The sequence below is a fragment of the Petromyzon marinus genome, chromosome 68, assembly GCF_048934315.1.
Source record: "Petromyzon marinus isolate PM22_M1 ecotype Great Lakes invasive population chromosome 68, UKy_Petmar_22M1.pri1.0, whole genome shotgun sequence".
Lineage (NCBI taxonomy): Eukaryota > Metazoa > Chordata > Hyperoartia > Petromyzontiformes > Petromyzontidae > Petromyzon > Petromyzon marinus.
In genome coordinates this window covers 8512980-8585068 of record NC_133734.1, presented here as the reverse complement: position 1 = coordinate 8585068, position 72089 = coordinate 8512980, and the positions used below count along the sequence as shown (strand labels likewise).

Below are 72089 nucleotides of genomic sequence, written 5' to 3'. Positions count from 1 at the left end.
GCTGCGGACACTCGTTCTGCCTCCGGTGTCTGGACGGCGCCTGGGAGAGAGCGAGCAGCTTCAGCTGCCAGCAGTGCCGAGCGACCTTCCCTGAGCGGCCCCAGCTGAAGAGGAACGTGGCGCTCGCCAATCTGGTGGAGCAGCTCAGAGTTGGAGAGAGGATGGCTGCAGTTGTCTTCTGTGACGTCTGTGATGGGGAGACTCCTGCAGTGAAGACCTGCCTCAGGTGTGAGACTTCCTTTTGTGAGTCCCACCTGAAGCCTCACCTGAAAAACCCCAAGTTGATGGACCACGTCCTGGTGGCTCCCATTGTCAGCCTGGAGGAGCGAAGATGCCAGCAGCATGGAGACCCCTACAGGTTCTTCTGCAAGCAGGACGAAAGCCTGATCTGCACGGTCTGCACAATCGCAGGGCACCATAGAGGGCATGATGTCAACACACTGGAGGATGTGCATGAGATACGGAAGGTGAGGCCCCCAGGGAGTGAGAACCACTCAGGAGTGAATGATACCACACACGAGCTGGTAAAAGCCATCACTGGGCATAACAACGTGCCATGTAAATAATCAGTGTTACTGGGATTAATAGAAACATCTCATAAAACAAACATCACCATGAGTTGATTCCCTCTCTGTGGTATCTTGCATTGTATACTAGTCAGTCAGTCTAGTCTGACTTCCTGACCACTCTTCTGGTGGGCATTTCAGGGCCACCACTGTGGAGTGGCTCCGTGTGGAGTGGGCATGAGAGGGGGTCACTCAGGGAGTGGAGTCTCCTCTGGTGACTTTGTCTCTTACAGAGTGGAGTCGGAGAGGAGACGCGAGCGGTGGAGAAGAAGAAGAGGGAGGCGGAGGCGTCTGTGGAACGGATGGAGGCCACTCGCAGGGACGTGCAGGTACCGCGTGTGGGCTCTGTGACCCTGTGACCTCCACCCTGTGGAGTCTGTGACTCTCCCTGTGAGGCCAACTCCGTAGAATTGTCATCCTTCACTAAATCCCTAATAAATCTACAGGAAATTGAATCATTATGGTGACGAGTGCTTGAAATGTGAACAGAAAAAATTCAGTTCAACTTTATAAGAAAAATGTTCATATCTCGTGCCTCCAGCTAAGATGCTCACTTAATTTTACTGAATGATTTAAAAACATTCGCTAATGGTGAGATGGTAGGACCAGTATAGGTATAATATATACAAGACGACCTTGTGCTGCAGGGAGTTTATCACTTTGCATTTATTTCTGTTCGTGCAGTGTGTTTCATTTATCGTGTGACATGGCTGTCTTCGTGCTGATTTCTATTTTCTTCGTTGCTGTGCTTTATTCTTTTTTTTATTTCGTAATTCTTTTGACCCAGGTCGCTCATACAAAATAAGACTCTCCCGCAATCTTGAGTTCTCACCCGATAAAAAAAAAATCAACTTAAACTTTATTTAACTAGGAGATAAAATATACTAATAGAAGCACATGATGAAAGCGTCATAGTTTATAGTGTTAGGGTTGACCAAAGGCATTGATCAAAGGCGTTATTCCACCACGGGACACGAGCACGCTGGTGTATCAGGTATGGCACTGGGGTGGATGGAGTCATGCCTACATAAGTCGATCACGGTTCGTGAAGCTGGGTGATGAGCAGTCATCGCTTATCCTGTGCCTAGTTGGTGTACCACAGGGGTCCGTTATCGGGCCCTTCCTATTTTCAACATATGTCTCTCCAATCGCCAATGTCATCTCATCGTATGACATCAAGTTCCATCTATATGCTGAGACAATTTTATACCGCAGTTAATTAAAAGTTAGATATGAAGAGCCTCGGTGACTTTGAAAATTGCATGTCAGCAATGCACATGTGGTTTGCACGAAGTGAAACGCTGCTTAATCCAGAAAAATCAGAGGTTCTGCAGGCGAAAACATTTGTGGGAGGATCAGGTGTGGTGGTCGCAGACTCCAGGATGCAGTTTTCTACTCATCTAAAGAGCCTCAGCACCATACTCAATCAGAATATGTCGATTGATCTCCACGTGCAAAATACAGACTTTGACACTGCCAAAAGCCTAAAGTACAATTAAAGATCAGCTGACACGACTCAACGAATTAGCCCAGGAAACCAAGACACCGCATACTGTACAATAACAGCCACATACCGTCATACACCCACCTACGTGTAGGCCGTGACCTGCTATATTTGCACAGTGCAACCTAGCGTTGTGACATCATCATTACAGCCATGGGCGCCATTTTCACCACCCTGAATGGGTCTCAAACCGTGTGGATAAAATTCTAGAAACTAATCGCAATGAATGAAGGGATAGCTCTCACTCGGATGCCTTCACAGCCGTCCCGAGATATCCCTGAGGCACAAATCAGACTGTGGCGTTGCAGCGGTTTCTAATATGAACAACTTAAAATCCTATCTTCATTAGGCAATTCACGTTGAACGAATCATTTAATGTATATTTTTAAACACAACAAAACAATTTAGAGAAAAGTATTTGTAGTAGAAAAAATATTTCTCATCTCCAGCTGATTGGTGGGGCAGCGCCCCAACGCCCCTTGTGTACGAAACGTGCCTGGTTTCAGAATATTTTTTGAAGTAATATTTATGATGCGAAGGAAACAAGGTTTTTTTTTTCCAAAACGTTGGTGCTGCAATGGCAAGGGCTTTGTCACCTATTCCAATGTTTGTTCTTTGGATAGTTAAAGGCAATTAGATGGACGCCTTAGATTTCTTGGATTTGGCAATGGGATGAATTAATTAGCTCAGTACAGCGTAGATTTGCCAATCAGGATTTTGTGGGTGAATAGGGCCCACTGTAGATTTCTTCTTGGATCCAGTAAAATGAGATTGGATTTTTAATCAGATGTCACAATGGTGGGTCCTGTGTGGTCCACCCAGTGCAAATCGATAAGCATAATGACGAATTGGGTTTAGTCGGTTTAATGATTCATTAGGATCGGATCTATAAGCAGCATCACAGTAGTCAATGAGTGATTAAATGAGAGCTTCACCTATTTGCAGACATCATCAAATGGGAAAATAATGTTTGATTCTATATAATCCAGAGATTAATTTGATATTTTACTGTTTGGCGGTGTACAGCAACACATCAGAGTAAAATGTTGGTTACCTGGAGAATAAATTGTGACCACAATATATTCAAAAGAACCCGGGTTTCTTACAGTAGAAAGTTGTATGCAACGTAGGTTAATTTTAACATATACTACCACACCTCCTCTTGATTGTCTAATCACAAATTATTATATCCTTAAATTTAATTAGGCTAGGATTTATATGTGAGGTAAACCATGTTTCAGACAAACAGAATGTGTCTGGATAAATATTGAATAAAATTTTGAATTGTAAAAATGTACCTTTGTCAAAATTAAAGGCCGTAATAGTATTTTGAAATAAAGTGCTGTCCTAATTGGCGTTTGCTTACATGTAGAGAGGCATGTCTATGCATCAAATTGTAAATGTTGAGGACCAGTTTTAGGGCATTAAGTTGAAGTCCATCGAAGCCCTGTTGTAGATGCTGGGTCTGTGTCATCAGCAAAAACGTAAATGTCAAAGTGCAGATTGGAGATGCCTTCTTGTTGACATAGAGAGAAAACAGAACAGGGCCAAGCACAGAGCTCTGAGGAACTCCTTTAGTATTCGGGGTCCTGTCAGTCCCCCATTATGGACACAATTTGAAATAGGTGAGATAAGTCGTTGCGAATCCACTTGATTGCACAATCCGAAACATGTAGCAATTTTAGCCTTTGCAACATTACAGCGTGATCCACAGTGCCACGCATGCCCAATCAGCTTTTGTTTGACCAGATAGAGGGGGATAAACGGGCATAGCATGGGCTAGAAAAGAGACGGAGCTGATGTGGTACATGAGGATGTGGGACTGAGTGGACTTGTCGATGACCGGTACCAGCAATGTCAAGATTGGCCTCTGTGAAGGAGGATGCTCATGAAGGACGCTCCTGGGCAGTTGGAGGCAGTCGCCATCCAGCAAGATTGGAGGGCAGAGGAGTGAAGCTCACAAAAACGAGCGAAGCACCGGGCAGCTAAAAAAACATTAAATCTCCCTGGTATTGGCCAAACTTCACAATGCTGAGAAGTTAGTCAATTAATACCACAAAGCAACAGCGTTGCCCTCTACTCTCAAAACTTGGCAGGACCTTGCAAAAAATAGTCTTGCAACCAAGTTGGCTATGTACGGTGTAAAAGAACTTCAACATACATACAAAAGAGCTATTTCTGGGCAAACAAGTAGAATAATAAAAATAATAATCATGGCTCATGGAAAATGTTATCTTATATTTATAGAGTGCATTCTCTCATGGCGCTTTATAAACAAAAACGGCAACAATAGAGTAGGTTAGATGGCTGGGCCAATAAATCCGTGACAGTAACAGAGGGCACATAGGGATCACGAAAGAGCAGGGGAGGAGTGGGAAGGAGGGGAGGGGCGAGGGGAGAGGAAGGGAATGGGTGAACTTTGAGAGACGAACGAAAGGAAGTTAAGGAGGGGGACTGCTTCATCTAGAGGGGACACATCGTTAGAATTTTATTATTTTATGTTTAGTAATTTATTATTTCCCTTCTACGTGACTTTACCGAAAGAACCAAGAATATGAATCCCTGCAATCACGAAAGTTTTAAATCGAAATTTAGAGGGGAATGGTCCATCATTAGAATCTGCGTGTCTCGACAGGGATCTATGACTGGGGTGAAGGAGCGAATCAAAGCCGAGTTCACCCGCCTGAGAACGGCACTGAATGAGGACGAGAGGGTGGCTTTACATTCCGTGGAACTGAAGGAGAAGGAGCTGCTGTCCCAGATCGACAAGAACATCGCTCATTACAAGCACGAGATCAGCGAGCTGCAGGAAGCAGCCGCGCGCCTCCGCACTCTGCAGGAGGAGAGGGACTCGCTCACTTTCCTGAAGGTAGACCACTCGCGAAGCCAGGGTGAGTGCCCCAGTTTGACAGAGCCCTCAGCAGTAGAGAGGCTTCCGTCCCTAGGGTTTAAATGCTCGGAACATGATAACACAGCTTCAATAACAATAATAATTTCCCTTAACCACGATAGTGGCTTCATTTGAAATCCCACTATCTATCTAAATTAATTATGTATCTTATCACATTTTCTGCAGAGAATTCCACATATTACCCTGAAGATAACATTCAGATAAAGTTCAATTCTAAATACCTGATGTTATTCAATTTAATCGACTATTTTATAAACAGTTGCTTTGTTGCTATCAGGTGTTTGAAATCCACGCTCAAGCACTTTTAATATACAGACATGAATTGCCTCTTCAGAATAGACATTGCTTATCATTTTGAGAGGTTGTTTCAAGCCATGGAAAATGAGCACTGCCCAAGGCTGAAGGGGACTCAAACCCTGGCTAAAGGGTTGATATGCTCAGGTCTTGAGAAGATCGCTTCACTTATTAACCAAGGATACAGATTTGGCCTTCACGGGGTAATTAGCCAAGATGCGGGATTCACATTCCGGTTATGGGACTCGAAGAGAGAACTCGAGCGATGCCATGGGAGCGAATGGAGGCAGCATCACAGTGACGTATCTCTCTGTATCCCACAGGGGCACCTGGAGGAGACACGCAGGTACAGAACCTCAACCATCACAGACCAGCACCACCAGGCGGTGCAGTGTGGGAGCCTTTAGCTGTGTGTTTACTTGTACAGTGATTTTAATCACCGTTGTGATTGTAGTATACTTGGATAGTGATTTGAATCCCTGTTGCATACATTAAAGTTAACGTCAGGTGGTTCTGATGAATTGCTTTAAACGATACTATCCTAGCTCGTTTCTTTAGAACTGCTTTGTGTTTAGTTTATTGTAATTCCCCTCACCTTCGATTAGCATGGTTGGCTAAGTTCGGTGCGAAAGAAGCTAAATAGACACACATACATATGTGTGTAATGATGCTCTTTGTGATATGGACAATTTGCTGTGTGTGCTTGGTGCTGTTTGTGATTATCTGTATGTGGAACATCGGCTGTTTATATTGAGTGGGTGTTACAAACTGGATGCGTGTGACCATGCAGTCTATTATAGAGTTTTTTGGCTTACATCACGTAAATATGTGTCATTAAAACCCACCACCACCCGACACAGCCAACTACATGCTAATTTCTCAAATTAACATCACGCTGATCCCTCACATTAACATAGCCACTTCCGTGCCCTGGTCGTAGGAGGCCGCTCTCATATCTTACAATCACATGCTAATTTCTCACATTAACATAACTAGCCCCGGTCACTGCTTTATAACCCTTGAGCTACACCTATTTCAAACCTTTTAAAACAGTCTGCATCAGCAGCAGACCATGCTTTCCCACCTGATGATGGACGCTTATTTTGCGCCCAAAACGTCGTGATTTATTTTATTTTATACCTACGTGACTTTACCGAAAGAACCAAAGATTATAGTAAGGGTTGTCACGTAAACAGAACATGCCAATTCGTGACTAGTACAGCACACCGGTGTGTTGGAGAGCCGAGCCAAGCCACAACATTTACAATCTGAGGACGACGTTTCACCAGTAATTACAAATAGCTTCATCAAGCGACAGCCGGATTTGTGGAGAAATCTTACTGTTTTATTCCATATATAAAGGCGTATATGTGTTGACCACGCAGCTGCGCTCTCGCACAATGTGTGGGCGGGGGGCGTGGTTACTAAGGCAACATACATTATGCATGTGCATTATGCGAGCCCTTTGACTGGACCTTCCTGTCTATTGTGTTTATTAAAATAGCCCTATCAACGGTAATCCCTATTGAAGTACGCTGCCGTTTGTAGACATGCATTTAAATAATGTATTATTTGAAGATTTGCTTGCACGCAGCACTAAGGCGGAAGCTATCCGAACAGTTAAAGAATTTTGATTTCTTTCAATTTCGATAGATTATCTAATTAGTCTTGGCCAGTAGTAGCTAGTCTTGCACAAAACTTCAAGATTATTAAATTGATTGAGTATCCTTGTTTGCACACGTGTTCTGCTACTGCTGACAGTTGTATTATGGATAATTTAATGTTTCTCTGATGTTCTTTTAGTCTCGTCCTATTTGCCCAACATGACATTTACCACACGTGCAGTTAATCCTGTACACACCTTCTGTTGATAGCTTCGGTAATACATCTTTTGTACCAGATATTATTTTCTGTATTTTATGTACCATGCCAAATCTGACTCGGATGTTTTGTTTTTCCAAACATCTATCTAGTTTATCAGTTACTCCCGCAATGTACAGTATTTAAATCGTTTTAATTACTTGGGCAGTTTCAGTGCTCTTACTTGATTTGGTTTTAGTGTTCAATGCCCTATTGATTTGTGCATCATTGTAACCGTTAATTTGCAGCGCTTCTTTAACATGTTCAATTTCACTTCTCAGACTATCACCATCTGACACTTTCTTAGCTCAATGAATGAGCATCTTAATAAGAGCAGATTTCTGTGAGGGGTGATGGTGTGACTCTGCATTCAGATAGGCATCAGTATGCGTTTTCTTTCGGTAAACACTGTTATTTTACCATGCTAATGTTGCATAAATAGAGGACTGCATATTGCACAAGGACTATTTATGGAGCATGAGCTGTGTGTGGGACACAGGTTCCATTTAATGATGCTGCATTTTAAACGTCTGCATGTGGTGATGCTGTGTGTGTGTGTGTGGTGATGCTGTGTGTGTGTCTAGTGATGCTGTGTGTGTGATGATGCTCTGTGTATGTATGATGATGCTGTGTGTCTGTGGTGAATCTGTGTGTGTGTCTAGTGATGCTGTGTGTGTGATGATGCTCTGTGTGTGTATGATGATGCTGTGTGTCTGTGGTGATGCTGTGTGTTTGTGTGGTAATGATGTGTGTGTGGTGATGCTGTACGTGAGTGGTGATGCTGCGTGTGAGTGGTGATGCTGCGTGTGAGTGGTGATGCTGATTGTTTTTTGCTAATCGTTGTCACAGGGGAAAGGTTCCTAAGAAGTCTCCGCCCCCAGCTCCTACTCCACTGGACACCCCCACGATCCGCTCCCTTGAGAGAGTCATGGGCAGACTGCTCCCTCTCGTCTGTGAGTTCATCACTCCTGCCCCAGTGTGGAGGGGAGACCTTGGCTATTGAAACAACTGATTCCAGATACTAGGGTCCTGGGTTCAATGCCCAGTTCTAACTGATGCCCAGTATAGTCAATGTACTCATGTGCTGTGAGTCTAGGCTGAGCTTAGTCTCCAATTGTTGCACAACAAACACAACCCTCCATTGCTAATAGCACTTCGTTCACTCTCATCCAAAAGCGAGGGCATCAATGTCAGTGTCATATCATGATGCATATGACTCAGTGTTAATTCCTGAGACTCACAGAAGCAGAATAAGTCTCGTTTTGGAATGTCAGGATTCATCATTCCTATTCCAGGCTGTTACATTTAGGCTCGAGCAACTTTTATAAGTCGTAGGGTTCAGTGTCCATATTCCAGGCTCAGGTGATAAATTTATCACTCTTCATATCATAAGATACGTTACAGTTACACAGGTAGTGAATTATCTAAATTTTAATGTATAGTGCACACACATGAGTGTAAATCGCTCTTACGGTGCTCTATTAATACTAGACGGGTATGTTAAACTTGTTTCCCACCGCACTTAGCCAACCATGCTAATCGGAGGTGCGAGTGTATAATTATTGAGCGAGGATGTCATTGGCCAATGTAGCAGATGAATCTATTAGTAGAGGAGGTTTCTCGGTCAAGGATGTCATCATCAGATGAGAGCCAGACTACATCACCGTTGTAATGCAAAAGGTTAATTGTTAATGCATGAGGTGCATAGCCAGGCTAACTCAGCATTAGGATTCATCAATATTGCTTGAGGCTGCTATATCCCTTCTAAGGCACCTCAAGGATTATTGGGATTTGGTGTTAATTCCAGAGGCTCACAGAGCCACACTGGGCTATCACTGTGGCTGACCATGTGTATCACTGTACATGTGTTATAGTGCAAAGACATCTCAGAGGCAGATCTTCTTAGGGGCTTACGCCAAGGGTTTATTTGGGGCTTACGCTAAGAGACTATTAGGGGCTTATGCCAGTTACGGGCTAAGGGCTAATATAATTCTCCCCAGGGATAGGGTACTGGGACTCCTAACACACTGACTTACCAGGCTCTTCCCACTGTGCTGGCCGAGGGCTCTACCAAAATCGGCCGAATAGCTAAAGCAGCCACTCCTAACCCTCATGCTAGATTTCCCCTATTCCCCGTCAACCCTACCCCTGGGTCCCAACTTCCACCCTTCACGTTCCCGGGCTACTGCTACAATCCCGCTCACGTCACCGGCTCCAGCTTAAGTACCCCACGGAGACATGACGTCATCGCCCCGCCCCCCATGCATGACGTCACTGCTCGTGACGTCATCCTACCGGACGTCACCGCACCAGAAGGTGAGCGTGATGTAATGTCCTCGACTACTCTTCTACATTACCCCCTCCCCCCGCCCCCCCCCCCATGAAAAAGAATTAGCCTACACCGGCTGTAACCATTACTAGGTAGCATGGTACAAGTTAAAGTTTGGAAACAGTCCCCACATGGGACACCGTAAAAGTGTCCAAGGAAGGCAGGGGACGAATAAATGGCCCCACTGGCCGTCACAGTATCCGCACGCCCCGTGAGCGTGTGCGTGATGCCGGCCCGCTTCCCCGCGCAACGTCGGGCATCGGAACCGGCAGTGTACTGGCAGCTGTCAAGTCCGTCGCCAGTACATCCGCCTGGTGAGGTTTCGCTGTTTGTTACTGGCGGGGGCTCTGCAGGCACATACACAGGCAAGGCATTGCTCGCGCCATAACAACCCGTGCGGCCCGGATTGTCGGACGCATCAATCGCCGGCCGCTCCTGAAGTGGGGATGAATCAGTGAGGCCAGGCAGTACAACCCGCTTGAGCCGAGATGGGTGCACAAACCAGTGGCGGCGGCCCAACTGAATACGGATGCACTGCGGTCGGCGGACTTCTATGACTTCGACAGGGCCCTGCCAAGGGCGATGCAATTAAGGTGATGTGCCAACAGGTACTTGGGGGCCGACAGCCTGGTGTTTGGGCAAGCGCTCGTTAGCCGCCTGCCGGCTGGCCGAATTATCCAAGGTCGCCTGCCGTGCCTCGCGCAACCAGTCGAGTGCGAATTTCATTGGGGCAGGCACTGGTGAGCATTTTTTGAAGGCCCCAAGTCCAGCTGGACGTGCATCGGGGGCTCCGGGTCTCTGCCATACATTAAATAAAAAAGGGAGAACCCTGTCGAGGCATGCGGTACCAACCTATATGTGGCCAGAACCCCCGGAATGAACAGGTCCCAGTCCGATTGGGACGTACTCACGTGGTGGCACAGCATGGATGTGAGGGTGCGGTTCAAGCGCTCTACCATCCCGTTGGACTGGGGGTGGTAAGGCGAGGTGCAGATTTTCTTTGTGCCAAGAAGGTCGCAGACTCCTTGAGCACCCGAGAAGAAAAGTTCCGCCCCTGATCAGTCAAGAGCTGTTCCGGTGCACCCTTGTCAACAACGTACTCCTGTACGAATGCCTCAATGATGGACGAGGCCGACTGGTCCATCAGAGGCCACGCCATAGGCCAACGTGTGAGGTACACAACTCACACCAAGAGGTACCTGTGGCCCCGTTGGGATACGGGGAATGGCCCCAGAATGTTGAGTGCCATTAAATCATTGACACGAGAAACCCGGATGGACTGCAGCGGGGCCCGATCCTGGCCAACTGGGGCCTTCCTCCATGCACAGTCATGGCAACCCTTCAAAATTAGTGCCACATCATCCTCCACACGTGACCAATAGTAGACCCATTTAAGGGTCAACAAGGTCTCATTGTAGCCCAGGTGCATAAGTTTCTTGTGAATGGCTCGGGTCAATTTACCTCGCAGGCCAATGGGCACAACCACGCAATAACGTTCCAACTGTGCATCCCAATGCATGAGGAAGCCGTCATGCACGGCGATCACTGGGGCAGCCGACGGAGTTGAGCTCCGGGCATTTGGCCCAACACGGCGTCATAGCCTCAGCAGAGGAATCCTCCATCTGCAACTTAGACCATACCTCTCAGGGGAGTCCCAGGCCGAAATCAACAGGCAACACCACACCCGGAGGGGGGGGGTCGCTTCAGCCGATGCAACCAACTGGGCCGCGGTGTCCACTGGGGCCTTGCCGCGACTAGAACCCAGGGCACAAGCGCACCCGCCGTCTGTAGGCAGCCTGGAAAGGCCATCCGCATTCCCATGCTGAGTCCCCTTCCGGTGGATGACATCGAAGGGGTACTCCTGGAGCACCTCGAGCCAGCGGGACAGCTGACCCGAAGGCTGGTCAATCCTCAGGGAATATTGCAGGGCCACATGGTCGGTCCGGATGGTAAACCGCCTACCATACAAATAGGGCCTGTACAGCTGGACGAAAAACACTGTGGCCAGCAGCTCCCTCCGGGTCACACAGTATCTCTGTTCAGTGGGAGACAAAACACGGCTGCCATAGGCAATAACCCTCTCAACCCCATCGACCACCTGAGCCAGGACAGCCCCAATGCCCGTGTCACTGGCATCGGTGTCGAGGAGGAAGGGTTTGGAGAAGTCCGGATACCCCAGGGGCGGCGCATCCGCCAAGGCCGTGCCAAGTGCCACAAAAGCGGCTTCCTCCTCTATCCCCCAGCAAAACTTTTGACCTTTGGCAGAGAGTGCGTGCAGTGGCTTTGCAATTGTCACAAAATCGCGGACGAACCGACGATAGTACGATGCGAAGCCAACAAAGCTACGCACCTCAACGACAGATGTAAGAGTCGGCCACGTCCGGACACAAGCTGTCTTTTCCGGATCCATGGCAACACCTGACGCACTCACAATGTGTCCCAAATACTTCACCGATGGTTGCAATAAATGACATTTCTGTGGTTTGAACTTCAAGCCCGCGGCCCACACTTTGAGGAACACTGCCTCAAAGCATTGCAAGTACTCGTCAAACGTACGGCCGAAAACAATAACATCATCCAAGTAGATTAAACAAGATTTCCACTGCAGCCCCGCCAAGACCATCTCCATGAGATGCTGGAAGGTGGCCAGGGCCGAATGGAGACCCATAGCAAGCCGATTGAATTGGAACAGCCCCTGGGGTGTGCGGAACGCTGTCTTGGGTCTAGAGGCCTCGTCCAGTGGCAACTGCAGAAGCCCGAGAGCAAGTCTGGGGTCGAAAAGAACCGCGCACCCGAGAGAGCGTCCAGGGAATCATCATGCGAAGCAATGGATATGCATCAGCCACCGAGATCTTGTTTAATTTACAGAAGTCGACACAGAAACGGAGACTCCCATCCCGTTTCTTGACTAGCGCAAAGGGGGCACCCCAAGGGCTAGTGGATGGGGAGAAAATGTCCGCTGCCAACATCTCGTCACCTGCGGAGCGGACATGATCCTTTTCTGCCGGGCTAAAGTGGTATGAATTTAGCCGAATAGGGGTCGAGTTTCCCGTATCTATGTGATTGTTCCAGGAGAGTGGTGCGACCGAGATCGAATTTACTCTGGCTAAACACATTTGTGAACCTCACGATGAGTTCGTGGAGCCACTCGTGACACAACACATCGATCCATGATGCGTCGGTCCTCCCCTTGTGCAACATACCAGCCACAAACTCTCCAGCCGGCCTAGCATCATCGGGAGGGGGGGCCCGGGGTAGCGTCCGCTAAAACGGCACCAGCTGGAACGACGATCGGCGAGGGCCCCGAATTTAGGACCTGTAAAAAGGGGTCCTGGCCCGCCGACATGGCCGTCAAGGCGCCTACCTACTCGTCCGACCTCGAAAAGTAATTGGAGGGAGACAAGAGGATACTTGCCTCCGGGGAATGCAATTTTAATGGTCTGCACAGCCTGAGGGGTTGTAGGATTTGTGACCCAGGTGGAACCGTCACAGACACCTTAGTCAAGGCCCACACACTGGTGGCAAGGGGGGACAGTACAGTGGGAGAATGCAGAAAGTGCAACCACCCCCCCCCCCCCGACGGCATCTCTACACAACCTTGGTCAACAAAAATTCGCACGGGCATTTTGGCCAAAAAGTCAGTCCCCAAGAGACATGGCAGTGCCAAGGTCCTGGAGACAAGAATGGGCCCCACCAATTCAATTTCGCCAATTGTGATCGAAGCGACAATGTGACCCAAAATGCCAAGGCTGCCGCCATTCGCAGCCACACAAGCTCCTTGAACCGGCCGCAACGGCCCAACGCTGCATGGCAGAAACCGAAAAATGGACTCAGAAACCATCCATGTCCACCAAGATTTGCACCTCGATCCCTTGCACGTACCCCACCACCGCCGAGGACACGGCAGCGGCCGCCACCACGCGATGCGCAAGTGCATTCCACTGGCGGGTCCGCCTGGGCCACCCGGCAGATGGACACTAATGTGCAGGGCCCGAGCCCGGCCCCCCAGAGATGACCCCGCGAGGATGGACCCTAACCCCGTTAGATGCGTGAGGGGAGCCCCCGTACGATTGATGCGTCGCGACTTGCCTGGGGCCCCAAGGCTGCTGCTGCTGCTGAAGAGCCGGTGGAAGGAGGGGAGGCCTTAGCGAAGGCCCCGGGAGCGTCGCGGCAACATACATTAATATAACTACACTTTAAAATATAGCACATACACACAGATGAGTGCAAATCACTATTACATGAGCTCTTTTAACACTATACGTGTGTATAATTGAGTGAGCATGCTATTGCTATTCTGCGTGTGAGTCTGACACGCACACACACTAGGGCTAAGATGTTTAGGATTCATTATTATTGCTTGAGGCAGGGAGATCCAGACACCTTGAGGATTGCCCGTGTAAATTACTATACTATCACACACACGAATGTACATCACTACACTATCACACACACACACACACACGAGTGTACATCACTACACTATCACACACACACACGAGTGTACATCACTACACTATCACACACACACGAGTGTACATCACTACACTATCACACACACACACGAGTGTACATCACTACACTATCACACACACACGAGTGTACATCACTACACTATCACACACGAGTGTACATCACTACACTATCACACACACGAGTGTATATCACTACACTATCACACACACAAACGAGTGTACATCACTACACTATCACACACACGAGTGTACATCACTACACTATCACACACACACACGAGTGTACATCACTACACTATCACACACACAGTGTACATCACTACACTATCACACACACACACGAGTGTACATCACTACACTATCACACACACACGAGTGTACTTCACTACACTATCACACACACACACGAGTGTACATCACTACACAATCACACACACAGTGTACATCACTACACTATCACACACACGAGTGTACATCACTACACTATCACACACACACGAGTGTACATCACTACACTATCACACACGAGTGTACATCACTACACTATCACACACACGAGTGTATATCACTACACTATCACACACACACACAAACGAGTGTACATCACTACACTATCACACACACGAGTGTACATCACTACATTATCACACACACACACGAGTGTACATCACTACACTATCACACACACGCAGTGCACATCACTACACTATCACACACACGAGTGGACATAATCACTACACTATCACACACACACGAGTGTACATCACTACACTATCACACACACGAGTGTATATCACTACACTATCACACACACACAGAGTGTACATCACTACACTATCACACACACAGTGTACATCACTACACACACACACGAGTGTACATCACTACACTATCACACACACACTAATGTACATCACTACACAATCACACAGACACACGAGTGTACTTCACTACACTATCACACACACAGAGTGTACATCACTACACTATCATACACACAGTGTATATCACTACACTATCACACACACACAGAGTGTACATCACTACACTATCACACACACACACGAGTGTACATCACTACACTATCACACACACAGAGTGTACATCACTACACTATCATACACACAGTGTATATCACTACACTATCACACACACACAGAGTGTACATCACTACACTATCACACACACAGTGTACATCACTACACACACACACGAGTGTACATCACTACACTATCACACACACACACTAATGTACATCACTACACAATCACACAGACACACGAGTGTACTTCACTACACTATCACACACACGAGTGTACATCACTACACTATCACACACACAGAGTGTACATCACTACACTATCATACACACAGTGTACATCACTACACTATCACACACACACACGAGTGTAGATCACTACACTATCATACACACACACAGAGTGTACATCACTACACTATCACACACACAGTGTACATCACTACACTATCACACACACAGTGTACATCACTACACTATCACACACACAGTGTATATCACTACACTATCACACACACAGTGTACATCACTACACTATCACACACACTGTACATCACTACACTATCACACACACACAGTGTACATCACTAAACTAACACACACAGAGAGTGTACATCACTACACTATCACTCACACACAGAGTGTACATCACTACACTATCACACACAGTGTACATCACTACACTATCACACACACTGTACATCACTACTATCACACACACACAGTGTACATCACTAAACTAACACACACAGAGTGTACATCACTACACTATCACACAGTGTACATCACTACACTATCACACACACACGAGTGTACCGGCCTTCACAGGTGCTCACCAACAGCACTTGCTCCTACAGTCTGTGAAAGGTGACACACGGGAGATGTTTGTGTTTGTTGTACACACACAGAGACGCTATGGCGGTGTTTATATCCACGCTGTTGCTGCTGTGATCCACTGCCTCCCACGGGCACTACCGCACAGTAGGGCTGAACGATTAATCGATTCCAAATCGAAATCGCAATTGGAAACAATGCGATTAGCAAATCGCAATGGCTACGATTTTTAGCGATTAAAAAAGTCCTGTCAGTTTCTATTTGGAATTGTTTCGTGTTTCATTAATATGACTTTATTTATTAAACTTAACAGTTGTTACATGTTTGATTGTTCTTTTTAAATTAAAATATTTTAATAAATACACGTTGGAAACAATTAATATCTTTAAAGTTCTCATCCTTGCATTAGAATAGAAAGAGCAGTTCATATTGTGATGGTATCACGTGGCAATGCTCCATCACGTGTTTTAAATCTATCACAATGAATATCGAACTGAAGCTTGATTTACAATTTTTTTAATCGCAAATCAAATCGCAACATCTGTCAGAAAAATCGCAATTAGAGATTCTCCCCAAATCGTGCAGCCCTAGCGGACAGAGCGCCCCACCTCCTGGCACCTCGCAAAGCCCCACCCGGGCAGCCACCACCATCCTGCCTAGCAGGTGCTACAGGCTACGGGACCATGTGGTGGGGCAGTCACCACCCTGCCTAGCAGGTGCTACAGGCTGCGGGGTCACGTGGTGGGGCAGTCACCACCACCCTGCCTAGCAGGTGCTACAGGCTGCGGGGTCACGTGGTGGGACAGTCACCACCCTGCCTAGCAGGTGCTACAGGCTGCAGGGTCACGTGGTGGGACAGCCACCACCCTGCCTAGCAGGTGCTACAGGCTGCGGGGTCACGTGGTGGGGCAGTCACCACCCTGCCTAGCAGGTGCTACAGGCTGCGGGGCTACGTGGCGGGGCAGCAGGTAGCAGGGCAGACAAACGCACCGCTGTACTGTACTTCTGTGCTCTCGCCAGCTGCGCTGCCTGACTTCGCCAACGCGCGGTGACCGGCGTGGTGAAGTATGGTCAAATATCCCCCGCGACCCGCACGGTGTAGGGAGGCAGTGGATTGACAAAGTGCCCGTTAGATGTCATCACACCGCTAGCTACGCACTACAACGTTGTGTAACAATGCTCATGAATTGCTCTATTGTAGTGTACGTGCGTGTTAGTGCACGAGTGATATTGTTAAAGTGGTGCTGTTGTTACCACGGCTACTGTGATTATCGTTACTGCAGACGGACGCTCACCGACTGTGGACCCAAACTCGGCCTACAACAAACTCCAGATTTCCTCGGACCTCAGGACGGTGACGCTGACCGCTGTCTCCCAGGGTCGCCCCGATCACCCACACCGCTTTGATGCCTGGCCACATGCCCTGTGCTCAGAGAGCTTCTCGTCGGGTCAGCACTACTGGGAGGTGGACGTGGGGGTTGCGACGCGGCGCTGTGAGGTTGGAGTCACGTACGGGACGATCGCACGGAAAGGGCGTGGTAAAGAGTGCAGGCTGGGACACAACGACTCATCCTGGGTTTTATATAAATATAACAACAGCTGCTACGTGATTCATGGTGGTGTCTGGACCTCAGTGCCGGTGAGGGATCCTCCCCGGAGAGTCGGGTGTCACCTGCACTGGGAGGCGGGGCTGCTGTCGTTTTACAGCGCCGACTCTATGGAGCTGCTGCACTGCATTCACCACGCGTTTAGTCAGCCTCTCTACCCCGCACTGTGTGTGTGGGGTGGTGTTGGTGACTCAGTGACGATTCTGGATCTGAGTCGTGCGTCCTGAGAGCACGGAGTGTGAGCAGCGCAGAGAAACGGGCACAACGCACAGACTCACGCACACAAAGACAGATCTCCCGTGCAGCCTTAACAGACTGTTGGGGCAAGTGCTGTTAGCGAGCACCTATGGCCGTACATAAATGACGTCACCCACCTAGGGGAGGGTTAGACATTTGTGACGATGTGTGACGAGGGGTGAGAAATGTGACGTCACATCAAAATGCGCAACTCTAAATAAATAAAGACAACACGTTCTACTTTTTGTGACGTGGGGGGGGGGTCAAAAATTGTCCAAAATCGAGGGGGTGGGTGGCCAACAACCCGCCCGGCCGCCTTTGTCTCCCCAGTGTTGATGTTTACACACCGTACCAGAAACTCTTCAGGCTGAGTCGACCTTGGGGAGGCCCATGACCGGTTCACCAACACCAGTGACGATTATCGGAATCGGTCCTGGATCTCCCCCAGGTCGACTGAGCCTCAAATGAGTGCCTGTTTGATGTGCAAACATCGCCACTGGGGAGACAAAGGCGGGTCGGGCGTAGTGCTGGTTACCGACACCCTCGTGTGCCACAGTGCCGGCCTTCATAGGTGCTACTAGGAAACAGAACTTGCCCCTACAGTCTGTTAAGGCCACACGGGGGATCATTTTCTTTGGGTTAGTGGGTTGGTGTGTATGCCTTTGTCTGTGTGTGTGTCTTTGTTACTTTGTGTTTGTGTGTCTTTGTCTGTGTGTGTCTTTGTCACTGTGTCTGTGTCTTTGTTACTGTGTCTGTGTCTTTGTTACTGTGTCTGTCTGTGTATTTTTGTTTTGGTGCTGGCCACCCATCCCCTCGTGTGCGAGAGTGCCAGCCTTCACAGGCGCTGCTACTTGCTACGAACAGCCTTTTCCCCAACAGTCTGTTAAGGCTACATAGACACACAATATATAAAGACAAAGATCCTTCGTATAGCCTGAACAGACTGTTGGGGCAAGTGCTGTTAGCGAGCACCTATGAAGGCCGGAATGGTACATGAGGGGGTGGGTGGCCAGCACCACGCCCGACCGCCTTTGTCTCCCCATTGGCGATATTTTCTCATTGCACCAGGTACTCATTTGAGGCTGAGTCGACCTAGGGAATGCCCAGTACCTGTTTACTAAAACCATTGATATCGAATTTCTGAATCGGTCTTGGTTCTCCCGTAGGTCGACTCAGCCTCAAATGAGTACCTGCTGCAATGAGAAAATATCGCCCCTGGGGATACAAAGGCGGGTCTCTGCCAGGCTAGCCTACTCACTAACATCACTTGACCCAACAGTCTGTTAAAGCTACACAGGGGATTTTTGTCTTTAGTGTATAGAGGGGCATGTGCTTAGCGTGGGGTGGAGCGGTGGTGCAGTGGTTAGCGCACTGGTAGGGGAGGGCGGGGAATACTCTCCACGCTCTCGGCGTTGAGCGGAGTTCCACCGCGGGCGTGCTGGGAACACGCGTCACGTGACGCTACGGGGTGACGCGCGCCATCCCCCTCGCGGTCACTCGCTCGTTGGGCGATAAACCAGGGGTGGGAATGGGGTGGGAATGGGATGGCATCACTAGGGGGGGACTACTCGTGGCGTGTGCCGAGAGTCGCTGGGATGAAGCATTTTTGTTATAACCGGGGGTCGAGGGACTCCTCTACCCACACAAAGTAGTTTTATTTTGCAGGGCTTGGAGAGAGAGAATCCATTTTAAAACCTAGTAGGAGGGCTTTTGCCACCAATATTTTTCGTAATAAAGGTTTGTTTTGTTTAACATTTTTATATCTTTGGACCTCCAGCCACAACCTTCGATTCATGGGATAACACCTTTCTCTGTTGACAAAAATTGGAACTATCTTTTGACTTTGATGTATGTTAATTAAGCCTGATATATATCTAGAGTGAAGATCTACCTTACACTACAACGCGAATAATATTGTCTCAACACGCATTAATAACACAGAGACACTGTGTGTTATTACAGGGATAATGACAAAGCAAACTCCAAATATACAGCAGCTTTCAGGGTCGTAATTCAACCACAGACCTCCTGCATATCAGGCGAGGGAGTTAACATCTCCTAGCCACCACGGCACCCCTCATTAACATGAGACACCAATCTGGTGTGAACCTACCTCAAGTCTCAGGCTGTTTAGCAACGCGTAGATGATTTGAGACGCATTGATTATATCGTACCAGTTGTGTAGTTGTGTGAACGCGAATCGCATTGTGCTCTGGGCTGGGGGTGAGATTTCTACTTGCGTCATTGCTGGCATGGGTTTGACTTGTTTTTTTTCATTTATGTGACCCAGGTCACCCTTGTCAACGAGACTCATCCTGATCTCCTGAGTTCTCACCTCGTTAAATTCAAATGCAACTCGACTCGATCATCATCAGAATCAGCAGAAGTTTCAGCAGCAGCAGAATTAGTAACAGGAGCAACACACCTGAAGACGACCTTTGTGTTATGGTCGAAACGTCGTGAGAATTTGTATTGTTTTATATATATTATTATTTTGTTGTTTCCCTTCAACGTGACTTTACTGAAAGAACTAAGAATAGGAGCAACAGCACCAACAGCAGTAGCTCCATCATTATCATCATCAGCATCGGGAGTAGAACCAGCAGCATCCATAATGATAGAATCATTATCAGCAGTACCAGAATCATCATCAGCAGAAGCAGCATCATTATCATCACTCTTGCAACCGAGACTCATCCTGGTCTCTTGAGTTCCCACCTGGTTAAACAAATCCACTTTAACACGTAGGCTTTCGCGACCAATATTATCAATGATAAAGGTTTATTGGGTTAGATCGCGTAAATATACATAGACTTGATTGTGTTCTGGGTTACCTGTGAATTGTAATCACATTGTATTGTGGGTCAAGGGTCAATGTGTTCTCGGTGAATAATAAATAAAATCTGAAAATCTATTGTCAAGATTGTCATCCAGGATGTGAATGTGACTCTCTCATAGCTCAGACTGACTTGTGTAAAGATGTATTTTTTTGGGATGGTTACTGTTGTTTTGTTTGTATAGATGTTATATTATCGGAGATTAAACCCGGCACGGTTTGTAAATCTACAGCTTACGCCTTCACAGGTAAGTGCTGTCTTGTAAGTGCTGTCTTGGGCCACATTCCATGGCGCGTCTCGTGGTATTTATAGCAGCACTCTCAGTTTGCTTGTTCCTCGTCATCATGAGCTATGATGATGAATGGATCCTGACTGATATATGATCATCAAGAGCACGAAGATGATGACTACGCTTGGTAATGATGACCACCACCCATTCACCTGCACCCAACACTCTCCTACCCGACACCTGCAACTCCCTAACCTACTACCCCCCCCAGCCGTCGACAGAGACCCTCCCTCCCACCTGCGCACACCTGCTTGGCCATACACCTGCCCATCCTGCCACCCTCCCACCTGCCCACCTCATAAATATTTAAGCGCCCATTCTCGGATGATCTCCCTCCCACCTGATCACCTGCAAACCCGCTCACTCACCCACCCGTACAAAGGCAAAGATCCCCCATATAGCCTGAACAGACTGTTGGGCAAGTGCTGTTAGCGAGCATCTATGAAGGCCGGCACGGCACACGAGTGGGTGGGTGTCTAGCACCAAGCCCTGCAGCCTTTGTCTCCCGAGTGGTGACATTTATACTCCACACCAAGGCACTCATTTAAGGCTGAAACGACCTAAGGGAGGTCCATGACCGGTTCAGACAATGGTCATTGGTGTTGGTGGCCATGAGTGGGAATTGAACTTGGATCGTCAGGTTCATAGCACAGTGCACTAACCACTACAACACCAATCTCCACCTACACACACACACCTACTCAACCACCCACACGATCACTCTCCTACCCTCCCATATGATCCCCCACTCATTTACACGTGAAGTTGGGAGATAATGTGTTAAAAATGTAACAACATTAAGTTGATCATTTTTTAAGGATCTTAAACTGTCATGCTTAAATAATGGCAATGATAAAGACGACTTACTTAAAAAAAACTTTAATAAGAATGTTTTACAAGGTACGGCTTGGTGCAGAAACCCACAGAACCTCACCATAGCCGACGAAATCAGTCCAAGAGACAAACCATCACCGTTTGCCTGGCCACTGTGGATTTTGTAAAAATAGCGACCCGTAAACCCCAACAACGCTCCTGTCTACCCAGGTGACAGTCGATTCGTGTCTTGGTTCGTTGCTGCCGTGTGCGCTCCAGGGACAGCGTCGCTCAGCCACAGCGAGCGGCTATCGGTGAGAAGAAGCCACTGAGAGTCGTGGCGAGCGCAGCTCCCACTGAGAGTCGTAGCGAGTGGACCTGACCCCGTCTGGAAGTGGTCAAAGCCGACCGTGTAACGTGTCTCACGTTGCGTCTAGACAGCTGCGTGCGATACGAAGCTCGTGTCTATGACCTTGACCACCTGAGCACATTTCCACGGAGTGCCTCGTGACGTTTGTAACCTCGTGCTAAGTAATGTCGGCTGCATTGTTCGTAATAAAGTAAGGCACTGATAAGGGGTTGACTGCTGTTTCATACCCAAACCTGTCAACCCATACGGTTTTACCCGTATTCTTGTACAGGGAAATTGAGTAAAAACATTGTGTTTGTCTATTTGTTTGTGTTTCTCCCTTGTTATGGGGGACTTTTCAGGATGAACGCTGAGATTTATAAGGGACTACGGAGTGACCGATCACGTCTGTATTGATACATAATAAAGTAGGGCACTGATAAGGGGGTTGGCGGCTGTGCATACCCACACCACGTGCTAGATCTGAGCTGTAAACAGTCAGCGGGCGAGGTTATTGTGAGAAAATGATGAGAAGTAAACTCCTCGGTTCTTGTCGGTAAAGTCACGGAGATATTTTTGTTTTTTAACCGAAACAACATCAAAGAGATTGGGATTCCTGCAGTTGCGAAAGCTTCGAATCAAGAACGACGAGAAGACGTCTGTCGTCAAAGTAAAAATAAAAGTCACATCGGTGATACAATCGCGCGTAATAAATTTAAAGAGACATTGATGAGGCGTCAACCATTAATGTTGTAAAACAACAACAGCTGCTGTGCGTCAACTATTAATGTTGTACAACATCAACAGCAACAGCAGCTGTGCGTCAACCATTAATTTTGTACAACAACAGCAGCAGCTGTGCGTCAACTATTAATGGTGTACAACAACAACAACAGCAGCAGCAGCTGTGCGACACCTATTAATGTTTTACAACAACAACAGTAGCTGTAGCTGTGCGTCAACCATTCATGTTGTACAACAACAACAGTAGCTGTAGCTGTGCGTCGACTATTAATGTTGTACAAGAACAAGAGCAGCTGTAGCTGTACAACAACAGCAGCTGTAGCTGTGCATCAACCATTAATGTTGTACAACAACAACAGCTGTAGCTGTACAACAACAGCAGCTGTAGCTGTGCATCAACCATTAATGTTGTACAACAACAGCAGCTGTAGCTGTACAACAACAGCAGCTGTAGCTGTGCATCAACCATTAATGTTGTACAACAACAGCAGCTGTAGCTGTACAACAACAGCAGCAGCTGTAGCTGTGCGTCAACTATTAATGTTTTACAACAACAACAGCTGTAGCTGTACAACAACAGCAGCTGTAGCTGTTGTTGTAGTTGTACAACAACAACAGCAGCTGTAGCTGTACAACAGCAGCAGCTGTAGCTGTGCGTCAACTTGGTTCACCACTCGCACCGCCGCTCGCTCACAACGCGTAGCTACAGACGCAGTCCACGGCGACGCGCAGCCAAAGGCGAATTCGTCGCTGCACTCCGACAACAAAGAAATCGGTGGAATAAAGCGAAGCACTTTGTGGCAATCAGCCCGAATGTCAACAAGACGCACGGGGGAACTACTAACTTGTATATTTATATATACTGTAGAGTGTACATGTTCATAATGCAGGTTGTTTGGGTTAGATGGTTAACCCCCCAATAAAACTGTGTAATGGATATTGGTCGCGAAAGCTTTACGTGTTAAACTACTGTAGATGTAAAATTTAGATTTAAAGCTTTCGTGACTGCAGGGATTCATATTCTTGGTTCTTTCAGTAAAGTCACGTAGAAGGAAAACAATAAAATAATAAAAAAATATTAAAACAATACAATTCTCACGATGTTTTGACTGCAACGCAAGCAATCATCATCACCTTAAAGAACCAAGAATACTGTAAATGTTTACATTATGAGACCTCCTTTGCCAGAAACAAGATATAGGAATAGGTTTTACCCTTTTAACTGGCACAAAAACTGACACCTTTATGCAAGGCATCATGTTTGCTATAACCACAACACAAGCAGTCAAAATGCAAACAAAAAAGGACAGTGCATATTATTATCAGAGTTGGTGCTTATCATCGGCTTCCTTCAAGTGCCGCTGTTCCTGTTCAATCTCTTGGCGTGCAACCAATTAAAGTTCAGCTGGTGGTCGCCAAGGCTCGACCTCGTCCACGTCTGTCAGCATCCACAGGACTCCATCGTCGATACGCGGTGTGTACCGTATTTTCCCGCATATAGCCCGCATACGCATATACCCCGCAAAAATAGCGTTTTGTGTAAAACAAATTTCAGATAGTCCGCATCATCATATACCCCACATGCATTCATATCTTTAACGTCTTCTTTGGTTCTTTCGGTAAAGTCACGTAGAATGAGAATAAAATAATAAATTGATAAAATAAAATAACACAATAATATTCTCACGACGTTTCGGCCACAACACAGCGGCCTTCATCAGGTGAAGGGACGAGACTGTCTGGTAGGACAGCTTGTAACTGTGACCAGTTACAAGCTAATCACTCAGCTATTTCAATGCTAAATTCGATGCTAATTCCTTTGTCAAGGGGTACCTCTGCGGATGTGTATACTTCAACTTAGCTATTTAAATGAGCCATTTCAATGCTAAATTATATGATAATTCCTTTGTCAAGGCATTTTGCCTTTTTCCTCTCACACAGCTTAAAGGTCGTGATCTAAGCGTGGCTTCTTCCACTCCAGCTCTAATTCCTTTGTCAAGGGGTACCTCTGCGGATGTGTATACTTTAACTTAGCTATTTCAATGAGCCATTTCAATGCTAAATTATATGCTAATTCCTTTGTCAAGGCGCGTGGTCTTTTTCTTCTCACACAGCTTAAAGGTCGTGATCTAAGCGTGGCTTCTTCCACTCCAGCGCTGTCCTCCAGACAGTCTCGTCCCTTCACCTGATGAAGGCCGCTTGAGTTGTGGCCGAAACGTCGTGATTTTTTGTTATTTTATTTTCACCTACGTGACTTTACCCAGTAGAACCAAAGAGTATGGATCCTAGCAGTCACGAAAGCTTTAAATCTAGAATTACTTTATAATAGTTGGTAATTGGAGGCCTTTAGCGTCCATATACTAAATGCCTCTGTGGATATGTAAACTTTGACTTTAACATAGCTATTTCTGTCACAAGCCAATCCCTCAGTTTTTTCAATGCTAAATTCTCCTGCTTTGATATGTGAACTCCTTTTTCAAGGCTCGCCACGCCTCTCACCGAGCTTAAAATACGCTGCGAATCTGAGCAGCATTAATTGAAGCTCTGTCGTCCCGACAGTTCTGTTCTTTCACCTGAAGAAGGCTACTTGTATTGTGGCCGAAACGTCGTGAGAATTTTATTGTCTTATTTTCTTTTATTATTTTATTCTCATTCTACGTGACTTTACCGAAAGAACCAAAGAAAACCATACGGTTTTAATCGTATTCTTGTACAGGGAAATTGAGTAAAAACATTGTTTTTCTATTTGTTTGTGTTTCTCCCTTGTGATGGGGGACTTTGTAGGATGAACGCTGAGATTTATAAGGGACTACGGAGTGACCGATCATGTCTGGATCGATCCGTAATAAAGTAGGGCACTGATAAGGGGGTTCACGGCTCTGCATACCCACACCACGTGCTAGATCTGAGCTGCAAACAGTCAACGGGCGAGGTTTTTGAGAGAAAATGATGAGAAGTAAACTCCTCGGTTCTTGTCGGTAAAGTCACGTAGATATTTTTGTTTTTAACCGTAACAACATCAAAGAGTTTGGGATTCCTGCAGTCGCGAAAGCTTTCGAATCAAGAACGACGAGAAGACGTCTGTCGTCAAAATAAAAATAAAAGTCACATCGGTGATACAATCGCGCGTAGTGAATTTAAAGAGACATTGATGAGGCGTCAACCATTAATGTTGTACAACAACAACAGCAGCAGCTGCGCGTAAACTATTAATGTTGTACAACAACAACAGCTGTGCGTCAACCATTAATGTTGTACAACAACAACAGCAGCAGCTGTAGCTGTGCGTCAACTTGGTTCACCACTCGCACCGCCGTTCGCCCACAACGCGTAGCTACAGACGCAGTCCACGGCGACGCGGAGCCAAAGGCGAATTCGTCGCTGCACTCCGACAACAAAGAAAGCGGTGGAATAAAGCGAAGCACTTTGTGGCAATCGCCCCGAATGTCAACAAGACGCACGGGGAACTACTAACTTTTATATTTATGTAGTGGAGTAAACAATACGCATAGGAATTGGCCACATACAGTACATACAGACAGACAAGGAGAACGGGTCACATGAGGTCGAACAAGTGGTCGAGTCACGAGTGGCGTAAACAACCCGAAGTAATTAAGGGAGTCGTGGCACGAGGGCTGTGATTGGTCGAGAGGCTGTTAGTGTTAAGTGGTGGCGTCTGGATATCTGACGGAGGGGACAGGTGCGAGCTGGCGGAAAACGGCCAGCGAGCCATGTGCCAATTAATTAAGGCTAATGCGAAAGGGGATAAACGCGAGGTGATTTGAACGGAGAGAGAGTTGTTGCTGGAGAGTCGTTGCTGGAGAGTTGTTGCTGGGCAGTTGTTGGCGAGAGGTGAAGAGATACGAAGAAGACAGCTGGCAATGTTAGGGAAGAATAGATAGAGAGCCGAACCCCAAAGACAGTAAATCGCGATAGGGAGAGTTAGCGTTAGCAGAGATAGAGTCACTGTGTGTGAATAGATAGATGGAGTCACTGTGTGTGAATAGATAGATGGAGTCACTGTGTGTGAATAGACAGACAGGATACTGTGTGTCAATAGATAGAAGAAGAACCACTGTGTGTGGAAGGGAAGTCACTGCGTGTGAAGAGATGGCAGCGATACTGTGTGTGAGGAGATAGAAGACGAACCACTGTGTGTGGAAGGGAAGACACTGTGTGTGAAGAGATAGAGGAAGAAACACTGTGTGTGGAAGGGGATGCACGGACGATGCTGAAGTAAATCGGAGTGTCCGAGTTGGCGGAGCACGGAGAGAATTACTGTGTGTACGGAACGATGGAATAAAAGTGACGGTGGAAAAAGAGACGGTTGTCGTCCGAGTGAATTCACGGCACTACATTTATATATACTGTAGATGTTCATAATGCAGGTTGTTTGGGTTAGATGGTCAACCCCCCAATAAAACTGTGTAATGGATATTGGTCACGAAAGCTTTACGTGTTAAACTACTTTAGATGTTAAATTTTGATTTAAAGCTTTCGTGACTGCAGCGATTCATATTCTTGGTTATATCGGTAAAGTCACCACGTAGAAGGGAAACAAGAAAATAATAAAAATATAAAACAATAAAATTCTCACGACGTTTCGACTGCAACACAAGCAATCATCATCACCTGAAAGAACCAAGAACACTGTGGTGCCACCGCGGCGGAGTAGCTCCGTCGGGGACCGTGCCCACTGCCGCGACACTACCACCGGGGGGTGACAATGCCGACGCGGCACGCCTCGCTTCCCCCCCCCCCCCCCCACACGAACGCACACACACCCCACGTAGAGCTGGAAGGAGAGATCACCTGGCCGATAGGTTTTCTTCCAGATACCCCTAATGGGATTAAGTTTCATGGTTTCCTGCGGCCGGGAAATTGGGCGATCTCCCCCCGCAGCTGATGCGAACCGCAGCGCCATGACCAGATATTAAAGTTACATGGTCACGGTGGAGGCCGTATGGCCGCCACGGATGCAATTACGCACACATAGCACGGAGCGTGAGAACAGCGGTACGCCTTTGTCATAGGTAGCATTCGGGCCCCCCAATAACAATGCGACAGGGACATTCCGACATCTGAATGGACAGAGCCGCCTGGGGTGTGTGAACCGCGGCACGCCTTTATTATAGATGCAATTAGGGACTCCAACGAACAATGAGGCATGAACATTCCGACACCTGAATGGACAGGGCAGGCACGGGGGCGGAAGCATCTGAATACCTATTGTTCCAGGAAAGGTCACAGATCTGCATACGAAAGAGCACGGGTGAGCACGCTCCTGAACAACGGAATGCCGCTAGGGTGGATAAAAACGCAGAGGTTGGGGGTAGCAAGAGAGTCTTCTTCAAAATCTTCGCGGTCCACGGAGCAGCAGGGTCAGCCGTTCGGGACGTCCATGTGACGAACTCCAACGCAGCCAGGTTCCACTCTCGACGGAGCCGACCTACAATCTCCTCCTTCTACAGCGTTCAGCGCAGCAGAGGGGAAGTAAGCGTGTGTGAGAGAAGTGAGTCCGGAGTGAGTTAATCGAGAGTAGAGAGCGGGGCGATAGGTAGAGTAGGTTCAACCTAGAATCCCCGGGAGAGTAGGCTGGCAGCCTCTGACGCACACACTTATGCGTAGTTTCAACGGCTTGCTCACAGTAAATAAAATCGCTAGTGGGGGGATAAAACTGTGTTGTGTGGTCTTTTGGGAGCGTGAAGCGGAGGGTAGAGTGTGCTGGGTGTCTATATGTATGCGCGGTTGTACACCACAAGACGAAGTGTTTGGTGTTTATGTACCCGCACGATTGTTTACAATAGCGCGTAGCGCTCGCGTACCTGTGTGACTGCGTTGCGATCGCGCGCCTACGCGATTGTCTATTGCGAGGTCGCTGTTTACACGGCCCTTTAAATCGGAGCGAAGCAGTAGCGGCGTGTTTGTCATTACCGGAGCGCACGGAGCGTGGGCGGGAGAAAATCGCGCTTCAGCACGCCGCACTTGTTTATTGGCGTGCAGGACGGGGTTCTACTTTGCGACCGCGCTCACCGTGGCACGCAAGCGTAAAGCGCCGCGCCATCACCCATCGCTTGAAACATGCTGACGCGGTCAGCAGCACAGGAGGGCGAGGCAGTGGAGGCCGGTAGCCCGGACCCCACAGAACAGCCGGGGGGTAGTGGGACGAATGTAGCGGGGGAGTCGGGAGGCAACAGCCCCGACAATTCGGTGATGGCGGGGGACGTTCGCCCCCACAATACTGTAGATGTGTGTATGGTGATGTGTTAACTTTCCTTGTACTTGCGCTACTATCATGTTTGTGTACTGTTTGCTGTTGTAACGTTCTTACCCCGTGCTCCTACTGGACATCTGTTACAAAAGAGCTTTACAGGTCATCGGATTCCTGCTGCAGTATAAATATTTCGATTCTGATGTGCGTCAGTCCACAGATGTCAAATTATCATGTGGTGATAATAACAAATCGCGTTTACGGTATTTGCTTTGATCCACATTGCTCACCGTAGCTGTTGGACTGTTCGGAATGTACCACTCACTCAGCGGGGGGGGGGGGGGTATGAACAGTTTCGCAATAACTTTTACTTTAAAACATAACAACACAAAGCAAGACACAGAATTATAAAATCACTGCGACTGTTATTGTACAGCCATTAACAAATTACAATTTTAATCGACGGAATACTGGAAAGTTGTATTCGTAAAATTATACATTTCCAATTACATAATAATTAAATTCATATAATACCATTCTTCATAATAAAGGTTTTTGGGTTAGATCGCGTTTATTTATAAATGTGTCGTAACCCTCCACCACCCAACACGGCCAATCAGCAAAAAAAAGTGTCACGTTGACAAAAGACAAATAATTCACTACTTTAGCCCACCGGTGTGTTGAAGAGTGAATCCACATTTACAGTTTGAGTACGACGTTTCGCTGGTAAATACATCCAGCATCATCGGGCAATTCACCATTCTGGCGAATTCACCATTCTGGCGAATTGCCCAATGATGCTGGATGTATTTACCAGCGAAACGTCGTACTCAAACTGTAAATGTGGATTCATTCTTCAACACACCGGTGGGCTAAAGTAGTGAATTATTTGTCTTTTGTTAACGTGACACTTTTTTTGCTGATTGGCCTTGTTGGGTGGTGGAGGGTTACGACACATTTATAAATAAACGCGATCTAACCCAAAAACCTTTATTATGAATAATATTGATCGCGAAAGCCTACGTGTTAATACCATTATAATAAAATAATACTAATTAAATTATTATTACTTGACGGTCACGCCAGTTGGTGCAGGTCACGGGGTCGGCGACCTGCGGCTCCGGAGCGGCGTGCGGCTGATTCGTGAGACGTTTTTATTTATCACCACCACCACCAGCACCGTCTCTCATACTCACACCACGTTTTTATTTATCACCACCAGCACCGTCTCTCATACTCACACCACGTTATTATTTATCACCACCAGCACCGTCTCTCATACTCACACCACGTTTTTATTTATCACCACCACCACCGTCTCTCGTACTCACACCACGTTTTTATTTATCACCACCACCACCAGCACCGTCTCTCATACTCACACCACGTTTTTATTTATCACCACCAGCACCGTCTCTCATACTCACACCACGTTTTTATTTATCACCACCACCACCGTCTCTCGTACTCACACCACGTTTTTATTTATCACCACCACCAGCACCGTCTCTCATACTCACACCACGTTTTTATTTATCACCACCACCACCAGCACCGTCTCTCATACTCACACCACGTTTTTATTTATCACCACCACCACCAGCACCGTCTCTCATACTCACGCCACGTTTTTATTTATCACCACCACCACCACCGTCTCTCGTGCTCACGCCACGTTATTATTTATCACCAGCACCGTCTCTCGTACTCACGCCACGTTATTATTTATCACCACCACCGTCTCTCATACTCACGCCACGTTATTATTTATCAAGGCCCAGCACCATCTCTAGTACTCACACCACGTTGCATTGCGGCTCTTGAAATAATGAGTTGGTTGGTTTTTATTTTACTTACGGGTTTGTAAAACAAATAAGTAAAAATGTCTCTCCTTGTTGTTTTGGTTGGCGACCCCCCTGGTCGAGGGGAATCTTTTTTTGTTAACCTTGAATAGGAACTTACAGTGGTGTGGTTTGCTGGACAAAACGCACAGCCTCCCCCTAGCCGGAATGTTTTGTTTACGTGACAAACTTTACTCATTGGTGGTGGCGGGTTTAGCGACACTTTTATATTTACGCGATTAACCCAAAAACACGTTTTATGGATAATATTGGTCGCTAAATCCTACTTAGAATTTGAAATCTTGAATAAGAATTTACACAGTGTGGTTGACAGTGGAAAAACACAGCCTCACCCAATCTGGTGTACGGCCTGTAGGACAAACCATCACCTTTTTCCTGGTTACCGTGGGGTTTTTGTAAAGATAAATAAATTGCGACTCTATACCCTTAAACCATCAACTCCTTTCACCGGAGAACCACGCTTAATCACAGGCGACTGCTTGGAATCGAAAGCCCGCATCTCAGGATGTGTTATTTTCACGATTGTGATCATGTTCTTACAAAGTCCATTGTTGGCACTGGTTAAAGCCAACGGCGCGAATCTACAGGTACATCTAGACAGGTTTGTGTGATGCGGGGCTTGTTTTACATTCCTCAAACATCTGAGCACATTCCATGGGGTGCCTCGTGAGGTTTGTAACCCCGTGTAAAGTAATTAAAAATAATTGTTTCTTCATGGTCGCGAAAGATTACGTGTTAAATAATTGTTTCAAGTCTGTGAGCCTTGATAAAAAATATATTCACCACTCATCATCCACACACTACTCACCATCCACACACTACTCATCACTCTATATCCACACACTACTCACCACTCACCATCCACACATTACTCACCACCTGATATTCACACACTACTCACCAACCATACACCATTCACCATCCACACACCACTCACCATCGACATACACTGCTCACCATCGGCCTTGCACCAGGGATAACATCTCCCCCAGGAATAAACCCGTTTCTCAGATTTTCAGAAGGAGAGAATGAGACCAAGAAAGAACTGCAAAGCGTAAACACAGATCCTCGCAGAAGGAAGCGGCAATGACACAAACGTGAAAAAGGCAGCGCCAACCGACTCGCCTTCGCCTTAAATGGACTTGCTCCTCACTACATTCATGACCTCCTTCAGCCACGAATATTCCATCAAGATCGTCAAGATCCTCAGCTTGTGCATTGCTCACTGTCCCACGGTCTCCAGGCTACACACGTGGGGGGTGACGGTGCTTTGGCAATCGCGGCACCTAAACTCTGGAACTCGTTGCCCTTCGAGGTCAAGTGGACTTCCGAGACGCTGCTCATCTTCACATCTCCACTAAAGCCGTCTGTTAAAATGTCTTTCTCCCTTTAGTGATGTTCAAATGTCCTTCTCACTTCTTTCCTTGGGTGATGTTTACTATTTTCTGCTTTACCATGCATAGCACCCCGAGAGCAATTGTTAAAGGGCGTTTAGTAAATGTAAATATAAATTATATTATTAAATTACCATTACCGAAAAATTATTAAATCATCATAAATTTATTATCATTTTGCATTATTATCATCAAAGTATTACAATATTATTGTTCTATTATTTAAGTGACAGTAGGAAACTTATTTAATAATTAAAATGTTCATAGATAAAAATGTAAAAAAAATCGCTAAATCTTTGTCATTTTTATGAATGTCCAATTAAATTATATTTATTAAATTATTATTTCTGCCGGCCACGCCAGTTGGTTCAGGGCACGGGGTCTGCCACCTGCGGCTCCGAAGCGGCGTGTGGCTCTTTGAGAGACGGCTGCTTCGTGAGACGTTTTTATCACCACCACCACCGTCTCTCGGACTCACACCGAGTTGCATTGCGGCTCTTGAAATAATTAGATGGTCTTTTTTTATTTAACTTTCCGAACTGTAAAAAACAAGAAAAATTTGTTTTCTTTGTTATTTTGGTTTCTGAACCCCCTGGTTATAGGGGAATCTGTTTTTTTACATTAAATACGAACTTACAGCTCACCCGAGCCGAAATGTATTTTTGTTTACGTGACAAACTTTACTCATTGGATGTGTCGCGTGGTGGCAGATAAACGATACGTTTATATTTACGCGATCTAACCCAAAAACACGTTTTATGAATAATATTGGTCGCGAAAGCCGACAATTGAAAAGCTTAAATAAGAATTTTCACGGTGCGGTTTACCGTGAAAACCCCAGCCTCACCCAAGCCGGTGCAACCAGTCTGTAAGACAAACCATCACCTTTTTCATGGTTACCGTGGGGGTTTTGTAAAATATATATCAATTGCGACTCTTTAACCCTGACACTGTGTGTGAATGTGACGCCACGTCTACACAAGTGAGTACGGGCTGCCGCGTGCAACATTCCAGGGCACGTCTCGAGGTGTTAATAATTTATCTGCAGGTGAAATCAGTTCGTTTCCTTGTTCGTTGTCGTTGCTCTGTGATTATTTTTATATCTCGCTGCGATTATTTACATCTCGTTGCGGTGGCTGGAAGATGTTAACTACCTCGCCTGGTATACAGGAGGGCGTGGGTTTGGTCCCGACCCTGACGCCTATACGTGTACTTGGAGTTTGCGTGTCTCTCTCTCCATGGTGGCTTGGATTTCTCTCCGTATTATCAGTGTGGGGCAGCTATCACACGAAGTGGTTATTACACGGAAACATGACAATCGTAATTGATCGAGGATATTAAATATCAACTTCAACAAAATCGAAAAATAACATCGACTACAACATTGAAGCGACTTAAAGCCGTATCGACACTTTAAGTGGATGCAGAAAGAAAAAGGGGGGAGGGTGACAATAAGGGTGCCACAGTAGCTAGGCGATGTTAACTACCTCGCCTCGTATGAAGGAGGTCGTGGGTTCGATCCCGTCCCGATCCTGACACCTGCTGTATATTTGCAGTTTGCGGTGTCTCTCTCTCTCTCTCTTTGGTGTTCTCGTGGAATTTTTCTCCGGGTTCTCCGGTTTTTCCCTCCACATTTAAAAACACGCGTTCAGAGTATTTGTCTGCTATACATTTCCATGTGAAAGGGCATTTCCGTGAGCTACCATTTTTGGCGAGGTCGCTTCTGAAAGGAGCTACATAGCTCGAGTTGGCCCTTACCTGGTCAAATAAAATATTTAGAGACACGAAACGTGACGTATGGAAGCGTTACCAGAACGCGTTCACCAGGCAAGATTGTCCGTGGTTACGCACGCAGCCTCACTCCGGCCAGCCGGTCACACCGCTCAGACTATTGAAGTGACCTTAATGGTAAGAACACAAATATCTACCCCCCCACCCCCATTCTGTCCCCAATTGTTGTATCGGTCCACTATCACCAAACAACTTCGTCATAGATGCTTGGAAAGAGTGATGGATGCCATTTTAAGAACGGCACAGAAAAAAATATCTGTGTCAGGAGAAGGAATAAATAGCGCGAGATTCGCGGACGACGTAGATGGGTTGGAAGAATGTGTAGTTGTACTGCAGGGAAGTGTTCATACCCATAATGAGTCAGGAAAGGATACAGGACAAGGGATTGACGTGGAAAAGACAGAGACGATGATGTTCGGAAGGGAGGGCATTGAGCAAGAAGCAGATAAAAAAGCAGCAAGATTGTGAATGTAAATGAATTTGTATGCGTGGGCAGTCTACTGACATGGGACAACGACTGCACGAAAGGCACAATAAGGGCGAGGATCGCAAAGGCAAGAGGAGGAACGGCAGAATGCAATGATATTTGAAAAAGCAGGCAAATCAGCTACGAGACCGAACTGAACATCTTAAGACCAGGCGTGTTCAGTACAGCTTTGTATTCATGCGAGACTTGGACATTAAAAATAAGACTGACAGAGAGGAGATATTGGCACTCGAAATGTAGTGTGACAGAAAGGATACTGCCTCTAAGCTGGACCCAAAAAGTGACAATCGTAGAAGTAAACTCTTAATATACTATATTTACATTACCAAGTAAGGCCCACTGAGCTATATAGCTCTTTATCAGACGCGACCTGGCCACAAATTATAGCTCAACGAAGTTGCTTATCACGTGGAAATGTATAGCAGCCAGATACTCTAAACGCGTGTTTCTACATGTGGAGGAAAAAACCAGAGGACCCGAAGAAAAATCCAGGCGACTACGGGGAGAACATGCAAACTCCAAATATACAGGTGTCAGGGCTGGGATCGAACCCTTGACCTCATGCATACGAAGCTTAGCAGATAACATCTCTGCACCTGATGCAGGCCGAATATATTGGAGTTTTTTTTACGGCACGTGTGGATGTTGTCAACGTAGTATAGTGGTGTCCTGTATCATAGTTTAGTGTAGCGTATAATCGTGTATCGTGTGTGGTCTGCAGTGTGTATCGTGTGTGGTGTGTAGTGTCGTGTATACTGTGTCGTCGTGTAGTGTATATTAGTGCTGTATAGTTGCATTTATGTTGGACCTCTTTCGCACCATACGTAGCCAACCGTGCCTAACGGAGGTTCGGAACACGGTTATTGTAAATGTGTTGTGTTAGTTGTACCTGCGCACCACCGCCAACGATGCATCGCCAAATGCTGTTCTCATCTCAACCAGAAGGCAGCAATTACCAACCCACCCCAGCTGCATTGTCGATGTTCGACGCACGGCGGTCAAACCACGACTCTACAATGCTCACAGCTGGACTTTGGACAAATGAATCGCAGAACAAAACTCTGTATGCGTTTGTGTTCATGCCTGGCATTGAAAATGGGGCTTAAACCATCAACTCGTTTCACTGGAGAACCGCGTTTAATCACAGGCGACTGCTTGGAATCGAAAGCCCGCATCTCAGGATGTGTTATTTTCACGATTGTGATCATGTTCTTACAAAGTCCATTGTTGGTACTGGTTAAAACGAAGGGCGCGAATCTACAGGTACATCTAGACAGGTTTGTGTGATGCTGGGCTTGTTTTTACATTCCTTAAAGATCTGAGCACATTCCATGGGGTGCCTCGTGAGGTGTGTAACCCCGTGTAAAGTAATTAAAAATCCTTGTTTCTTGTCTGTGAGCTTTGACAAAAAATATTCACCACTCATCATCCACACACTACTCACCACTCAGCATCCATCCACGCACACTACTCACCACTCAGCATCCATCCACACATTACTCACCACCTGATATTCACACACTACTCACCACTCATCATCCATACACCACTCACAATCGACACACCACTCACCATCGACACACACTGCTCACCATCGGCCATGCACCAGGGACAACAACTCCCCCAGGAATAAACCCGTTTCTCAGATTTTCAGAAGGAGAGATTGAGACCAAGAAAGAACTGCAGAGCGTAAACACAGATCCTCGCAGAAGGAAGAGGCAATGACACAAACGTTAAAAAGGCAGCTCCAACCGACTCCCCTTCGCCTTAAATTGACTTGCTCCTCACTACATTCATGACCTCCTTCAGCCACGAATATTCCATCAAGATCGTCAAGATCCTCAGCTTGTGCATTGCTCACCATCCCACGGTCTCCAGGCTAGACACGTGGGGGGTGACGGTGCTTTGGCAATCGTGGCACCTAAACTCTGCAAATCGTTGCCCTTCGAGGTCAAGGAGACTTCCGAGACGCTGCTCATCTTCACATCTCCACTAAAGCCGTCTCTGTTTAAAATGTCTTTCTCCCTTTAGTGATGTTCAAATGTCATTCTCACTTCATTCCTTGGGTGATGTTCACTATTTTATGACTTACCATGCATAGCACCCCGAGAGCAATTGTTAAAGGACATTTAGTAAATGTAAATATAAATTATATTATTAAATTACCATTACCGAAAAATTGTTAAATCATTAATTTATTATCATTTTGCATTATTATCATCAAAGTATTACAATATTATTGTTCGATTATTTAAGTGTCAGTAGGAAACTTATTTAATAATTAAGATGTTAATAGATACAAATGTAAAAAAAATCGCTAAATCTTTGTCATTTTTATGAAGGTCCAATTAAATTATATTTATTAAATTATTATTACTGCCGGCCACGCCAGTTGGTTCAGGGCACGGGGTCTGCCACCTGCGGCTCCGAAGCGGCGATCGGCTCTTTGAGGGACGGCTGCTTCGTGAGACGTTTTCATCACCACCACCACCACCGTCTCTCGGACTCACACCGAGTTGCATTGGGGCTCTTGAAATAATTAGATGGTTGTTTTTTATTTAACTTTACGAACTGTAAAAAACAAGAAAAAATATTTCTTTGTTATTTTGGTTTCTGAACTCCTTGCTTATAGGGGAATCTGTTTTTTACATTAAATACGAACTTACAGCTCACCCGAGCCGAAATGTGTTTTTGTTTACGTGACAAACTGTACTCATTGGATGTGTCGCGTGGTGGCGGATTAACGACACGTTTATATTTATGCGATCTAACCCAAAAACACGTTTAATGAAGAATTTTGGTCGCGAAAGCCGACAATTTAAAAGCTTAAATAAGAATTTACACGGTGCGGTTTACCGTGAAAACCCCAGACTCACCCAAGCCGGTGTAACCAGTCTGTAAGACAAACCATCATCTTTTTCATGGTTACCGTGGGGGTTTTGTAAAAATATATCAATTGCGACTCTTTAACCTTGACACTGTGTGTGTGTGAATGTGACGCCACGCCTACACAGGTGAGTACGGGCTGCCGCGTGCAACATTCCAGGGCACGTCTCGAGGTGTTAATAATTTATCTGCAGGTGAAATCAGTTCGTTTCCTTGTTGTCGTTGCTCTGTTATTATTTTTATATCTCGCTGCGATTACTTACATTTCGCTGTGGTGGCTGGAAGATGTTAACTATTTCGCTTGGTATACGGGAGGGCATGGGTTCGATCCCGACCCTGACGCCTATACGTGTACTTGGAGTTTGCATGTCTCTTTCTCCATGGTAGCTTGGATTTCTCTCCGGGTCCTCCAATTCCCCCCCACCACACACACTTAGAAACGTGCGTTTAGAGTGTTTGGCTGCTAGAAATGTTAACGTAATAAACCACGTTGTCGTTGAGCTATCTTTTGTGGCCAAGTCATTTTTTAAATATATATAGAACTCGCCAAACTCAGCGAGTCCAAGATGTAAAATGTTAACATTAACAATAGGTGATGAAAATATCATTATTTTATGAAGATTTAAAACCTCTTTTTTACATAATAGGAAAATATACAGTGAAAGTCATGTCGATAACGAGCTTAAATGAACGACGATGTTTGTTTATCCAGGGGTTGTTCGCTGTGGTAATGCGTGAGGCCACCCACCCAGGAACCCAAGCACTCAACCGCACGCCCTCCCAGCCACCCTTCCTCCCTCCATCACCTCCTGCTCGTCCACCCTTCACGCCATCCTCCTGCCCATCTGTCTCCCCTCTCACCAAATAACCCCCCACTCACTCAACCTCCACCACCACCCACTTGCACCTTCGATTAGCACGAGTGGCTACGTACGCTGCGAAAAAAGTTCAACATATATACTGACCCACTCACCCACCCACTCACCCAACCACTCACCCACTCGCCCACACACTAACCCACTCGCCCACCTACACACCTACGATTAGCATACATACAACCACCATCCACCCAGAATAAAACGGTGTCGTAGGAATAAATAACCAAAAAAATATTTCACAGATAAACATAGGTCGCATGAAGCCAGTAGTTAAATATTAGTTGACAAAGGTTGAAAACGATTACAGACTTTGAAGCTTAAACAAACAGGCCTTGCAAGAAAAAAATGGAAAAAGACACAGATGGGAAAAAAACAAGTTAATCTTTACATCAGAATGTCTGTACAAGGTGCGGTTCCACTGTGTGCAATGCACACATCCTGACCCGAGCCGGTCAATCAGCCTGTGGGACAAACCATTATCGCTGTGTGCCTGGCTGATGCTGCTGCTGGGTTTTGTTTGTAGAAATATTATATCACTTGAGACCAGTCAAAGCTATGTATGTATGTTGAACTTCTTTCACAGCATACGTAGCCAGCCATGCTAATTCGAAGTGCAGGGGAAGGACAACAAACTAATCACAAAAATCAGTTTTAGCTATAACAGTGCGTGTCTATAACGCCACGTCTACACAGGTGAGCACGGCCACCGTGTGGAACATTCCAGGGCGTGTCTAAAGGTATTTATAACTTAACTGCAGGTGAAGTAAAGTTCAATTTCCTTGTTCGTCTCCCCTGTGTGAGCTGCTGCTGCGATTGCTCCTCCGTGAGCCGCGGCGAGCAACTGAGTCCGAGTAAAGCTATGGCGAGCGCATCTCCCAGTGATTGTGTAGACAGTGAGCTGAGCTGCCCCATCTGCCTGGGCACGTTTGAGTGCCCCTCCACGCTGAGCTGCGGACACTCGTTCTGCCTCCGGTGTCTGGACGGTGCCTGGGAGAGAGCGAGCAGCTTCAGCTGCCCGCAGTGCCGAGCGGCCTTCCCTGAGCGGCCCCAGCTGAAGAGGAACGTGGCGCTCGCCAACCTGGTGGAGCAGCTCAGAGTTGGAGAGAGGATGGCCGCAGTTGTCTTCTGTGACACCTGTGGTGATGGAGAGACTCCTGCAGTGAAGACCTGTCTAAGGTGTGAGACTTCCTTCTGTGACTCTCACCTGAAACCTCACCTGAACAACCCGAGATTGATGGACCACGTCCTGGTGGCTCCCATTGTCAGCCTGGAGGAGCGAAGATGCCAGCAGCATGGAGACCCCTACAGGTTCTTCTGCAAGCAGGACGAAAGCCTGATCTGCACAGTCTGCACAATCGCAGGGCACCATAGAGGGCATGATGTCAACACACTGGAGGATGTGCATGAGATACGGATGGTGAGGCCCTCAGGGAGTGAGAACCACTCAGGAGTGAATGATACCACACACGAGCTGGTAAAAGCCATCACTGCGCATAACAATGAGCCATGTAAATAATCAGTGTTACTGGGATTAATAGAAACATCTCATAAAACAAACATCACCATGAGTTGATTCCCTCTCTGTGGTCTCTTGCATTGTATACTCGTCAGTCAGTCTAGTCTGACTTCCTGACCACTCTTCTGGTGGGCATTTCAGGGCCACCACTGTGGAGTGGCTCCGTGTGGAGTGGGCATGAGAGGGGGTCACTCAGGGAGTGGAGTCTCCTCTGGTGACTTTGTCTCTTACAGAGTGGAGTCAGAGAGGAGACGCGAGCGGTGGAGAAGAAGAGGAGTGAGGCTGAGGGGTCTGTGGAACGGATGGAGGCCACTCGCAGGGACGTGCAGGTACCGCGTGTCAGCTCTGTGACCCTGTGACCTCCACCGTGTGGAGTCTGTGACTCTCCCTGTGAGGCCAACTCCGTAGAATTGTCATCCGTCACTAAATCCCTAATAAATCTACAGGAAATTGAATCATTATGGTGACGAGTGCTTGAAATGTGAACAAAAAATTTCAATTCAACTTTATAAGAAAAATGTTCATATCTCGTGCCTCCAGCCAAGATGCTCACTTAATTTTACTGAATAACTTAAAAACATTCGCTATCGGTGAGATGGTAAGACCAGTATAAGTATAATATATACAAGACGACCTTGTGCTGCAGGGAGTTTATTACTTTGCATTAATTTATGTTCGTGCAGTGTGTTTAATTTATCGTGTGACGTGGCTGTCTTCGTGCTGATTCCTATTTTCTTCGTTGCTGTGCTTTATTCTTTTATTTCGTAATTCTTTTGACCCAGGCCGCTCATACAAATAAGACTCTAAATTTCGATTTAAAGCTTTCGTGACTGCAATGATTCATCTTCTTTGGTTCTTTCGGTAAAGTCACGTAGAATGAGAATAAAATAATAAATTGATAAAATAAAATAATAATATTCTCACGACGTTTTGGCCACAACACAAGCGGCCTTCATCAGGTGAAGGGACGAGACTGTCTGGTAGGACAGCGCTGGAGTGAAAGAGCCACGTTCAGATCACGGCCTTTTAAGCTGTGTGAGAGGAACAAAGCGCCTTGACAAAGGAATTAGCATATAATTTAGCATTGAAATGGCTGAATGATTAGCTTGTGACTGGTCACAGAAATAGTTATGTTAAAAGTTAAAGCATACACATCCGCAGAGGCACCCCTTGACAATGGAATTAGCATAGAATTTAGCATTGAAATAGCTAAGTTAAAGCATACACATCCGCAGAGGCACCCCTTGACAATGGAATTAGCATAGAATTTAGCATTGAAATAGCTGAGTGATTAGCTTGTAACTGCTCACAGAAATAGCTACGTTAAAGTCAGACCATACACATTCACCGAGGCACTTAGTACAAATCAAACAGGAGAATTTAGCATTGAAATAACTAGGCGAATTTAGCATTGAAATAACTGAGTGATTAGCTAGTGACTAGCTGAAACGTCGTGAGAATATTATTGTGTTATTTTATTTTATCAATTTATTATTTTATTCTCATTCTACGTGACTTTACCGAAAGAACCAAAGAAAATAAGACTCTCTCGAAATCTTGAGTTCTCACCCGATAAAAACAAAAATCAACTTAAACTTTATTTAACTAGGAGATAAAATATCCTAATAGAAGCACATGATGAAAGTGTCATAGTTTATAGTGTTATAGGTTCTAGATAATAGATTATAGAGTTCGAGTGTAAAAGTTAGGGTTGACCAAAGGCGTTGATCAAAGGCATTATTCCACCACGGGACACGAGCACGCTGGTGTATCAGGTATGGCACTGGTGTGGGTGGAGTCATGCCTACATAAGTCGATCACGGTTCGTGAAGCTGGGTGATGAACAGTCATCGCTTATGCTGTGTCTAGTTGGTGTACCACAGGGGTCCGTTATCGGGCCCTTCCTATTTTCAACATATGTCTCTCCAATCGCCAATGTCATCTCATCGTATGACATCAAGTTCCATCTATATGCTGAGACAATTTTACACCGCAGTTAATTAAAAGTTAGATTTGAAGAGCCTCGGTGACTTTGAAAATTGCATGTCAGCAATGCACATGTGGTTTGCACGAAGTGAAACGCTGCTTAATCCAGTAAAATCAGAGGTTCTGCAGGCGAAAACATTTGTGGGAGGATCAGGTGTGGTGGTCGCAGACTCCAGGATGCAGTTTTCTACTCATCTAAAGAGCCTCAGCACCATACTCAATCAGAATATGTCGATTGATCTCCACGTGCAAAATACAGACTTTGACACTGCCAAAAGCCTAAAGTACAATTAAAGATCAGCTGACACGACTCAACGAATTAGCCCAGGAAACCAAGACACCGCATACTGTACAATAACAGCCACATACCGTCATACACCCACCTATGTGTAGGCCGTGACCTGCTACATTTGCACAGTGCAACCTAGCGTTGTGACATCATCATTAGAGCCATGGGCGCCATTTTCACCACCCTGAATGGGTCTCAAACGGTGTGGATAAAATTCTAGAAACTAATCGCAATGAATGAAGAGATAGCCCTCACTCGGACGCCTTCACAGCCATCCCGAGATATCCCTGAGGCACAAATCAGACTGTGGCGTTGCAGCGGTTTCTAATATAAACAACTTAAAATGTTATCTTCATTAGGAAATTCACGTTGAACGAATCATTTTATGTATATTTTTCAACACAACAAAACAATTTAGAGAAAAGTATTTGTAGTAGAAAAAATATTTCTCATCTCCAGCTGATTGGTGGGGCAGCGCCCCAACGCCCCTTGTGTACGAAACGTGCCTGGTTTCAGAATATTTTTTGAAGTAATATTTATGATGCGAAGGAAACAAGGTTTTTTTTTTTTTTTTCCAAAACGTTGGTGCTGCAATGGCAAGGGCTTTGTCACCTATTCCAATGTTTGTTCTTTGGATAGTTAAAGGCAATTAGATGGACGCCTTAGATTTCTTGGATTTGGCAATGGGATGAATGAATTAGCTCAGTACAGCGTAGATTTGCCAATCAGGATTTTGTGGATGAACAGGGCCCACTGTAGATTTCTTCTTGGATCCAGTAAAGTGAGATTGGATTTTTAATTAGATGTCACAATGGTGGGTCCTGTGTGGTCCACCCAGTGCAAATCGATGAGCATAATGATGAATCTGGTTTAGTCGGTTTAATGATTCATTAGGATCGGATCTATAAGCAGCATCACAGTAGTCAATGAGTGATTCAATGAGAGCTTCACCTATTTGCAGACATCATCAAATGGGAAAATAATGTTTGATTCTATCTAATCCAGAGATTGATTTGATATTTTACTGTTTGGCGGTGTATAGCAACACATCAGAGCAAAATGTTGGTTAACTGGAGAATAAATTGTGACCATAATATATTCAAAAGAGCCCGGGTTTATTACAGTAGAAAGTTGTATGCAACGTAGGTCAATTTTCACATATACTACCACACCTCCTCTTGATTGTCTAATCACAAATTATTATATCCGTAAATTTCATTAGGCTAGGATTTATATGTGAGGTAAACCATGTTTCAGACAAACAGAAGGTGTCTGGCTAAATATTGAATTAAATTTTGAATTGTAAAAATGTACCTTTGTCAAAATTAAAGGCCTTAATAGTATTTTGAAATAAAGTGCTATCTTAATTGGCGTTTGCTGACATGTCGAGAGGCATGTCTATGCAGCAAATTGTAAATGTTGAGGACCAGTTTTAGGGCATTAAGTTGAAGTCCATCGAAGCCCTGTTGTAGATGCTGGGGCTGTGTCATCAGCAAAAACGTAAATGTCAAAGTGCAGATTGGAGATGCCTTCTTGTTGAAATAGAAAGAAAACAGAACAGGGCCAAGCACAGAGCTCTGAGGAACTCCTTTAGTTTTCGGGGTCCTGTCAGTCCCCCATTATGGACACAATTTGAAATCGGTGAGATAAGTCGTTGCGAATCCACTTGATTGCACAATCCGAAACATGTAGCAATTTTAGCCTTTGCAACATTACAGCGTGATCCACAGTGCCACGCATGCCCAATAAGCTTTTGTTTGACCAGATAGAGGGGGATAAACGGGCATAGCATGGGCTAGAAAAGAGACGGAGCTGATGTGGTACATGAGGATGTGGGGCTGAGTGGACTTGTCGATGACCGGTACCAGCAATGTCAAGATTGGCCTCTGTGAAGGAGGATGCTCATGAAGGACGCTCCTGGGCAGTTGGAGGCAGTCGCCATCCAGCAACAGTGGAGGGCAGAGGAGTGAAGCTCACAAAAATGAGCGAAGCACCGGGCAGCTAAAAGAACATTAAATCTAACTGGTATTGGCCAAACTTCACAATGCTGAGAAGTTACTCAATTAATACCACAAAGCAACAGCGTTGCCCTCTACTCTCAAAACTTGGCAGGACCTTGCAAAAATATGCTTGCAACCAAGTTGGTTATGTACGGTGCAAAAGAACTTCAACATACATACAAGAGAGATATTTCTGGGCAAACAAGCAGAATAATAAAAAATAATAACCATGGCTCATGGAAAATCTTATCTTATATTTATAGAGTGCGTTCTCTCATGGCGCTTTATAAACAAAAACTGTAACAATAGAGTAAGTTAGACGGCAGGGCCAATAAATCCGTGACAGTAACAGAGGGCACATAGGGGTCGTGAAAGGGCAGGGGAGGAGTGGGAAGGAGGGGAGGGGTGAGGGGAGAGGAAGGGAATGGGTGAACTTTGAGAGACGAACGAAAGGAAGCTAAGGAGGGGGACTGCTTCATGTAGAGGGGAAACGTCGTGAAAATTGTATTATTTTATTTTTATTAATTTATTATTTCCCTTCTACATGATTTTACCGAAAGAACCAAGAATATGAATCCCTGCAGTCACGAAAGCTTTAAATCGAAATTTAGAGGGGAATGGTCAATCATTAGAATCCGTGTCGCTCGACAGGGATCTATGACTGGGGTGAAGGAGCGAATCAAAGCTGAGTTCACCCGCCTGAGAACGGCACTGAATGAGGACGAGAGGGTGGCTTTACATCGCGCAGAACTGAAGGAGAAGGAGCTGCTGTCCCAGATCGACAAGAACATCGCTCATTACAAGCACGAGATCAGCGAGCTGCAGAAAGCAGCCGCGCGCCTCCGCACTCTGCAGGAGGAGAGGGACTCGCTCACGTTCCTGAAGGTAGATCGCTCGCGAAGCCAGGGGGAGTGCCCCAGTTTGACAGAGCCCTCAGCAGTAGAGAGGCTTCTGGCCCTAGGGTTTAGATGCTCAGAACATGAGAACACAGCTTCAATAACAATAATAATTTCCCATTACCACGATAGTGGCTTCATTTGAAATTCCACTATCTATCTAAATTAATTATGTACCTTATCGCATTTTCTGCAGAGAATTCCACATATTACCCTGAAGATAACATTCAGATAAAGTTCAATTCTAAATACCTGATGTTATGCAATTTAATCGACTTTTTATAAACAGTTGCTCTGTTGCTATCAGGTGTTTGATATCCACTCTCAAGCACTTTTAATATACAGACATGAATTTCCTCTGCAGAAATAGACATTGCTTATCATTTTGAGAGGTTGTTTCAAGCCACGGGAAATGAGCACTGCCCAAGGCTGAAGGGGACTCAAACCCTGGCTAAAGGGTTGATATGCTCAGGTCTTGAGAAGATCGCTTCACTTATTAACCAAGGATACAGATTTGGCCTTCACGGGGTAATTAGCAAAGATGCGGGATTCATATTCCGGTTATGGGACTCGCAGAGAGAACTCGAGCAATGCCATGGGAGCGAATGGAGGCAGCATCACAGTGACGTATCTCTCTGTATCCCACAGGGGCACCTGGAGGAGACACGCAGGTACAGAACCTCAACCATCACAGACCAGCACCACGAGGCGGTGCAGTGTGGGAGCCTTCAGCTGTGTGTTTACTTGTACAGTGATTTTAATCACCGTTGTGATTGTAGTTTACTTGGATAGTGATTTGAATCCCTGTTGCATACATTAAAGTTAACATCAGGTGGTTCTGATGAATTGCTTTAAACGATACTATCCTAGCTCGTTTCTTTAGAACTGCTTTGTGTTTAGTTTGTTGTAATTCCCCTCACCTTCGATTAGCATGGTTGGCTAAGTTCGGTGCGAAAGAAGCTAAATAGACACACAAACATATGTGTGTAATGATGCTCTTTGTGATATGGACAATTTGCTGTGTGTGCTTGGTGCTGTTTGTGATTATCTGTATGTGGAACATCGGCTGTTTATATTGAGTGGGTGTTACAAACTGGATGCGTGTGGCCATGCAGTCTATTATAGAGTTTTTTGGCTTAGATCACGTAAATATATAAATGTGTCATTAAAACCCACTACCACCCGACACAGCCAACTACATGCTAATTTCTCAAATTAACATCACGCTAATCCCTCACATTAACATAGCCACTTCCGTGCCCTCGTCGTAGGAGGCCGCTCTCATATCTTACAATCACATGCTAATTTCTCACATTAACATAACTAGCCCCGGTCACTGCTTTATAACCCTTGAGCTACACCTATTTCAAACCTTTTAAAACAGTCTACGTCAGCAGCAGACCATGCTTTCCCACCTGATGATGGACGCTTATTTTGCGCCCAAAACGTCGTGATTTATTTTATTTAATACCTACGTGACTTTACCGAAAGAACCAAAGATTATAGTAAGGGTTGTCACGTAAACAGAACATGCCAATTCGTGACTAGTACAGCACACCGGTGTGTTGGAGAGCCGAGCCAAGCCACAACATTTACAATCTGAGGACGACGTTTCACCAGTAATTACAAATAGCTTCATCAAGCGACAGCCAGATTTGTGGAGAAATCTTACTGTTTTATTCCATATATAAAGGCGTAGATGTGTTGACCACGCAGCTGCGCTCTCGCACAATGTGTGGGCGGGGGGCGTGGTTACTAAGGCAACATACATTATGCATGTGCATTATGCGAGCCCTTTGAACTTGACCTTCCTGTCTATTGTGTTTATTAAAATAGCCCTATCAACGGTAATCCCTACTGAAGTACGCTGCCCTTTGTAGACATGCATTTAAATAATTTATTATTTGAAGATTTGCTTGCACGCAGCACTAAGGCGGAAGCTATCCAAACAGTTAAAGAATTTTGATTTCTTTCAATTTCGATAGATTATCTAATTAGTCTTGGCCAGTAGTAGCTAGTCTTGCACAAAACTTCAAGATTATTAAATTGATTGAGTATCCTTGCTTGCACACGTGTTCTGCTACTGCTGACAGTTGTATTATGGATAATTTAATGTTTCTCTGATGTTCTTTTAGTCTCGTCCTGTTTGCCCAACATGACATTTACCACACGTGCAGTTAATCCTGTACACACCTTCTGTTGATAGCTTCCGTAATACATCTTTTGTACCAGATATTATTTTATGTACCATGCCAAATCTGACTCGGATGTTTTGTTTTTCCAAACATCTATCTAGTTTATCAGTTACTCCCGCAATGTACAGTATTTAAATCGTTTTAATTACTTGGGCAGTTTCAGTGCTCTTACTTGATTTGGTTTTAGTGTTCAATGCCCTATTGATTTGTGCATCATTGTAACCGTTAATTTGCAGCGCTTCTTTAACATGTTCAATTTCACTTCTCAGACTATCACCATCTGACACTTTCTTAGCTCAATGAATGAGCATCTTAATAAGAGCAGATTTCTGTGAGGGGTGATGGTGTGACTCTGCATTCAGATAGCCATCAGTATGCGTTTTCTTTCGGTAAACACTGTTATTTTACCATGCTAATGTTGCGTAAATAGAGGACTGCATATTGCACAAGGACTATTTATGGAGCATGAGCTGTGTGTGGGACACAGGTTCCATTTAATGATGCTGCATTTTAAACGTTGTCTGCATGTGGTGATGCTGTGTGTGTGTGTGGTGATGCTGTGTGCGTGTCTAGTGATGCTGTGTGTGTGATGATGCTCTGTGTATGTATGATGATGCTGTGTGTCTGTGGTGAATCTGTGTGTGTGTCTAGTGATGCTGTGTGTGTGATGATGCTCTGTGTGTGTATGATGATGCTGTGTGTCTGTGGTGATGCTGTGTGTTTGTGTGGTAATGATGTGTGTGTGGTGATGCTGTACGTGAGTGGTGATGCTGTGTGTGTGTGTGGTGATGCTGATTGTTTTTTGCTAATCTTGTCACAGGGGAAAGGTTCCTAAGAAGTCTCCGCCCCCAGCTCCTACTCCACTGGACACCCCCACGATCTGCTCCCTTGAGAGAGTCATGGGCAGACTGCTCCCTCTCGTCTGTGAGTTCATCACTCCTGCCCCAGTGTGGAGGGGAGACCTTGGCTATTGAAACAACTGATTCCAGATACTAGGGTCCTGGGTTCAATGCCCAGTTCTAACTGATGCCCAGTATAGTCAATGTACTCATGTGCTGTGAGTCTAGGCTGAGCTTAGTCTCCAATCGTTGCACAACAAACACAACCCTCTATTGCTAGTAGCACTTCGTTCACTCTCATCCAAAAGCGAGGGCATCAATGTCAGTGTCATATCATGATGCATATGACTCAGTGTTAATTCCTGAGACTCACAGAAGCAGAATAAGTCTCGTTTTGGAATGTCAGGATTCATCATTCCTATTCCAGGCTGTTACATTTAGGCTCGAGCAACTTTTATAAGTCGTAGGGTTCAGTGTCCATATTCCAGGCTCAGGTGATAATTTTATCACTCTTCATATCATAAGATACGTTACAGTTACACAGGTAGTGAATTATCTAAATTTTAATGTATAGTGCACACACATGAGTGTAAATCGCTCTTACGGTGCTCTATTAATACTAGACGGGTATGTTAAACTTGTTTCCCACCGCACTTAGCCAACCATGCTAATCGGAGGTGCGAGTGTATAATTATTGAGCGAGGATGTCATTGGCCAATGTGGCAGATGAATCTATTAGTAGAGGAGGTTTCTCGGTCAAGGATGTCATCATCAGACGAGAGCCAGACTACATCACCGTTGTAATGCAAAAGGTTAATTGTTAATGCATGAGGTGCATAGCCAGGCTAACTCAGCATTAGGATTCATCAATATTGCTTGAGGCTGCTATATCCCTTCTAAGGCACCTCAAGGATTATTGGGATTGGGTGTTAATTCCCGAGGCTCACAGAGCCACACTGGGCTATCACTGTGGCTGACCATGTGTATCACTGTACATGTGTTATAGTGCAAAGACGTCTCAGAGGCAGATCTTCTTAGGGGCTTACGCCAAGGGTTTATTTGGGGCTTACGCTAAGAGACTATTAGGGGCTTATGCCAGTTATGGGCTAAGGGCTAATATAATTCTCCCCAGGGATAGGGTACTGGGACTCCTAACACACTGACTTACCGGGCTCTTCCCACTGTGCCAGCCGAGGGCTCTACCAAAATCGGCCGAATGGGTAAAGCAGCCACTCCTAACCCTCATGCTAGATTTCCCCTATTCCCCGTCAGCCCTACCCCTGGGTCCCAACTTCCACCCTTCACGTTCCCGGGCTCCTGCTACGATCCGCTCATGTCACGGGCTCCAGCTTAAGTACCCCACGGAGACATGACGTCATCGCCCCGCCCCCCATGCATGACGTCACTGCTCGTGACGTCATCCTACCGGACGTCACCGCACCAGAAGGTGAGCGTGATGTAATGTCCTCGACTACTCTTCTACATTACCCCCTCCCCCCGCCTCCCCCCCCCCCCCCCATGAAAAAGAATCAGCCTACACCGGCTGTAACCATTACTAGGCAGCATGGTACAAGTTAAAGTTTGGAAACAGTCCCCACATGGGACACTGTAAAAGTGTCCAAGGAAGGCAGGGGACGAATAAATGGCCCCACTGGCCGTCACAGTACCCGCACGCCCCGCGAGCGTGTGCGTGATGCCGGCCCGCTTCCCCGTGCAACGTCGGGCATCGGAACCGGTGGTGTACTGGCAGCTGTCAAGTCCGTCGCCGGTACATCCACCTGGTGAGGTGTCGCTGTTTGTTACTGGCGGGGGCTCTGCAGGCGCATACACAGGCAGGGCATCGCTCGCGCCATAACAACCCGTGCGGCCCGGGTTGTCGGATGCATCAATCGCCGGCCGCTCCTGAAGTGGGGATGAATCGGTGAGGCCAGGCAGTACAACCCGCTTGAGCCGAGACGGGTGCACAATCCAGTGGCGGCGGCCCAACTGAATACGGATGCACTGCAGTCGGCGGACTTCTATGACTTCGACAGGGCCCTGCCAAGGGCGATGCAATTAAGGTTAATGTGCCAACAGGTACTTGGGGGCCGACAGCCTGGTGTTTGGGCAAGCGCTCGTTAGCCGCCTGCCGGCTGGCCGAATTATCCAAGGTCGCCTGCCGTGCCTCGCGCAGCCAGTCGAGTGCGAATTTCATTGGGGCAGGCACTGGTGAGCATTTTTTGAAGGCCCCAAGTCCAGCTGGACATGCATTGGGGGCTCCGGGTCTCTGCCATACATTAAATAAAAAGGGGAGAACCCTATCGAGGCATGCGGTGCCAACCTATACATGGCCAGAACCCCCGGAATGAACAGGTCCCAGTCCGATTGGGACGTACTCACGTGGTGGCACAGCATGGATGTGAGGGTGCGGTTCAAGCACTCTACCATCCCGTTGGACTGGGGGTGGTAGGTCGAGGTGCAGATTTTCTTTGTGCCAAGAAGGTCGCAGACTCCTTGAGCACCCGAGAAGAAAAGTTCCGCCCCTGATCAGTCAAGAGCTGTTCCCGCGCACCCTTGTCAACAACGTACTCCTGTACGAATGCCTCAGTGATGGACGAGGCCGACTGGTCCATCAGAGGCCACGCCATAGGCCAACGTGTGAGGTACACAACTCACACCAAGAGGTACCTGTGGCCCCGTTGGGATACGGGGAATGGCCCCAGAATGTCGAGTGCCATGAAATCATTGACACGAAAAACCCGGATGGACTGCAGCGGGGCCCGATCCTGGCCAACTGGGGCCTTCCTCCGTGCACAGTCGTGGCAACCCTTCAAAATTAGTGCCACGTCATCCTCCACACGTGGCCAATAGTAGACCCGTTAAAGGGTCAACAAGGTCTCATTGTAGCCCAGGTGCATAAGTTCCTTGTGAATGGCTCGGGTCAATTTACCTCGCAGGCCAATGGGCACAACCACGCAATAATGTTCCAACTGGGCATCCCAATGCATGAGGAAGCCGTCATGCACGGCAATCACCGGGGCAGCCGACGGAGTTGAGCTCCGGGCATTTGGCCCAACACGGCGTCGTAGCCTCAGCAGAGGAATCCTCCATCTGCAACTTAGACCATACCTCTCAGGGGAGTCCCAGGCCGAAATCAACAGGCAACACCACACCCGGAGGGGGGGCCGCTTCGGCCGATGCAACCAACTGGGCCGCCGTGTCCATTGGGGCCTTGCCGCGGCTAGAACCCAGGGCACAAGCGCACCCGCCGTCCGTAGGCAGCCTGGAAAGGCCATCCGCATTCCCATGCTGAGTCCCCTTCCGGTGGATGACATCGAAGGGGTACTCCTGGAGCACCTCGAGCCAGCGGGACAGCTGACCCGAAGGCTGGTCAATCCTCAGGGAATATTGCAGGGCCACATGGTCGGTCCGGATGGTAAACCGCCTACCATACAAATAGGGCCTGTACAGCTGGACGAAAAACACTGTGGCCAGCAGCTCCCTCCGGGTCACACAGTATCTCTGTTCAGTGGGAGACAAAACACGGCTGCCATAGGCAATAACCCTCTCAACCCCATCGACCACCTGAGCCAGGACAGCCCCAATGCCCGTGTCACTGGCATCGGTGTCGAGGAGGAAGGGTTTGGAGAAGTCCGGATACCCCAGGGGCGGCGCATCCGCCAAGGCCGTGCCTTGTGCCACAAAAGCGGCTTCCTCCTCTATCCCCCAGCAAAACTTTTGACCTTTGGCAGAGAGTGCGTGCAGTGGCTTTGCAATTGTCACAAAATCGCGGACGAACCGACGATAGTACGATGCGAAGCCAACAAAGCTACGCACCTCAACGACAGATGTAGGAGTCGGCCACGTCCGGACACAAGCTGTCTTTTCCGGATCCATGGCAACACCTGACGCACTCACAATGTGTCCCAAATACTTCACCGATGGTTGCAATAAATGACATTTCTGTGGTTTGAACTTCAAGCCCGCGGCCCACACTTTGAGGAACACTGCCTCAAAGCATTGCAAGTACTCGTCAAACGTACGGCCGAAAACAATAACATCATCCAAGTAGATTAAACAAGATTTCCACTGCAGCCCCGCCAAGACCATCTCCATGAGATGCTGGAAGGTGGCCAGGGCCGAATGGAGACCCATAGCAAGCCGATTGAATTGGAACAGCCCCTGGGGTGTGCGGAACGCTGTCTTGGGTCTAGAGGCCTCGTCCAGTGGCAACTGCAGAAGCCCGAGAGCAAGTCTGGGGTCGAAAAGAACCGCGCACCCGAGAGAGCGTCCAGGGAATCATCATGCGAAGCAATGGATATGCATCAGCCACCGAGATCTTGTTTAATTTACAGAAGTCGACACAGAAACGGAGACTCCCATCCCGTTTCTTGACTAGCGCAAAGGGGGCACCCCAAGGGCTAGTGGATGGGGAGAAAATGTCCGCTGCCAACATCTCGTCACCTGCGGAGCGGACATGATCCTTTTCCGCCGGGCTAAAGTGGTATGAATTTAGCCGAATAGGGGTCGAGTTTCCCGTATCTATGTGATTGTTCCAGGAGAGTGGTGCGACCTAGATCGAATTTACTCTGGCTAAACACATTGGTGAACCTCACGATGAGTTCGTGGAGCCACTCGTGACACAACACATCGATCCATGATGCGTCGGTCCTCCCCTTGTGCAACATACCAGCCACAAACTCTCCAGCCGGCCTAGCATCATCGGGAGGGGGGGCCCGGGGTAGCGTCCGCTAAAACGGCACCAGCTGGAACGACGATCGGCAAGGGCCCCGAATTTAGGACCTGTAAAAAGGGGTCCTGGCCCGCCGACATGGCCGTCAAGGCGCCTACCTACTCGTCCGACCTCGAAAAGTAATTGGAGGGAGACAAGAGGATACTTGCCTCCGGGGAATGCAATTTTAATGGTCTGCACAGCCTGAGGGGTTGTAGGAATTGTGACCCAGGTGGAACCGTCACAGACACCTTAGTCAAGGCCCGCACACTGGTGGCAAGGGGGGACAGTACAGTGGGAGAATGCAGAAAGTGCAACCACCCCCCCCGACGGCATCTCTACACAACCTTGGTCAACAAAAATTCGCACGGGCATTTTGGCCAAAAAGTCAGTCCCCAAGAGACATGGCAGTGCCAAGGTCCTGGAGACAAGAATGGGCCCCACCAATTCAATTTCGCCAATTGTGATCGAAGCGACAATGTGACCCAAAATGCCAAGGCTGCCGCCATTCACAGCCACACAAGCTCCTTGAACCGGCCGCAACGGCCCAACGCTGCATGGCCGAAACCGAAAAATGGACTCAGAAACCATCCATGTCCACCAAGATTTGCACCTCGATCCCTTGCACGTACCCTACCACCGCCGAGGACACGGCAGCGGCCGCCACCACGCGATGCGCAAGTGCATTCCACTGGCGGGTCCGCCTGGGCCACCCGGCAGATGGACACTAATGTGCAGGGCCCGAGCCCGGCCCCCCAGAGATGACCCCGCGAGGATGGACCCTAACCCCGTTAGATGCGTGAGGTGAGGGGAGCCGCCGTACGATTGATGCGTCGCGACTTGCCTGGGGCCCCAAGGCTGCTGCTGCTGCTGCTGAAGAGCCAGTGGAAGGAGGGGAGGCCTTAGCGAAGGCCCCGGGAGCCTCGCGGCAACATACATCAATATAACTACACATTAAAATATAGCACATACACACAAATGAGTGCAAATCACTATTACATGAGCTCTTTTAACACTATACGTGTGTATAATTGAGTGAGCATGCTATTGCTATTCTGCGTGTGAGTCTGACACACACACACTAGGGCTAAGATGTTTATGATTCATTATTATTGCTTGAGGCAGGGAGATCCAGACACCTTGAGGATTGCCCGTGTAAATTACTATACTATCACACACACGAGTGTACATCACTACACTATCACACACACACACACAAGTGTACATCACTACACTATCACACACACACACACACGAGTGTACATCACCACACTATCACACACACACGAGTGTACATCACTACACTATCACACACACACACGAGTGTACATCACTACACTATCACACACACGAGTGTATATCACTACACTATCACACACACACACAAACGAGTGTACATCACTACACTATCACACACACACGAGTGTACATCACTACACTATCACACACACACACGAGTGTACATCACTACACTATCACACACACGCAGTGCACATCACTACACTATGACACACACGAGTGGACATCATCACTACACTATCACACACACACACGAGTGTACATCACTACACTATCACACACACAGAGTGTACATCACTACACTATCACACACACAGTGTACATCACTACACTATCGCACACACGAGTGTACATCACTACACTATCACACACAGTGTACATCACTACACACACACACGAGTGTACATCACTACACTATCACACACACACACACTAATGTACATCACTACACTATCACACAGACACACGAGTGTACATCACTACACTATCACACACACACGAGTGTACATCACCACACTATCACACACACACGAGTGTACATCACTACACTATCACACACACACACGAGTGTACATCACTACACTATCACACACACGAGTGTATATCACTACACTATCACACACACACACAAACGAGTGTACATCACTACACTATCACACACACACGAGTGTACATCACTACACTATCACACACACACACGAGTGTACATCACTACACTATCACACACACGCAGTGCACATCACTACACTATGACACACACGAGTGGACATCATCACTACACTATCACACACACACGAGTGTACATCACTACACTATCACACACACAGAGTGTACATCACTACACTATCACACACAGAGTGTACATCACTACACTATCACACACACAGTGTACATCACTACACTATCACACACACGAGTGTACATCACTACACTATCACACACAGTGTACATCACTACACACACACACGAGTGTACATCACTACACTATCACACACACACACTAATGTACATCACTACACTATCACACAGACACACGAGTGTACATCACTACACTATCACACACACACACGAGTGTACATCACTACACAATCACACACACAGAGTGTACATCACTACACTATCACACACACAGAGTGTACATCACTACACTATCACACACACACAGTGTACATCACTACACTATCACACACACACACAAGTGTACATTACTACACTAACACACACACACACGAGTGTACATCACTACACTATCACACACACACAGAGTGTACATCACTGCACTAACACACACACGAGTGTACATCACTACACTATCACACACACAGTGTACATCACTACTATCACACACACAGTGTACATCACTACACTATCACACACACAGTGTACATCACTACACTATCACACACACAGTGTACATCACTACTATCACACACACAGTGTACATCACTAAACTAACACACACACACAGAGTGTACATCACTACACTATCACACACACACGAGTGTACAACACTACACTATCACACACACACGAGTGTACATCCCTACACTATCACACACACACGAGTGTACATCACTACACTAACACACACACACGAGTGTACATCACTACACTATCACACACACAGTGTACATCACTACACTATCGCACACACAGAGTGTACATCACTACACTATCACACACACACAGAGTGTACATCACTACACTATCACACACACACAGTGTACGTCACTACACTATCACACACACACACACGAGTGTACATTACTACACTAACACACACACACACGAGTGTACATCACTACACTATCACACACACACAGAGTGTACATTACTGCACTAACACACACACGAGTGTACAACACTACACTATCACACACACACAGTGTACATCACTACACTATCACACACACACGAGTGTAGATCACTACACTATCATACACACACACAGAGTGTACATCACTACTATCACACACACAGTGTACATCACTAAACTAACACACACACAGAGTGTACATCACTACACTATCACACACACAGTGTACATCACTACACTATCACACACACAGTGTACATCACTACACTATCACACACACACACAGTGTACATCACTACACTATCACACACACAGTGTACATCACTACACTATCACACACACAGTGTACATCACTACACTATCACACACACACACAAAGTGTACATCACTACACTATCACTCACACACAGAGTGTACATCACTACACTATCACACAGTGTACATCACTACACTATCACACACACACGAGTGTACATCACTACACTATCACACACACACGAGTGTACATCACTACACTATCACACACACAGTGTACTTCACTACACTATCACACACACACACGAGTGTACATCACTACACTATCACACACACAGAGTGTACATCACTACACTATCACACACACAGAGTGTACATCACTACACTATCACACACACAGAGTGTACATCACTACACTATCTCACACACAGAGTGTACATCACTACACTATCACACACACACACGAGTGTACATCACTACACTATCACACACACAGTGTACATCACTACTATCACACACACGAGTGTACATCACTACTATCACACACACACACGAGTGTACATCACTACACTATCACACACACACGAGTGTACATCACTACACTATCACACACAGTGTACATCACTACACTATCACACACAGTGTACATCACTACACTATCACACACCCACCTCGTGTGCCGGCCTTCACAGGTGCTCACCAACAGCATTTGCTCCTACAGTCTGTGAAAGGTGACACACGGGAGATGTTTGTGTTTGTTGTACACACACAGGGACGCTATGGCGGTGTTTATATCCACGCTGCTGCTGCTGCTGCTGTGATCCACTGCCTCCCACGGGCACTACCGCACAGTAGGGCTGAACGATTAATCGATTCAAAATCGAAATCGCAATTATAAACAACGCGATTAGCAAATCGCAATGGCTGCGATTTTTTGCGATTTAAAAAGTCCTGTCAGTTTCTATTTGGAATTGTTAAGTGTTTTATTATGATGACTTCATTTATTTAACTTAACAGTTGTGACATGTTTGATTGTTCTTTTAAAATTAAAATATTTTAATGAATACACGTTGGAAACAATTCATATCTTTAAAGTTCTCATCCTTGCATTAGAATAGAATGAGCAGTTCATATTGTGATGGTATCACGTGGTAATGCTCCATCACGTGTTTTAAATCTATCACACAATGAATATCGAACTGAAGCTTGATTTCCAATTTTTTTAATCGCAAATCAAATCGCAATATCTGTCAGAAAAAAATCGCAATTAGAGATTCTCCCCAAATCGTGCAGCCCTAGCGGACAGAGCGCCCCACCTCCTGGCACCTCGCAAAGCCCCGCACGGACAGCCACCACCCTGCCTAGCAGGTGCTACAGGCTGCGGGGTCACGTGGTGGGGCAGTCACCACCCTGCCTCGCAGGTGCTACAGGCTGCGGGGTCACGTGGTGGGGCAGTCACCACCCTGCCTAGCAGGTGCTACAGGCTGCGGGGTCACGTGGTGGGGCAGTCACCACCCTGCCTAGCAGGTGCTACAGGCTGCGGGGTCACGTGGTGGGGCAGTCACCACCCTGCCTAACAGGTGCTACAGGCTGCGTGGCTACGTGGTGGGGCAGCAGGTAGCGGGGCAGACAAACGCACCGCTGTACTGTACTTCTGTGCTCTCGCCAGCCGCGCTGCCTGACTTCGCCAACGCGCGGTGACCGGCGTGGTGAAGTATGGTCAAATATCCCCCGCGACCCGCACGGTGTAGGGAGGCAGTGGATTGACAAAGTGCCCGTTAGATGTCATCACACCGCTAGCTACACACACTACAACGTTGTGTAACAATGCTCATTATGAATTGCTCTATTGTAGTGTACGTGCGTGTTAGTGCACGAGTGATATTGTTAAAGTGCTGCTGTTGTTACCACGGCTACTGTGATTATCGTTACTGCAGACGGACGCTCACCGACTGTGGACCCAAACTCGGCCTACAACAACCTCCAGATGTCCTCGGACCTCAGGACGGTGACGCGGGCCGCTGTCTCCCAGGGTCGCCCCGATCACCCACACCGCTTTGATGCCTGTCCACAAGCCCTGTGCTCAGAGAGCTTCTCGTCGGGTCAGCACTACTGGGAGGTGGACGTGGGGGGTGCGGCGGGGCGCTGTGTGGTTGGAGTCGCGTACGGGACGATCGCACGGAAAGGGAGTCGTGACGAGTGCTGGCTGGGACACAACGACTCATCCTGGGTGTTATATAAAGTTAACAACAACAGCTGGTACGTGATTCATGGTGGTGTCTGGACCTCAGTGCCGGTGAGGGATCCTCCCCGGAGAGTCGGGTGTCACCTGCACTGGGAGGCGGGGCTGCTGTCGTTTTACCGCGCCGACTCCATGGAGCTGCTGCACTGCATCCACCACTCGTTTAGTCAGCCTCTCTACCCCGCACTGAGTGTGTGGGGTGGTAACTCAGTGAGGATTCTGGATCTGAGTCGTGCGTCCTGAGAGCACGGAGTGTGAGCAGCGCAGAGAAACGGGCACAACGCACAGACTCACGCACACAAAGACACAGATCCACCGTGCAGCCTAAACAGGCTGTTGGTGCAAGTGCTGTTAGCAAACGCCTCAGAAGGCTGACACGGCACTCGAGGGGGTGGGTGGCCAACACCACGACTGACCCGACTTTGTCTCCCCAGTGGTAACGTTTACACACCGCACCAGTAACTAATTTGAGGCTGAGTCGACCTACGAGAGGCCCATGACCCGTTCGCCAACACCATTGCCGATTATCTGATTCGGTCCCTAGGGTCGACTCAGCCTCAAATGAGTTCCTGGTGTGGTGTGGAAACATCGCCACTGGGGAGACAAAGGCGGGTCAGTCGTGGTATTGTCCACCCACCCCCTTGTGTGCCGTGCCGGCCTTGATAGGTGGTCGCTAACAACACTTGGCCCAACAGTCTGTTAAGGATATACGTGGGATATTTGTCTGGGTGAGTGGGTTGGTGTGTTTATGCCTTTCTGTGTCTTTGTTATTGTGCCTGTGTCTTTGTGTGTCTTTGTCTTTGTGTGTGTCTGGACATGATGCTTGCCACCCACCCCCTCGTGTGTCACAGTGCCAGCCTTCATAGTTGCTACTCGCTACTTACAGAACTTGCCCCAACAGTCTGTTAAGGCTACGCGGTGAATCTTTGTCTTTAGTGTATAGAGGGCCATGTGTGTAGTGTGCGGTTGAGCTGTGGTGCGGTGGTTAGCGCACTGTGGGGGGGGGGGAGTGGGGGGATTTTAGGTTCTCTCTGACGCCATCGTCCCTCGCACCGCACGCCGCGTAGCACTCAACGCCGAGGGGGCGGAGCTCCACCGCGGGCGTGCTGGGAACACGCGTCACGTGACGCTACAGGGTGACGCGCGCCGTCCCCCTCGCGGTCACTCGCTCGTTGGGCGATAAACCCGGGGTGGGAATGGGGTGGGAATGGGATGGCATCACTATGACATGTTTGTCATAACCAGGGTTTGAGTGACTCCTCCACCCACACAAACTAGGTTTATTTTACAGGGCTAAGAGAGAAAGAAGCCATTTTAAAACCTAGTAGGAGGGCTTTCGCCACCAATATCTTCTGTAATAAAGGTTGGTTTTGCTGAATGTCTGAATTATCTTCTGACCTCCAGCCACAACCTTTGATTCATGGGATAACGCCTTCCTCTGCTGACAAAAATTGGAACTGTCTCTTGACTTTGAAGTCTGTTATTTAATAAAGTCTGATATATATCTCGAGTGACGATCTACCTTACACTACAACACGACTAATATTGTCTCAACACGCATTAATAACACAGACACTGTGTGTTATTACAGGGATAATGACAACGCGAACTCCAAATATACAGCAGCTGTCACGGTAGTAATCTAACCCACGACCTCCTGCATACCAGGCAAGGGACTTAACATCTCCTAGCCACCGCGGCACCCCTCCTTAACGTGAGACACCAATCCGGTGTGAACCCAATCTCGAGTCTGAGGCTGTTTAGCAACGCGTAGATGATTTGAGACGCATTGATTATATCGTACCAGTTGTGTACTTGTGTGAACGCTAATCACATTGTGCTCGGGACTCTGGGTGAGATTTCTATTTGCTTCATTGCTGGCATGGGTTTGACTTGTTTTGATTTTTTTCATTTTTGTGACCCAGGTCACTCTTGTCAACGAAACTCATCCTGATCTCCTGAGTTCTCACCTCGTTAAACTCAAATTCAACTCAACTCGATCATCATCAGCATCAGCAGAAGTGTCATCTGCAGCAGAATTAGTAGTAGCAGCAGGACCAACAGCATCAGCAGTGGTAGCTCCATCATTAGCATCATCATCGTTAGCATCAGGAGTAGTAGCAACAGCATCAATAATAATAGTAGCATTTTCAGCAGCAACAGAATGTTCACCATCAGCAGTAGAAGCAGCAAAAGCAGCAGCAATCACTCTTGCAGCCGAGACTCATCCTGGTCTCTTGAGTTCTCACCTGGTTAAACAAATTGACTTTAACACAAATTACTTGATTGTGTTCTGGGTTACCTGTGAATTGGAATACTATTTTATTGTGGGTCAAGGGTCCATGTGTGTGTGGTGATGAATAAAAACATTAAATCTGAACATCACTTTACTGTGCTGGGATGTTTGGGCCCACGTTTGGGTGAGTTTCCTCGTTTCTCTGTGGCTGGGCGGTAGCAGTTTGACATCTTGATATCAGTGGTGGCTATGCACGTGGCCTGTAATCCCGCACTGTGGAGCTGAGGGTTGGTGGGACCGCTCGAATGTTGTGAAGCCCACTTCCCGAAGGAGCCGAGCAGATGCCGTGCCCCAAGCTGGCTCTGCCAGGAGAACTCCGTATTGCAAAGTGTGGACTAAAATCGTCTGTCCCTTCTGTATGGCATGGAGTGTAGCGCCGTTTCAAGCGCAGGCTTTATGCGGGTCGACCAAATTCTTCCCACATGCACACATACAAACATTCATTGACTAAAGACATCTTAACATACATAGAGGAGTGCAGACATTTGGTAATAAGTTTAACACGTTGGCTTTCACGACCAATATCCTCAATAACACATTTGGGGGGGGGGGGGTTAGAACCCGTAAATATATAAATGATGAAGCTAGTTGTAATTAGTGGTGAAACGTCGTACTCAGATTATAAATGTTGTGGCTTGGCTTTTCATCACACCGGTGTGCTGTACTATTAACGAATTAGCATGTTCTATTTATGTGAAAAACCTTACTAATTGGCTGTGTCGGGTGGTAGCAGGTTTATTGACACATATATTTATAGATTTGGTAATCGTTGGTGAAGCCAGCTAATCACCACCTGACTGATGCTTTCCCGCTTGCCTCTGGTTCCTCGACGATCATGAGAGATGTGCTTTGTGCACGCAATGTCATCAGAATGGAATCTCACGAAAAACCGATGACATACGCATACGTCATCGAAATAGGTTAATATATACATCAGCTGAACAATCGAAATCATATACATGACTCATTATGTACCCAACATATTCAAACTGTGTACTATACTATACTTTGCACGACGTTTCGATCACAACACAAACAATCGTCATCAGGTGGGACAACGACAGCAAGAAAAAACTGCTGAAGTAGGCGAGAGATCTGCCGTGGCACGAGGTTATATAGTAGGCCTCGGCAGTAGGGGGGGAGAGAGAAGAGGGGGGGAGGAGGCGTGGCAGAAAGTGGACCCCGCGGCAGCCCTGGGTCACTGGAGTAAAGTGGACCACGGCAGCAGCACTGGAGAGATCGGCTGCATGGAAGGAGAGAGAAGGGGAGGGAAGGAGGCGGGGCAGAAAGTGGACCCCACGGCAGCACCCGGGTCACTGGAGTAGAGATCGGAAAGAGATGCACAGAGAGAGAAAGACACAGAGAGTCGGAAATAACAGCTGACATAGGCAGGTAGGATGTAAACATCACTGTCAGTTAAGACTTTACCTGGTTAATAATGTCCTTCCAATGATTGCTCAGTTTGTACCCATCTTCTCGGTTCAAGTTGTGTCTGTGTTTATATATCTGGATGACTTCATGAACAAATCTCTGATAATAGCCGGAAAGATTTGGTAATCGTTGGTGAAGCCAGCTAATCACCACCTGACTGATGCTTTCCCGCTTGCCTCTGGTTCCTCGACGATCATGAGAGATGTGCTTTGTGCACGCAATGTCATCAGAATGGAATCTCACGAAAAACCGATGACATACGCATACGTCATCGAAATAGGTTAATATATACATCAGCTGAACAATCGAAATCATATACATGACTCATTATGTACCCAACATATTCAAACTGTGTACTATACTATACTTTGCACGACGTTTCGATCACAACACAAACAATCGTCATCAGGTGGGACAACGACAGCAAGAAAAAACTGCTGAAGTAGGCGAGAGATCTGCCGTGGCACGAGGTTATATAGTAGGCCTCGGCAGTAGGGGGGGAGAGAGAAGAGGGGGGGAGGAGGCGTGGCAGAAAGTGGACCCCGCGGCAGCCCTGGGTCACTGGAGTAAAGTGGACCACGGCAGCAGCACTGGAGAGATCGGCTGCATGGAAGGAGAGAGAAGGGGAGGGAAGGAGGCGGGGCAGAAAGTGGACCCCACGGCAGCACCCGGGTCACTGGAGTAGAGATCGGAAAGAGATGCACAGAGAGAGAAAGACACAGAGAGTCGGAAATAACAGCTGACATAGGCAGGTAGGATGTAAACATCACTGTCAGTTAAGACTTTACCTGGTTAATAATGTCCTTCCAATGATTGCTCAGTTTGTACCCATCTTCTCGGTTCAAGTTGTGTCTGTGTTTATATATCTGGATGACTTCATGAACAAATCTCTGATAATAGCCGGTGGGTTTGCAGAGTACCTTCGTCTTGGAAAAGTCAATTTCGTGTGAGCCCACTTTGTTAAAACAATGATCAGCAACAGCAAAGGTATTGGTCCTACCGTGTTTCAGATCTGAATTGTGTTCATGAACGTGGTCCGAGACGTTGTTTCGTTTCCTCAATGTAACTGCTGCCGCAGCCACAACTCAGTTTGTAGATACCCGGGTATTGCATATCAGGAATCACATCCTTTACAGATGGGATCAAATCACGGATTTTGTGTACTGTGTTGAAACGAACCTGGATCTTGTGTTTGTTTAAGATTTTGGAAATCTTTTTGGTAACCCCTACTATGTATGTCAAAGTAAAGGTATTGGTTGGATCCTCAGATGGTTGTTTCCCCATGGCTGGGGAGACAGCTTGTACTGTATGCTGTTCTTGACTGAATTATGTAGATTCAAATAAGTGACTTAACAGAATGTACATATCCAACATACTTTTTTGTTTATCTCTGGTCTCTTTTCTTCATCACATTGGTGCTTTATACGACTGAGGTTACTTAGGGGTCACAAAAGGGAGAGAGGAGGGGAATATATAAGAGGTGAAAGAATAAATAACCTGAGATTCGCGGACGACATAGATCCGATGGAAGAAAGCTGCGTAATAGTACTGCAGGGAAGTCTTCTTACGTGGAATAAGTCAGGAAAGGATGCAGGACTGAGGATTAACGTGGAAAAGACAGTCAATGGTGTCGGAATGGAGGGCGTTGAGCAAGAAGTAATAATAGATAGTGGCAAGATTGAGAATGTAAATTAATTTGAATATTTGGGAAGTCGACTGACATGGGAAAACGACTGCCTGAAAGACAAAAGAAGAGCGAGGATCACAAAGGCAAAAGGAGGAATGGCAGGATTCAATAACATTTTGAGAAGCAGGTAAATCGGCTGCAAGACCAGGCTGAACATCTTAAGAACATGCGTTTTCAGCACAGCTTTGTATTCTTGCGAGACTTGGAGATTGAAAAAGACTAACAAAGATAAGATATTGACACTCGGACTGTATTGCAACAGAATGATACTGCATCTAAGCTGGACGCAAAGACTGACCAACGTAGAAGCAAGAACAAAGGTTGCACAGAAGAAGACCGATTGCAGGCAGCGATGAGAAAGAAACTGGCACTATTTGGACATTATGTGGGATGAACAACAGCAGGAAAATGTAATGTCGGTTGTTCGGAAAAATGGAAGGAACAGGAAAGAGAGGAAGACTTAACAGAGAATGACTTGACGATGACATCATGAAGAGGTTGGTGCCGGAAAGATTTGACACTACTTGAGGAGATTAGCACAAGACGTAAGAATGGGGAAACAAATGACGAAATGTGCAGTTGACACCTACGGGCTATCTGCCCATGGATCGTGATGATGATGATCTTCAAGGGAGCTTTGTACTTTCACACAAACAACACAGAAAATAAAGTGGACAGCTCCACAGGTGGAGGCGACTGGCGAAATCTATCAAACAAGTACAAAATTAAATCGTCCACCACAAACCGGTAGTGCCACTCGCCCTGTAACCATGAAGACAGCCCCCAGCACCTCCCCCCAAATCTCAAGGGGGTTCAGGTGTTTGAGAATTGTCATTTTTGAATTAAGTACAGTACATAGCAGAGGTTCAGATGTTTCAGTTTGAATGTTTGAAGTACTGTACAAGTCTTGATTTGAAGCTTTCCTGACTGCAGGAATCCATACTCTTTGGTTCTTTCGGTAAAGTCACGTAGGTAGAAACTAAGCAGTTAGAAACTAACTACGTGATTTTACTGAAAGAAGCAAAGAGTACAGTACAAGTGTTGTGTTGTAACCGTATATCTGTCAACCACTTATCAGTGGCTACTTTATTACAGACCAATTCAGACCTTATTGGCAACCCCGTGCTCCCTTATAAATCTCAACGTTCATCCTACAAAGTCCCATCCCAAGGGAAAAAAAACACAAACAAATAGACACAAAAAATGTTGCCCACATTGAAACGGCTGTACACCGTATGGACCTGAAAACTAAATTTCCCTGTGCAAGAATCCGGGTAAACCGTATGGGTTTACAGGTATGTTACGCGTGCAGACAAACTTACCTTTGATGTCATGGTAAACAAGGGGGGCGCTCCAGAGCTACGGTTCGAGTTGAGGTGAGCCGCGCTTTGTGGTTGTTCCCCGTTTTGTGATTATTATTAAATAGTTTTTATGACTGGACCATTTTTAAGTGTGATAATCTTACACTACACAAATTGATAAGGGGCCGAATTTAGGAAATAGACTACACGGTTTAAACAGCGAAGTACTATACAGGAGTACAGTATGTTTCTTGCACAGAAAATCACATCGCAGGAGCACTGCCCTATCCGAATTCACAGCAACAGGACCCCCACTTCTGAGCAGGAGGCTCAAAGAACTATCCCGTGTTAATTTACTTATTTATTTTTCTTGCGGTTCTTGTGCTCTAACTGTATGACAGTCCCGTGTACTGTAGAATCATTAGTTAAATAAATACACCCCTTTTGACACAGTTCCCCTCGGCCATTTACCCTCAGGAGATATCCTTCCTCCACCTCAGCCAATCTTACAGTCGTTCACGAACAGCATTTGCCCCAACATTCTGTTGGAACATATATGGGGGGTAGTTGTATTGTGTGTGTATGTTTGTGTGCACGAATATGTAAATTGTCTGTTCTCTGAGTTGGTCACACTCGGTGCTCTTAGGACGCACGACTCAGATCCAGAATCCTCACTGAGTCACCATTACTTCCCACAGTGCGGGGTAGAGAGGCTGACTAAACGAGTGGTGAATCACGTGCAGCAGCACAATAGATTCTGCGTGATAAAACGACAGCAAGCCCCGCCTTCCAGTGCAGGTGACACCCGACTCCCCGGGGAAGATCCTTCACCGAGACTGAGATTGCTACATCACCATGAATCACTGATCAGCTGTTGCCACTTTTCCTAAAATCCCAGGATGAGTCGTTCTCTCGCAGTCTGCACTCTTTACCACTCCCTTTCCGAACGATGGTCCCGTACGCGACTCCAACCTCGCTAAACCTCGCGTCGAGGTATTGCAGTAGTGTATATGGGCAGTGGTAATTTACTGTTGTGCATATATAGTCAAACATAGCTATACCTTAGTCTGGTTCTGTGAGTTTAAGGTATTAAAACTGAACCCTACTAATTATAAAAGATGCCTGAGTCTGGATCTAACTGCCTCAAGTATGATTACTAAATTCTAAGAATGCTAAGAAAGTCTGGATATGAGCCACAGCCAATAACACTGTACATTATGCATCCTAATTGTGCCTCAGAGAAGCACTGTTTGTGTAAATCAACACTTCTGGAATCATGCACTTCCAGGTACAGTAAAACCTTGGATTGCGAGTAACTTGGTCTGCGAGTGTTTTACAAGACGAGCAAATTTTTTAAATAAATATTAATTTGATAAACGAGCGAGGTCTTGCAATACGAGTAGTACGTATACGCTTTGTCTGCCGAGCATCACGTGCTTTGATATACGAGTGCTTTGGATTACAAACACGTTTTTGGAACGAATTATGCTCGCAATCCAAGGTTTTACTGTATTAGGGCTGATGGATTTGGACATTTAAAAGATTCTAAAAAATAATATATATATAGACAGCTTTAGGAAGGATGCTGATCTATTATTGTTACAAATACTCTACACAACGCGGCTATTTTGTGTAAATTATTAATATCACCAGGAGACTTTATGTTCTCTTTTACAGCAGGATTTGCAGTGAAATGGATATTTATGCATGCGACAACACTAACAGGCTCATAGAAATATCGTTGAAGGCATATCAAATTCTTTGGCACGTGTCGTAATGGGTACCCCAACATCTCACCATGTCCGTCTGGTGCTCATTGAGCTGCATTGGATTCCAGTTCCTGAACGAAGACAATAAAAGTGCTTGCCACAAATTAACCACAAAGCCTTGCTGCTCTCATCAAGGAGCATGAACCATCGCGCAAACTCAGATCACCCTCGCGGCGGATTTTGGCTAACCATCAAACAAAGACGGTCACCGCATCGTGTGCTTTCAGATGCGCTTCTGCAGCCATCTGGAGAGCTCTTCCTTCTGATATTAGGAAGCCACTGGAGCTATGCACTTTTAAATCATCCAGATTGAAAAGACATTTCTTTAAAACTGCATGATGCTGCGTTTGGTTATCTGTCCTTCCCCCGCACCTCCGATTAGACGCCGGTTGACTTACGTACGGCGCGAAAGCAGTTCAACATTCGTACCCAAAAGGCTGAGAGCGATGGAGGCACAGCGTCCCCTACTGGGGCGACCTGTGTGAAGTGCAACAAATGCGCGGACTGCCGCCCCCTGCTGGCCTGCTGGGGAGTGGCATCCACGAGGCATCGTGGAATTTCCTCCTCTCACCTCTCTGTCGAAAGAGACGCGGAGCTCCGAGTGAAAGTGAATTCAGGCGAACTCGCGTGAAAGAAAGAAATAAACACCGCCGAGAGGGACTTTCCCAGCCACGTCCACCGTGACACTGACCCCCTGCAGGCGTCTCTCCCCCCCTGCAGGCGATCTCTCTCCCCTCCACCCCGCTACAGCGCGCTCCTTGAGGCCGCGAAGACGAGGATCCTCACCCCGTGTGTCCCATCCTCCCAGCGATGTTCATGCGCGAGCCCTCACCCCACGGCACGTGCAGGTGTTGTGCACGTCCCCCTCGATCGATGCGGGGTGTGGTTTGTGCGATTTAGCGTGCAGTAATACCACAGTGGCAAAGATGTTAACTGCATCGCCTGGTATGCCTGCTGCTGTATATTTAGAGTCTGCGTGTCTCTCTCATCATCATAACGGTGGCAAGGAGATGTTAACTACCTGGCCTGGTATGCAGGAGCTCGTGGGTTCGATCCCGACCCTGACTGACGCCTGCTGCTGTATATTTGGAGTCTGCGTGTCTCTCTCTCATCATCATCATCACGGTGGCTATGAGATGTTAACAATCTCGCCCGGTATACAGGAGGTCGTGGGTTCGATCCAGACCCTGACACCTGCTGCTGCTGTATATTTGGAGTTTGCAGTGTCTCTCTCCATCATCACGTTGGCTATGAGATGTTAACTATCTCGCCTGGTATACAGGAGGTCGTGGGTTCGATCCAGACCCTGGCGCCTGCTGCTGTATATTTGAAGTGTGCGTGTCTCTGTCATCATCACGGTGGCTAGGATATGTTAACTACCTCGCCTGGTATACAGGAACTCATGGGTTCGACCCTGATGCCTGCTGCTGTATATTTGGAGTTTGCGTGTCTCTTTCGCCGTGATCACGTGACAATGCAGCCTTCAGAGCGGTGCTCCGGAACGCGAAATTAGACAATGAAACTTTTTGCCAGGATGGCGCTGTGCATATTCATGTTTTTTCTATTGCTGTCGTTATACAGTCACGAAAAATACCATGCAGCATTTTCATTAAGTAGTTGTATATAGCGAAACGTCGCACTCAAATGGTAAATGTTGTGGATTTACTCTCCAATACACCGGTCGGCTGAGGTAGTAACTAATTAGCGTTTTGCTTACGTAACAAATCCCTTACTAATTGGCTGTGTCCGGTGGTGGAGGGTTACGACACAACATTTATACGTGATCTAACTAAAAAACCTTTGTTATGAATATTGGTCGCGAAAGCCTACGTGTTAAACTGTATGTAGTGTATGATGTACTGCATATATTTGACACTTAATTCAAACATAGTGTTGTCATGCACACGATGCCGACCGCCCGACTGGGTTACAGTCATTTGGAGCAGTTTTTTACCGATTAGCCTTGGACTGCTGGATAAAGGTTGGAAGCCGGATAATCGATGATAAACTGTACAGCTCAGTTTCATTTACATGGGGACGCTGGTGCTGAGACCCGCAGCATCCCTTCAGCCTGTTCCAAAGCCGTTGAGGAACTCTTCGATCGCTTTCAGAGCTGATATGAAAGAGAACAACCATAAAGCAGTTAAGGTTTTACCTGCTTAATAACATCCTTCCAATGATTACTCAATTTGTATCCATCTTCTCGATTGAAGTTATGTCTATGTTTATATATCTGGATGTCTTCATGAACAAACCTTTGATAGTAGCCCAAAGGTTTGCAGAGCACCTTGGTCTCGGAAAAAAACAATATCACACGAGCCCACAGCGATATAACAATGGTCATCTACGGCAGAGGTATTGCTTCTGCCGTTTGTCAGATCTGCCTTGTGTTCGCGGACACGGTCCGAGACATGTCGTTTCGTTTCCCCTATGTAACTGCTGCCGCAGGTACAACTCAGTTTGTAAACTCCAGGATATTGCATGTCAGGAATGACATCCTTAACAGATGGGATTAGATCACGGATTTTGTGTACTCTATTGAATCGGACCTGAATCTTGTGTTTGTTTAAGATTTTGGGAATATTTTTGGTAACACCTGCTATGTATGCTAACATGATGGTTTTGATTGGCTTCTCAGGGGGTTATTTCTCCATGGTTGGAGAAACAGCTTTGCGAATAATGCGGTCCGAGTACCCATTCATCTTTAGGGCCTGGTGTACGTATTCCAGTTCACTGGCTAGGTGGTGATGGTCTGAAATGCAGTGGGCCCTGTGGTGTAGCGTTTTGATGAGGGAATTCTTCTGTGCCGGATGGTGGTGGGAATCAGGTTTCAGATATGAATCTGTGTGAGTGGATTTCCTGTAGACAGTGTCCCAACGAGCCGTCAGGTCTCTTCTCAAACAAAACATCCAGGAATGGTAGCTTACCATCCTTCTCCACTTCCATGGTGAATTTGATGGATGGGTGTATGGAATTTATGTGGTTGAGAAATTGGTTCAAAGCTGGCAGGCCATGTGGCCAAATGACAAAGTCTCATCTACATATCTCTTCCACAAGGAAGGACATAGGGTGGATGTCTAGATGGCATCTGTTTCAAATTTCTCTATTAAAACATTCGCTATCACAGGTGATAAGGGGGAACCCATGGGGGTACCTTCATTTTGTTTGTAGAAAGTACCATTCCAGGTGAAGTAAGTGTTGGTAAGGCAGTGCCTAACCAGAGTAGGTACATCAGGATTCAGTCCATGTTGGACTAAGTCTTCAATTATTGCTAAGGTGTCAGGTACAGGAACCTTGGTGAACAGAGAAACTACATCAAAGCTGACGATACGGTACACACCGCGTATCCAATAAATAACACATAACTGGTAGATAAGTAAGTAAGCGTACTGTTAGGCTTACCAGCATTCGACCTCATCATATTACAGCTACTGGACCAGTAGTTACCCCTGTACAGTTTTAGCACTGGTAGATTGCGCACTGCGCAGACAATAGCGGCACTAACGCCATTGCCTCCTGGCAACAAAGCCATTGGAAGTTTGAAACAAAGCTCATGGTCGCGACTGTATAGTGCTCAGCCAATGGCAGCGGCCCAAGGGACTCAGCAATTATGATTCCGCGTCTGGTAGATGCGATCTGAGCGTGGCTTTTTCACTCCAGCACTGTCCTCCAGACAGTCTCGTCTCTTCACCTGATGAAGGCCGCTTGTGTTGTGGCCGAAACGTCGTGAGAATATTATTGTGTTATTTTATCAATTTATTATTTTATTCTCATTCTACGTGACTTTAAAGAAAGAACCAAAGAAGATGGTAGATGCTTGTTAAGGCCCTTCCCATTGTGCAATCCATAGCCTCAGCTGAAACTTTCGCATCGCCCTACAGCCACTGAAAGTATTAAACAAAGCGTGCCCACTTCAAACATTGTCGTTTCAGAGTGTTCTTGAGTGTGATTTTTGCAGTATACATACTGTTGTTTCATGCGTGTTTCAAGTAACTATAAGTCGCTATACCGTAGTTTATTATAATCACTTAAGTGTTGCATAGTGGATAGTCCTACCATGAAGAAATTAAACGAGTTATGACATGTCACACGTGTAAAATATATTTGGGATAGCCCGCACCTCCATATACCCCGCACGGTTTTGTTTTGTTTGTAAAAAGTGGTATACCCCGCGGGATATACGCGGGAAAATATGGTAGTCATGGAAGTTGGAAGGTGCTCTTCTCTGTCGTCCGGTTGACAGCACAGTTTAGATTGCGTTCAATTATTTAATATTGCCATCCCAATCACAATCATCTTCCCTTGAGGTGAAGCAGGAACCTTGGTCACTGATGATGCGAGCAGATAGTCCGTCTTCGTTGATTAATGATTTCAGTGCTGTGAGTACATCTTGTGGTGAGGTGTCGTTGATACGGTATAGCTGAAACACTGCTTCTTGGATAAGCACGGCTCGGAGGTCATCGAAGACTGCCTGTTGCTCATCCGTTCCATTGAAGTCGGCATTTTTCTGCGTGGGCCTGCTCAGGAGTTATATGAAGTGATGAGAGGTAAATTGATGGGAGATGAAGCGATGAGAGATAAAGTGACGAGAGATAAAGTGACGAGAGATAAAGTGACTATAGATAGAGCGATGGGTGATAGTGATGAGAGATAAAGTGACGAGAGATAAAGTGAATCGAGATAAAGTGACTAGAGATAAAGTGATGAGAGATATAATGATGAGATAAAGTGATGAGAGATAAAGCGATGAGAGATAAAGTGACGAGAGATAAAGCAGTGAAAGAGAACGTGACTAGAGATAAAGTAACGAGAGATAAAATGATGAGAGATAAAGTGATGAGAGATAAAGTGATGAGAGGTAAAGCGACGAGAGATAAAGTGAATAGAGATAAAGCAGTGAGAGATAATCAATGCATCCAGGTATACACTCTACGCCCGTCCTTGTGGAAGAGATACATGGATGACACGTTTGTCATCTGGCCACATGGCTGACCGGCTCTGAAACAATTCCTCAAACACATCAATTACATACACCCAGCAATGAAATTCTCGATGGAGGTAGAAAAAGGCATGCTACCTTTCTTGGATGTCATAATCAAAAAGAGACCAGATGGCTCATTGAGCCCATCTGTCTACAGGAAAGTAACTCATACCGACGCCTACCTAAAACATGATTCCCACCACCATCGATCCCACCAGAATTTCCTCATGAAAACGCTATACCATAGAGCTCAATGTATCTCCGACCATGAACACCTGACGAGTGAACTCAAACACGTACACAAAACTCCCAAGGCGAATGGATATTCTGACTACACAATCTGCAAAGCCATCACCCCAACCGTGAGGAAGGAGCCATTTGAA

The 72089-nt window shown here is 46.6% G+C and overlaps 2 protein-coding genes and 1 long non-coding RNA gene across 4 annotated transcripts in view; 2 read left to right on the top strand and 1 right to left on the bottom strand.

Annotated features, from left to right (window-relative positions):
- The window catches only part of LOC116956984 (E3 ubiquitin-protein ligase TRIM11-like), a 23185-nt gene extending 2608 nt beyond the window's left edge, over positions 1–20577 (top strand). Inside the window, exons 1-6 of one of the 2 annotated variants that reach the window (XM_076054916.1) lie at positions 1–467; positions 800–895; positions 4706–4939; positions 5599–5621; positions 7985–8088; positions 17096–20577. The exon at positions 1–467 is cut by the window's left edge and continues 2608 nt beyond it. In XM_076054916.1, coding sequence (XP_075911031.1) covers positions 1–467; positions 800–895; positions 4706–4939; positions 5599–5621; positions 7985–8088; positions 17096–17646 — 1475 coding nt within the window. In that variant the 3' untranslated portion in view covers positions 17647–20577. The remainder of the gene's footprint in view (positions 468–799; positions 896–4705; positions 4940–5598; positions 5622–7984; positions 8089–17095) is intronic. The other variant, XM_076054917.1, reaches the window with a different exon arrangement.
- Positions 20578–27764: 7187 nt separating this feature from the next.
- On the bottom strand, positions 27765–29199 carry LOC142906657 (uncharacterized). The gene is made up of 2 exons (XR_012930435.1): positions 29020–29199; positions 27765–28153 (listed from the first exon to the last, which is right to left on the bottom strand). It is a non-coding gene; the product is annotated as an uncharacterized LOC142906657 (long non-coding RNA).
- An 8748-nt stretch (positions 29200–37947) lies between these two features.
- Positions 37948–60635, top strand: LOC116956988 (E3 ubiquitin-protein ligase TRIM11-like). The gene is made up of 6 exons (XM_076054918.1): positions 37948–39614; positions 39947–40042; positions 44640–44873; positions 45533–45555; positions 47900–48003; positions 57937–60635. The coding sequence occupies exons 1-6, from the start codon at positions 39057–39059 to the stop codon at positions 58482–58484; spliced, it is 1563 nt and encodes a 520-aa protein (XP_075911033.1). The 5' UTR covers positions 37948–39056; the 3' UTR covers positions 58485–60635.
- The last annotated feature ends 11454 nt before the right edge of the window (positions 60636–72089 follow it).

Excerpts from the sequence above, each read along its gene's own strand:
- LOC116956988 (XM_076054918.1), top strand. The coding sequence starts at position 39,057 with ATGGCGAGCGCATCTCCCAGTGATTGTGTAGACAGTGAGCTGAGCTGC. Across the intron at positions 39,615-39,946 it reads ATGTGCATGAGATACGGATG|AGTGGAGTCAGAGAGGAGAC; the intron begins GTGAGGCCCTCA and ends TGTCTCTTACAG. Across the intron at positions 40,043-44,639 it reads CCACTCGCAGGGACGTGCAG|GGATCTATGACTGGGGTGAA; the intron begins GTACCGCGTGTC and ends GTCGCTCGACAG.